Source organism: Sinohyriopsis cumingii, unplaced genomic scaffold, assembly GCF_028554795.1.
Source record: "Sinohyriopsis cumingii isolate HCF-2022 unplaced genomic scaffold, ASM2855479v2 utg003954l, whole genome shotgun sequence".
NCBI classification, from domain to species: domain Eukaryota; kingdom Metazoa; phylum Mollusca; class Bivalvia; order Unionida; family Unionidae; genus Sinohyriopsis; species Sinohyriopsis cumingii.
This window is the reverse complement of record NW_028316633.1, coordinates 14,753-86,841: the sequence shown is the minus strand read 5'-3', so window position 1 is coordinate 86,841 and position 72,089 is coordinate 14,753. Positions and strand designations below refer to the sequence as shown.

Here is a 72,089-nt window from a genome sequence, read left to right as displayed (position 1 = left end):
GCACGAGATTTGACCTTACAACCCATAACTGAATAATAAATCATTTTAAGTGGTGAGCATATATATATATATATATATATATATATATATATATATATATATATATATATATATATATATAGAGAGAGAGAGAGAGAGAGAGAGAGAGAGAGAGAGAGAGAGAGTCCAAGACTACGACTGCTAATGCAGCTGTGTTAACAGTATTCTTCTTGCAGAAGAGGATGACTTTGATTTAGCTTTGACTGATCTTCTGTTGTCTCAGCTTGAATGTTCCCCAGCGAAGTATGTACTTTTTTTTACTTCCTTCTCCATGAGTACCATTGGTGGATGGCTTCATAAAGAGACAGTAGTTATATGTCGTGCTTGGGGGGCGGGGGTCATATAGGGTCTATAGAGACCCATAGACTTGCATGGAGATGAAATTAGGGTCAAAGGCTTAATAGGATCAAAAGCGGTAATGGGGTCAAAGGTTTTATAGGGTCAATAGTGTTTATGGTGTTAAACAGGAACGGTAATGTTAACCTTTTTATCTACAATCTTAACACGCTCCTTTCTAATCCAACACATGACATATACTATCCGAAATAAACTATCCTAGCACGAAACATCTACAATTCAGCAATTCTTCTTTTCGATTACTGTCCATACACACACTCCTATTCTCTAAACACACACCTATACCATCCAACAAAAAAGGGGTGGGGATGGAATGTTAATACACTTTCACACGTACACACAAACATACAATTACACAAAGGGCGGTAAGGTGTAAAAGAAGGGATAGGTGATATAAACACTTTCATGCAAACATGCTGTACCCTTGCATACATTCAACACAAGAGAATGGGCCAAGGGAGATTTTAAATTTTAGTTGTCAACAGCATACACAAACATACATATACAAAACATAAAAACAAACTATTTTTACAAATGGCGTTACGAACTCTCTTTTATAGTGATCTTGGTGCCCCTGGAAAGAACTGTTTGAGTTTGTTGCTGTCACCAGGGTCCCTTCGTGATAATTGTTAATTCCTAGGTCGAGCGTTACACATAACAAATCGTTTCACTCACAATGATTTTGTGCCACATTATAATGTTACTTTTATTTTGAGGGTCAGGAAATGTACGTATTATTGTTTGAACTTTTTACCCGATACCATCTCGGAGAGAAGTGAGATTTTTTTTAATTACATTTTGTTTAAGAGTACATTTTGGTTGACTAAATGACTGAATGATCATTGTTACATTCGTGTATAATCACCAGGTCTTGTGCGACTGGTTAATACCAGCAACGTTTATTTCTTAATTTATCATAGGGAGGAGAGGCACTCGTAAATGCATGCAAAGTATGTCTCTTAATTTAATCGTCTCATTTTGAGGAATAACCGACCACATGATACAGTCCAGTGTGCAAGCAAGGGTGCTGAGGTTTTCTTTGCGTGCACTGGATACCACTGACTAACATGTCTTGGCGAGGCAATGGATGACAGGCCCAGGAGTAGACCTCAAATTTTGGCAGGAACGTTTGCTAAGGGCCGTTAATGTACTAATTGTCAGATTCTGCTAAGTCGTCTACGTCGGGTTATTCCCTACTACCAGCTGTGTGCAAGCAGCTTATAGTAATTAAAATTACACTATTCAGTTGAAAGTTTCCTGCACTGCACTATTTTAGAATTTTACGTACATGTTCCGAACAAACGATGAAAAATACCAAATCAAAGTGACCAATAAACATTTTCGGTCAAGGTAGATTGCAAGTTTGGCACTATATTCGATTGGTGGACAAAAATGGACCATAGCTGAGTATTACATCAGTACTTTAAAAATGGATTTTCGAGCCAAAACAAAATCCTTAGGTCTAAGAGGCAAATTGATCAGTAGCCATGGTAAGGACGAGGTCAAGCCACTTATGACGGGAACAGAAACGGTATCAGTTGTTCCAATGGCATGAACTTTTGCTTCAATCGCCCATTACTGGTGTTTGAGGCGATGAGACCTGCCATCACCCGATCGTCCCATTTTGGGGTGGGCCTGAAAACTGAATTCTCCATTCATTATGCTTTGTAATAGATAAAGCTAAAGGAACTTGACATTGACACGTTCCTGTGTGGAGTCCCTAGCAGACATTGACACGTTCCTGTGTGGAGTCCCTAGCAGACATTGACACGTTCCTGTGTGGAGTCCCTAGCAGACATTGACACGTTCCTGTGTTGAGTCCCTCGCATTTATCACATCTCTGTTTCAATTTACTTTTGTCAGAGATATGTTTCTACCCTTTGCATTTGCTACAGAATCGTGGTTGGGTTTGTAATATTTTAGTCTTTAGAATTTGTCAACTGGACATAGTGTGACTAGTAAGTGAGCTTTTAGGTGAAATGCTACTAAAACAGCGGAGAACTATTCTCCCATCTTATTTTAAGCCGAGCAGCATTTGTTACTTCCGTGCCAAAGTTTCTCAATTCCTGTTGTTTGTTTGCTCATTTTTAATATTGCTTAGCTTAAATACCTTTGATATAGTGGTTTTGGTTGGTCATATTTCTATCTTGAATTGCTGTCTTCATGGAGTTGGGATGGGTGAACGTCACACTATAGGGATCAGCTTGGCTACTTGTTGGCTGGTGTTAGACCAAATGACATGTTTATTTAGGAATTTGTGATATTAAATGTCGCCCAGGTATTTTTAAGAGTTGAGACATTTTGTTCCTATCAGTGATGGCATTGATTTGAGTTTCTTTGCTTGTTATGGGTAACGTTAACTCTTTGGGAAGGTAATTGTATTTCTTCGGGGTGAGGATGTTTTTGCTTCTTAGCATTTTTGTTGGGTAGTTTAATTTTGTTTGGTTTGGCTACATCAGGTTTATTGTATGGTCTTACCTATTTATTATTTCCTGTGGAGGCTTTAATGTGATTACTTTGTTTTGTCCTTATTGTTAGGTTGATTTGTGAATTGGGGATTCTGTCTTGTTTTTCCAATGGGAATGATGTTGCTTGTTTCGTTATTTTCAATAACTGTTTCACTTCCCTCTTTTGATTTCAGTAATTTGGGGCATTGACTCTTAGGAAAAGATGTTCCATTGAAGATCACGCCTTCAGTGTCTTATATCAGTAGTGGTCATGATGCCCTATTTTATGAAGGACCGGGGTTTGACTATTGTGGATCATACCGTGTTCATGTTTGCATTCCAACCCCATTCTGGTTGCGTTCTTTCTGCATAAGTTGTGTTTAGAGAGAATGCCATATTCCACTTTCAATGGGGAATTCTGAGGACAGTTAGTAGTAGAATGGGGGTCATGGTAGTAGGTTCCTACCCCTACCCCTCCTTTATGTTGGGTCTCATTTATTGGTTTTATTTCTATTTTTATTGGTTGCTTTTGTTATTAGGGGATATGGTAAGCTTCGTGTATGGATATTCTTACTCTCGCCCACGGTTTTTCTTGTCGTTTTGGTTCAGGGTTTGCTGTGATATTGTCTCTCCTCTAAGTAATTTCAGACATAGTGTTTATGTTTCCAACAGCTGTAGCTGAATATAATTTCAGAGACTTCACTCTCTGATGATACAAATCTAAAGTTAAAGTACGTGATAACACGTTTCCGTTGTTTTCCAATGGAATCCATCTAACTTGTGAAGGGTTGCAATATTTGTCAGTGCTTTTGTAATATTTCGGTGTCTGACAAATCGTTTCCATCATCTATTGTATTTCTTGTTCTACTATTGGGATCTTTGTGGGATTAGGATTCGGAAGTAAATGAGGAATCCATTATTTGTACCAACGATGGAGCATATTCCATCGTTTGTATGGAAATAAAGTGAACGTTCGTCCTTCCATCAAATTCAAAGGTACAAGTTTGATGTCTTTCCGGGAAGGGGTCCTTTTTCTATTCTTTTTCTTCCTCCTCACCTGAAGCCTGCACCTAAAAGTCGTCCAGTAACAAATCCTGACAAAGGAGCAGTAGCTTTCAGCAAGAGTCGTACCTATTTACTAGGTAGCCGTGGTCATTGAGAGCAAACACCGGTCCTCTAGGTCTATTCAGATCGAATACGGTATCCCATCACTCGGTACATGTCTTTTTCCGGAGGCGCGGATACCAACAGCGCGAGGTACTGTTAACGGTCAAGAGATCACGGTTCTACATGACACTGGTTGCACAGGTGTGGTTATCAAACGTAGTCTCGTGAATGATGGCCAAATTATTGGGTGGGAGTCTCCATGGATGCTACTCGATTAAACAATCGATCGCATACCCGTCGCAAGAATCAACATTGAAACTCCATTCTTAACCGGAGCAGTTGATGCCATCTGCATGAATAACTTATTTACGATCTGACAATTGACAATGTCGAATGATCACGTCTTCCGAATTTGGCAGATTTTAGAATGTCTTTATCTCAAGCAGTTGAAACGCGAGCGCATGCCCGGCGAGAGAAAAACGCGTTGCATAAATTAAACATTACCGAATCTATCCACGGAATTTCGGATGAAACATTCATACGAGAGCAAGATCAAAGCGAATCCGTGAAATCAATTGCAGAGAAAATTGCGTCGGACACCTTTAAACGTTGTAAGAGTGGGGGTAGCTCAAAGTTTGTGCGGAAGAGTCGGTTAATCCACAGGGAGTTTACTATAAAATACGAAAGTATTGGCGATTAGTTGTGCCCCATAACTAGAGATCCCATGTATTGAGAGTGGCATGTGTCTAGCATGGTGGGACCTCTCAGTAAGGGGAAGACTACCAGCAGAGTGCTGGCTGAATTCCACTGGTCTTTTGTTTGCAGTGACGTCATGCGATTTTGTCGGTCGTGTGACGCGTGTCAGAAGACTATAGCTAAGGGGAGGGTTTCCCCAGTCCCCCAGGGGCACATGCATTTAGCAGAAAACCCTTTCAAAATAATAGATCTGAAAGCGATCTTGAATGTGGTCTCCTGAACAAGACTTGTCGACTATAACCTAAACTGTCTCTCATGCTATCATCGAATGTAAATCGTTTAAATAATTTGGAGAGATGTATATGTTGTCGGTCACATGACCTTTTTATTTCATTAACATTTTTATCTTATCAGCAACAGTGCACGCTCCATGACTTATAGTTAATGTCAGTAGCAGGGAAAAATACAAAAGTTTGTTATTTATTGTTGTACTATTGTGAAACCAGTTCCATATTTCGTTAGCAATCAGATAATTTCGTAACAAGTATCATTCAATAACTCTTTAGATGTCTTGAATTTGATGATAAAATGGTTCCTGCAGATGCCAACATGGAATCAAGAGAAGAGTTTGAGACATCTTGCCTGCATCCAATCTTTATCCAAAAGATTGTAATTCGCCAACTTGGAGTCAAGAGAAGAGTTTGAGACATCTTGCCTGCATCCAATCTTTATCCAAAAGATTGTAATCTGCCGTAAGAACGTTTAGTGGTTTAGTATTTACGTGACTCTACCACTGGAATCCACGTCGATGTTTGTGATTGTTGATGTTGGTAGTTGAGATCCATGCAGCTCTGACAGTAAAATATCCATCTGATAGGGGATTGTGGGAAATGATGCTGGTCGTGATTTAAGAGATTCTGTCATTCCAGATGCAAAACCGTTTCATTGAAGCCTTGGATCATAGGTTCAAAACTCAAATGTTATCTCCAGCTTGCTCAGGTGTGCCTTTTCTTTTTCTCTAGAAGGTTTAATATATCTTAAGCTTTTTTGCGTGATTTCGAATGTCAGCATCTAAAATAGTTTCTTTCCAGGATAGACGTTTCATCAGAATTGTCATGCAGTCTTTTTCGCCAGGTTGTGCTAACACGTCTTTTCTAGCATTCTTATCGCTACAATGTAATAATTAGCTGGTGGCAAGTTTCCAGTTCTCACGTTCTAGTATCCTAAAATAGGTCCTTAGCTGGGCCGTCATCTCGTTGAATACACACGTTCTAGTATCCTAACATAGGTCCATAGCTGGGCCGTCATCTCGTTGAATACACACGTTCTAGTATCCTAAAATAGGTCCTTAGTTGGGCCGTCATCTCGTTGAATACATACGTTCTAGTATCCTAAAATAGGTCCTTAGCTGGGCCGTCATCTCGCTGAATACACACGTTCTAGTATCCTAAAATAGGTCCTTAGCTGGGCCGTCATCTCGTTGAATACACCGAGCTTTTCATCAGCCATCACGTGTAATCCAAAGTTGAATCTAAAGTTTGAGCAAGCTGGACTGTCATAGCGTGTTGCTCTCTTCGGCCCTCTGTTAAATAATTATGCTTGCTTTTCGCTCAAAGTTTTGATACTCTCACATTGCTTAACATTGTGCTTTGTCGCAGCCTATTCTAATTTTGTGACTATCTCAGATAGGTTTGGTGCTACATTCCTGATCTCGTAAGTTTTTTGCAAGTACGCGTCTAAGCAATTGCTGTTGCTGATTTACGTATCTGCACAAAATTTCAGCTTTTCTTCTCGCTTTTCGAATGGTACAAATGACAGTGTATACAAGGTATTTGCATCAAAATATAACTGCGGTTGTGAGCAGATTTGGCAGATAAACTATTGCTGCAGACAACAGCAAATTATCTAATTATCTAAAATAGCTGATGACATTCTTTAAAGCCTTGACTATGAATCTCAGTGATGCTTTCTGCGTTTTTATCAAAGTCATAAAATTGTGTTTGCTGCCGCCATTTGAACTTGGCAATATCAATGCCACGACATGATCGCTCGTAATATAATTTATGTCGTAATTGTCCAGGCCAGAAAACAAGAAATGACCATGAATTGCGACGAATATATTTTTGCACATCATGATAAGAATTCACAGGGTAGAAAAATGGCAGCTCTTATTTCGCGAAAGTGATAATATTCTTTGATTTTGTTCATGTTATTATGATCGAGTTTGAGTCTAGTACAATTATCACGAATCTTTGCGGGGATAATTCGTACAGCCTTGATATTTTAAACACGACGCCAATTATGACATCAAATTCTTTAAGTGTTCTGTATTTGCCTTGACCCGGATTTAGCGTAGAAATTATCACGTTATTGTAATTAAGCCTATTAAGATGCATACTCAAAGGCAGATTTGTATTGCCGAGAGCTGTTGGACCAAAGATCATGCTATGACAATCCGACCAAACGAAATGGTGCGTTGACGTTTCTTATGTATTTCGAGTCAAAAAATTGTATTCGAAGTTTTACACAATACATTTTATAAATTGATCTTATACAATAACTCCAGGCCCCGAGTTGTCTAAAGCGCTCACCGTTCCTGATCACTACCATATCTCCTGTCTGCGTGGGTTCAAGTTTTAGGCTCGGCTAACGTGAATACGTGAGAAAGCCTGCCAGTAGCCTCTCATGGGTCGGTGGTTCTTCCCGGGGTTTTCCAGGAATCTTCCTCCACCAGTTATACTGGCCGCCATGTATAGCCTATCCTGTGCTGAAAAATGGCGTTAAACCCAACAACAACAACAACAACAAATATACAATGAGTCATTATATAATATAGCATTTGGTACACCTCACCTATTGGCAGCACCAGAAGCACAAGAGCATATGTTGTTTCCCTTAATCTTGTTAATACACTAGTGCTATAAACTGTTGACACCATATATTGACCACAAAACATGTCTTTTCAAAAGATCATGAATGTGGATGGGCCATATGATGAATACAATAAAACAAGTATACGACAGGTATTCTGCAGCAAACGTTCTTTTATATGACGCTCGCCCCAGTTAAAGAAGACTCTGGTATAGACGAATCTATTTATCAACTCGGACTGATATTGTCTTTACCAGGTGTATTGTCATTGAAGTGTTGCCTCGTAGATGGTGACATCAGTATGGGTGACAATAAGATCACACTAGAATCAACGTCAAATGACATACGATAATCAAGTCATACGCTGACACAGTATCGGCAAAGTACACAAAATAATTGTTGACGTGCCGAAAGGTACATGCAGAAATGTTGGCATGTAGGTAAATCTCTCAGAAGGCAAAAGCATGTGCTTTGTTTTTTGGCACGCAGAACAGACGTGGTTTTGTTCAGAAAATGATTGCAAAAGAATACTCCCCAAAATTCGTCCAAGCTTCTGAAAATTTTAAAGTCGCCAACAATGTTTACTCGCCAAAGTTTAAAGTAACCATTAAAGGAATTAATGAAAGATCAGCAGTAATAAGCACTATTGGTGCTCTAATCGAAAACAATGACACTGCAACAATAATGTAAGTATACGCCAAGCGAGTTAAATTACGAGTTGACACATTCCATGGTTGTCATCAAATACCACAAACCACAGCAAAATATCAGTAGCAAAAAAGACAATTGTGATTATTGTGCCACGTTGCTCATGTTAAAGTCTGAAGTCAGGTTAAGAAAAGAAAACGGCACTGATGTTGCTCCAAGTCTAACAGCGTCACGCCACACTCTGCAGTATTCTTCCTCGAGGAAAATATGAGCTCATTTTAAATATCTGACTATTTTAACGTAGCAGTAAGACGGCTCATATTTTATCTGCCAGTTTGGACGTAATTTTAAGGGCATGTTTCAGAAATCCCTATGCGTAATTCGCTGTCATCGGTTTTCTCCAGCTATGAAAACTGAGTTGATGTGGAAAGGAAGTGTCAGGAGTTTCTTCGTAGGCGGCTATGGTGGTTGCTTATTAAAAATACATTTCTTGTTTGCATAAAAAAAAACTGCTGACATGAAATATGTGGCACTAATCAAGTCATCAGCGTGTCAGACTAAGCCTCCATCAAATTTGGGTTGGCAAAATCGTAGATATTTGCTGTGACCAATTTGTTTTCTTCCCTAATTAAATGGCGATAAGAATCGAAGTGCTCTGGAATTATCTCTTGAGTTATGGAAAAATCATATTAAGAGCACTCTTGGCAAATATGTAGGCAGCATTAAGACTATTGATAGATGCTATAATTTCGAAGACGTCCTTTAAACACTAGTTCTGTGGAAACTTTACTATGGCGGCATTGACAGTTCTAAATGCAGCATGCAACTTTTTTTTCAGTAACAATTGCTTATGATTATACAATATTGTTTTGTGTAAACGCAGATACAAGTTGTCTTACATTTTTTACGGAATCTTGAATTGTTTACCTATAATCCGGTTTGCGGCTAACGTAATTTTAAGCGATGTGAGGTACGTTTGAAGTCAGCCTTCTTTTTTGTCTTGACACTTGCCGCCAATAGCATCGATTGCATCAGAAATATTTTGCCTTATCCACGATGTTCAGGATAATCTAGTTATTTTCTCGCTTCAGATCTTTCTTTAAAACGCAGCCACTTCATCATGTTAACAAAGAATCCAACGATGCCAAACGCTACAGGATCTTTCACGTATCTGCAAATGTGAATTGTGAAATTTGATATCGCAGTCCAGGCGAAATCGTGGGTGATTTAGCGAGAACTTGCAACAAATGTATCAATAAGCAATAGCTCTGAGGCAACCACCGAGACCTATAGCCTCAATATTTGTGGAAGCTAATATTCTGGCAACTTATCCACATCTGTGGCTAAAAGACATCTGAATTTCGAAAGAATTTTATTGCGGCCTACAATTTAATCTATAGGACTATAGTTAAAATCGTCTATAGCTTGAATTCTATTTCACAATACCAACGACATTTGTGCCTCTGGTGATTTCAACGTATATTATTGGTGACAGGTTCAAAAACCTTACCCTTCACGCTTTTTGGGGTTATATGTTTATCTATTGGCAAACGGATGGACACATTCAATTAGTGTTTATGTAAAACTGGCATAAATGATGAAAAATTGTCTTTGGGCAAGATATTTGTGTAATCTGATATATAGAGGAGACAAAAGTTTGACCTCTGAGTGCAGAGATTGTGTCCCGTCTCTTAGCAAAATTCGCAGCCAGTAATTTGATGCTTAATCTGTGATTACATTATTGAACTCTAAATGTAGGCTTCATATGTGGTATGCAGCGGAGTTAAGTTATGCGGGGTGGGCAATAACCATTGCGCTCATAAATGGAGTTTACCTTTCTTCTCCCGGGAAGACAACCGACCCACGGAATGCTGCTGGCAATCTTTTTCACTCACATTGGCCGAGCCCCAGACTTGAACCGACGCGCACAGTGATGAGATGTCAGTGATCTGTAGTCGATGCATTTTAGACGACTCGGCCTCACGGGGCCCCGTCTGAAAGTGTAATAACGAAATGGATCTTTGAAAATCTCTAGTTCAATAAATCCTGCTGGATAGGGTCAAACCTCGTCATCAACAATAAATGAGATGATTTTACCATCCTGTTTGGATTCAAATGCAGAATGCATAAATAGCGACATAACTAGGAAGAACTTGGGTGGGAAATACATTAACAACATTTCAAGGACAATGAATATATTACAAGTTCAAAAAACAAATCTGAGCTGCTGTCTATCACTTTTCAATATTATCAATAATCCTACGGAAGTACATTCGTTGCCTCAGTTATAAGTGTCAATACATGTTTGTGCATCATTAACCTCAACTTAAAGACTAGCTAAGAAGATAAAATAACCACGAACAGGAATTAGACAATAGGACGAAAAAGTATATAAAGAAAATATCTTCTTTGCATATCTAGGGCCTATTATACTAGTTTTTCTGTATATTTTATCCGCGGTCTTAGAGCATACATGTTAATTGGGAAAACGTTATCCCTCAATATTTTCTTCATAAAAGTAGGTATTTCAAGTGTACGTTTCACTCTCTAACTGAAATGGTTGGTGAGAAAAGGACGTAATTGTTCTTTACATTTAACTTGAAGCTATATGAGTCCTTTGTAAATACGTACTCGTACCTATTGAGGCAAACTACGAATGCTCTCTACTAAAGTATCCATGGAAATAATTACCCAAGAACAGAAAGTTGCGGCAACCATTTCTAAATTGCAGAAGAACAGTCTTTATACTCCCATTCGTGGATCTTCACTCCTAGGCTGAAATATTGGACTAGTTTCGTCCAGAGTAGACACATCCAGCTGAATTTAACGTTTTGGTACAGGATACTCCATTCCAATCTTAAGGCCATTGTATGAACGACCAGAGTCAAATTTCACAGAAAAAGTAACCAGGCAAAGCCACAGAAAACGTGTAATCGTCTGGGATCTGTACAGTTTAATGGGATCGTACTATCCAGAGTGGTGTGCCGGTGCATGGATGAGATATGTACATAGGCCATCCAACGGGTATTGGATCTTGCGTACACTGCACAGATCATATTTCCAAACTCGTACTGTAGTAACGCTAACGTTGCAGACCACGGCATCAATCTGGATGCAAGGCAGAGCATCACACTCCTGCTCGTTATCAATCCTGGAGTCCTTATTTGACTAGTCACTTGGTATCTGTGTTGAATTATTAATCATCTTTCTAGGTCCACTATTGTAGTCTCAATGAAATATGGTCTTCGAACAAACCTCCTTTTACACTTGAGCTCACTATGTCTGTACGGTAAAGTGTTGTTGTCTGGACGGTGAACTCGTTTTTGGTACACAGTTCGATAGACCTTTTAAAACGGTCGACTGACGATTGTATGGATTTGTAAAAATACAATGTTTTATGCCAGTCTTTATCTTATTTGCACAGTAAAGCTTCTTTCAAGACATTAAAGTTGAATACTTGACTCGATTTATATTTTAGTCAGTCTCTCTGCTCAGCATTTGTTTGGGGTCGCCGCTAGCAAGACTGACTATAGTATTTTCTGGGTGCACGTTCGTCTATATACAGAAACAATCCCTTTCGATTTTTGGGGGTGATGCTGTAAAAGCGGTGGATGCACATAAAACTATCGGTGTCAAAGTAAAGGATTCGAACTCCTAAAGTTCTAAGACGGAATACATTTTTAAACGGGTATTGGCTCTCACGTACACTGTAAAGATCACGTTTCCAAATAGGTCTTGGGGTGACCAAATTTTAAATTATTACGGACGATCTAAACATGTTTCTTAAGTGTTCCTTTGTCAACCGCCAGTTGAAAAATAAGTCTGCATTTGCTAATTATTTCATCCTTTGGTAGTATCTGACTTTGCGCCAATTTTCCCACAAAAACTTTAACATGACTTTGACAAATGATCGTCTTCCTTCATTTCTTTAGAAGTGTTCCAAGGTGATGCCTCATAAGGATCGTTACCGTTCTTTGAATTTCTCTATTTTCTTCCGCTTAAAGCAAAGATAGACAAACTTCTTATTTAAGCTTGAGAAACTAATTGACGTAGCCGGAGAACATCTCTGGACTTGTAGACCCAATGGTATTTTTCTGTTGTTTGAAGTGACCAATTTGCGATCCAGTACATGAAGAAAAAAGATCGACACTGACACACATCCTTATTCAAGCTTTCTTCACCCTTGTGGGAAAAAGACTCGTCTTTATTATATGTTTCAGCACATGTACGACATCAAGAAAACATCAATTTTCTTTCGCAATGATCTGGTAAGATACAAGTTAGCTGCAGGTAAGACTCTGCATTTGATGAGTCCATTGAGCTGACTAATGAGCTTCTCGTCGACGTATCTTTTCATCATTTTATTTTGTTGTCACCGGTAGGAAATCAAGTACGTTTGCACACCCAAGTATACTAGGAATATACGGATGTATTTAATTTCTTCTCTTGGAGATTCGTCTACGTCGTGTAGAAAGCTTTTGGTATTAATTCATCCCAAAAAAATATCCTCGCTTTTAATAGATTCCTTCCTCCATTTGTCTTCATGTTCAAACAAAACGAGTATGAGGCATGACCTTTAGCTGGAGTATCGACAGCTGACCGAGAGATATAATAAAGAGGGTATGATAGTTAGTTTATTATCGGGCATACACTTCTTTCGGTACACTAAACTACACGCTATAGCGATGGCAGAATCATCTTGCAGAAGATCGATACCTCAATTGTCCAGAGATCGCTATCGAATTTTTCCACAGCAACGGCTTGGAAATATTTCAACATTTCCTCTTGAAAATCATACGGGTTTGAAAAGTGATATTGGTATCAGGCCTACAATGATTCTCGTTGTTCTCTGTGCATACCGTCAGGGTCGTAGTACCGAACGTCAGGTAAATGCGGGAGCAGAAAGTGGTGATTACCTTCGGTGTTGAGAAAGGGTGGAAATATCCTTTGTCCATCTGTCATCCAAAACGATTGAGGTGTTCCAACTAAAGAGGCTTGGTTTAAAAAATAATAGAATTCTTCTACTGTAATTGTCTGAGGTTCATGTAGATGAGCTTGGCTCTATTCTTAGTAACTGGGGAAGATTTGGTGTCTTGTTTTGAATATTTCAGAAGAAATTGTCTGTCGTATCCCGAACCCTTGTAAGTCATGACTGTAGGATATAAATGGTCGTCCCAGTAAGGCTGGATGTTCTCGTGGCTCGAGGTTGGTAGGATATAAGATTCAGTCAGGAAGAACATGAAGAGAACGTGAGCACCGTAAAAGTTTTTGACGTCAGTAACAGTATGGGATCTAACATGAATGGGACAGGGTGGGTCTGACTAGGGTCAAGGGTTGTATAGGGACTAACACAATACAACATACGCATGCATTGAATGACACTTGGGGACAATCGGAAACGTTAAATGTTACCATAGAGGTAACATGAATGGAACCATTGAGACCCAAGATAACCTCTATTTTGGCTACATAGTAACATTGTTATAACTGGTTAACACAGATTGCACACGTGTTCTCAATACCTGTGCTATAACGATTATATTCTTTTTTATATAAAGCATTACCTAGGCCTGAAATTATGTTACCGGTGGTAATAAATTTGCATAATTGTAATGATGCTATAAATAACTATAACCAAGGAAAAGACCAATGCCAAAATGGATCTGACAAAAGTTATGCTAAAATTACGAAATTGTCACAGAATTTAACGGAGACAAAACGCATCCCGGAAAAATTGATTACATTGGTTTAGAAGTAAAGTAGTACTAAAATTACCAAACCACCCCAGACTCTAGTGGAGATTGAGAAAAACTCCGCAAGATTATATTCAGATTGCCGTGACCTAAAATAGTTCCGGTCACCAGAAGTTGTTGTTGTTGTTGTTGGTTTTATAGGTTTTAACGCCATTTTTCAACGCAAAATAGGCTACGCAATAAGAGGAAGACGAAAAAGATGAAGACCGTGAAGACCTACAGCATAAATACATGAAATATATAAATAATTAAAAGTAAGCGAATCTAACACATGAACAATTCACAAAATGATAAGGCGCGGAATTATTATAAAACTATCACAATGTAATTATTAAAACCGCCGTGTAGTATTATGATGTACAATACTAATTTTCTTCTATACAATTTGCAAAGTATTGCATTCAGAAATGTTGAAACTGACTCCTGAAGAATCGTTGGAGGAGTGAACAAAGGAACAGGGAACTTGTTAATGTAATCGGCGATTGCATGTAAGGCACGTGCAATGCGAGTAACTCACATACTGCCCACTCACCATGCGTACTGCAGAACAACATGTATATGGACACTGGACATCACTTTACTGAATCTCTAACACCAAAATACTAACGTGCTCAAACAATAACAGTGATTTACTCCTATCTTTTGATTTACAGTGATTTGGTAGTTACTGTGTGATTGGGTAAAGGGAGACGACTCTACATATTCAACGCATCTAAAAATTCATGATAGTAAGGGTTGTTGACATCTAGGGCATCCGTCGGATTGTCATTATCTCTTATATTTGACTAATCCTCTGACCAATTATTATTTTGAAGATCAAACGTAGAATATTAATACTGTAATAAACCACGCATCAACACATATGGTGGAATATCATTTATCCTTTCGATCGGTTGGAGATAAAGATATTACATATAATAACGGCAATTAATCTTCAGCCTAAGCGATTATCGACCCAGTCTTGCCTAGAGACCCAAGGAGGGACTCAGAATGGCAAATAGCTAACATTTAAATAAAAAAGATGAAAAAGAGAAGATTTAAAATATAAATGTTCCATCGAAAGGAAAATCAAACTGAAGAAAATTGCCTGCAATTAAAGTGGCATTGCAAAGAACGAAACTTGGAACAAGAAAATGTAACAACAATTCGTCAGAATGAACCGTACGATAATTCCTATGTTAAGAAAGGGAAAAATAAAAATCAGAAAAAAGAGATAGCGGAAGGTGATTGGAACATATCATACATTACAGGAAAGTGACTGTCCTCCCCACCCCTCACTCACTCACTGTCCCAGTCAGGAAAATTAATACAGATAAACAAATCGAAGAAGAAAAGGAAAGGCAAATGGCGAGAACCAAGTATCGGAGAGACAAAGAAACAAACAGGATGCAAAACGGATATGCAAGAACCACTAATAAAACCCAAACAACTTAGATACAACCAGAAAATAAGCACGAGAACAAAAGTAAAAACTCGCGTGAAATGACTACAAAAAAATGAGCAATTCAGGACAAAAAGAAAGCAAATTATAACGTCATTAAAACTATTTTGAAAACTTAGAATAATAAAAATAAAAATAAAGATAATCCAAATATCGATTAAATAACAATATGGATATCACATGCGATTCTTTTTATAAAAATATGTCATGAAACAGATAAATTTATAACAATGCTAAAAAAAAATAAAAGATTATATAATAGTTTTCTCCTGCAAGAAATTTAACAAATAACATAAAAGGAGAGAGAAGCGATGAACCATAGGGAACCCAGAGAACAGAAAACCCGTATTGCATGCTAGTACGTAGGTGGAGCTACATGTGTACGTCACTGTTGGAAACTTTTATTGACAATAAAGGTTCATCCCAACGAAGAAAAGATGTTGCCACCTTATGAAAATTCTTAATCAACATATTCACTGCCAGAAACTGCAGTGTAAGGAGTGTTGCACGTTGACTACTTTCCAGCTATGAGCCCAGAAGAAAATCCAAGCTGAAATGGCAAAATGCAATTGAACGAACTACCTTGCTGCTTGCATAACAGCATAATCCAGTCTTTCGGCAGAATCTTTTCGTCTCCTGCAGTATAGTCAATTGGAAGACTTTCTTTGGCTTCTGCAGTCGACTGGACATACCTATAGAAAAAGTCTGGATAAGAATATTTATGATTATCTTTGAAACATCAGTAAGATGCAATAACAGCTTAGCCAATTATATAACACATTGTTCCAATTAATAGTTAGGGCTGTTGTCGATAGAATCTGATCAACTCGTGCAGTTCAACCGGTAAGCAGGATCTATACAGCTTGTGTAGTTTAGTCGGTCATCGATATCTATCCGGTTCATTCAGTCTGGCGAAATGCGTACAGCTCAGTCACTCAAAATTACAGATAACATCATTAAATCATATTGGATGGATAGAAAAGTTCGCAATCCACTCCTCCACGGAGTCAATCCACTCCTCCACGGAGCTGATATACCAGATCTTAATGATATTACTGCAGAGGAGATTGATGCATATTTATCAAAATTATATTCGATGTGAGGAAGGGGAATGGGCTAAAATGCCCACCGAATTCCATTTAGCACAGAAAGTTTTGCGATGAAGATATATACAAAACCGTTTTGGCCGAGAAGGTTTGCAAATTTGCGCACTTCAGAAAATTGGTGGATTCAGAAATGAAAGGAGAGAGTAGTGCTGTCCAAAAAAAGAGGTCATATGAGTGACTAAAATCGATGAAATAGTGATGTGTGAAAGAAGTTATCTGGAAAATAATTGTATCTTTAGAAAGAATAAGGTTTCGTTCACAGCGTTTTGAATAGAGTCGCAGACCAACAAAGGGAATAGATATCATCCTAAAAATACTATTAATTAATATGACGGAGGTCTGTTTATAGAAGTCTGAGGAATAAACATCGAAAACTTATGAGGAGGGTCTGAAGGAGAGAGAGAGAGTAGATTATTAGAAGTACTGCATTCAACAAGCTGTCGCTGCAGGATGCAGAGTTTAAGTAAGGTGAACACGTTTTAGAGTAAACAAACTTCAAAGTTTTATGCAATTGATGTGTGTAGAGGCTGGTCTAAAGCCTCAGACGCCAACCAATAAGCAAGAGATAAATGCACAGAAAACAAACCAGATGGACGTGTAAGGTGTGAGAATGTATCGGTAACCGTATGAAATATTAAAGAATATGTATTTAAATTGGTCTCATATGTTTTTAGTACTACTCTAAGTCAAAACCACACTTTTTACATCTTTCTCTGCATTTCATTTTAGTCTGCGCTCAATTCAGTATTTGTTTAGAAATTTAAGCTTTCAGTCTCGGCCATATTTGAAATTTTTCTGGATTTTGTGTTTTCATATTCCACCCAGTTACAGACTAATATTGGCCAAAATGTTTAGATTCTTTCCTGATCAGTTTAAAAGTCAGAGCTAATGCCCGTGATAATTTTATAATATTGTTCTACTTTTTGTCATGTTCATTTAAGTGTTATCATGAGTTGATTCCTTTGATTACAGATATTTATCTAATCACACAGAGAGAGAGAGAGAGAGAGAGAGAGAGAGAGAGAGAGAGAGAGCATTTGTATGTGCTGGTCAATAGATGTTGCTGCTGGTCAGTAATATTATGCATTGTTTATTAAGGGTGGGTGCTAGGCAGTAAGTATGAGTGCTGGTCGGAAGGACTGGGCGCTGGTGACTCCTGGTCAATCAGGCGATGTGTTAATAAATAGGATAAATTTCAACTTACGAATATTATTAACCTGTTATTTCCCTTGTCCCTGTACATGTTTCAACATGGCAGACTGTAGTTAATTTCTCCAAGTGTGATGCAAATGTTAAATTTGCCCACATGTTCAACACTTTGAAGATGGAGGAGCAATGTTAAATCCCTATTGTCCCCATTATACCATTGTACCAAATAATTCCATACAATACCGCTGACAGGGCCGACCACGTTATCAAACTATTGGATGTCATTTACCTGCATTGCTCAAGCCTATAAAATACAATCAATTTGAGAACCGTGACTACAGAGGTATGAGTACTCTGACTATTGATATATGCGTTTAACGCCTATAGCTGAGGTTGACAGTTGCGATTCTGATTGCAATTGGTGATTATACAAACTTTATTCACAGACACTTTTGCTTGGATGTACTTGAATTGTACTGCATTTCGAATTTATTGAGTGGTGTTTTAGACTGCATTTTCTTCTGCCTGATCGCGACCTCACTTTAATTACCCGCGAACCTGACCCGGAGTAGGCAATAACTACACGGGAACTGTGGACAGATCTAAATAGAAACTTTGCTTAAAAGGAAAAAAGCATTTATGATTTTAAAACACGAAAAGAAAAAAACAGAAAGCAACATCATATAACAAAATACCTTTATCAGATTTGGTAATTTTATAAACCTGTCTATTCACTTTTTGGAAGAAGGTACGTGAATTTTAATATTTTGCTTTTTCATTTACACTGAAGGTATAGTTTTCTGAAGTTTTCTGAGCTATACTGCTTTTGTCATATTAAGTTTTGATTAGTTAGTTTGATAGTTAAGAAGAAAACAGAGATGCTGAGTACCACTTTTAATTACGAAATGTATCAGTTTTTGTTGTATTTTAGCACACAATTTGTATTCAAGGTCTTTGGTTTACAATTCTATATTTGTTTTAAAATTCAATAGATTTTGACATCGATTTCTAATGTTAAGGTTCTCAAGATAGACTAATGAATTTAATGTGGGTTTTTTGTGTGTATGTAAGTTTACCGAGTAATTCGCGACTTTATCACTTTACAGGGAGCCCTGAATGCTATATGCCACAATCAGAGAAACCTTGATTAACTAGACATTTCACATGTACTGCCAGTCTGCAAAGACTTGATGCACTTTCATTCACTGGATCGTGAGATGTGATGTGATTTTGATTTTTAACGTAGCTTTAACAATTTTTCAGTCATATCGCTACGATGTCTGCAATGTGACAGTTTATAGTGATGTCTAGCACTAAGTCATCATGCCGCAGACATGTAGCACGATGTCCCACCCAGTCACATTACTGGATCATGAGATATGGCATTTTAATTACCACCACAATTTGACATCTTCGATAACGGCCGAACGACTTTATGTAAACAGACGAGCTCGATACGTCAGTGGAGGTACTCTGCATATTTTGCATTACAGTCAACGATGGTACCAGTAAAACGTGCATTTTGTTTTCCAGCATTGCTTAAATTATGTGTATATTTTAATAAGTACTATTGACTACCTTTGACATCTATTTCCTACAAATAATTTTGCTCATGTCTATGCTGAGCACTGACTTCATTTAAAAAAACAAATCTTGGAATATGGTACCCAAAATGGCAATTAATATCTTTCTTGCTATGTTTCTTCACAAATGAGACACGGAAACCATGTATACAATAATACCATATATACTCGCGTATAAGCCGAATAAGTTAGGAAAAATTGAAGGCTTGGAGGACGGGGTTGGGGGGGTCGGCTTATCCGCGGGCCAGTGTCCAAACTTGACAGATTTTAAGTCTTTTTGGTGACTACTGTAAAGACTGTAAGTCTTGGGACACGAAAAAAAAATAATTTTTTCCTGTGTCCTAAGACATATGCATGTAAAAAAAAAATTAAAAAAATTTTCGGTGACCCGACACTTATTGAACTGTTATCAAGTACTATGATTGATTTTGTTATTATTTTGCATGTGCATATTTTCTGATTTCTCCAGCACGAAAAAATTAAATAAAGGTAAATACAGACTTAACAATTCGCGGGCTGGTTGAGTTTAACCCGGAGACTAGGCTGAACTCTAATGTACAGTACTTAGTGCAAAGCGTGCATAGCGTCACTTAAATCCGTCCCAAACATATTAGATGCAGGTTTTGTTTTAATCATTGTTTCGACCAAATTGCATTCTTCCAGATAACATTTCAGCAAGTCCTTAATACTGTTTCATTTAAGTTGAATCACGTGCTCACGAGTTACTCATTTTCAATGATATAATTGATTCTGCAAACTGAGGTAATATTTATGAAAAGGTACGCACATTTAATTGTACAAGGCATATAACCAACATAACTTACATGTTCACGAAGAGTGGTAATAATAAAGGCTAAAATTCCCATTATAGATAACTAAGATCATCACCAATCTATGTTAGTTTTGTGTTTTGGCTGAACAACATCAAACTTTCCACACAATTTAAAGCTTGATGTTTCGGCGTCTCTTTTCTTGATAGTTGGTGGATTTGTCTTTCGTTTTCCGACAGCGATACAGGCCAGTTAATCATTAAAACCCTGAAATTTGCTTGTGTTAAGAGATAATTTTGACCAGTACATTGATGTGCAATTGCCTAAAATCGGGAGGTTTCTCGTGGCACTTTTAAAGCCTTGTTTTCACTAAATATTGATCCATCTTCCGAGTTTAATATGGGCGAATTTCGCAAAATATGCGCGATTTCTTCCTGTGACGCGCCTTATTTTCCCCCAGGATGTGTCCTATTTTCATAATCTGGTCAGCTGTGGCCATACTGCACAATAGCTAAAGGTTAGTCTTAAATAAACAAGCAAGAAAGACAGCGCCACTATTTAAAAATTAATCCTTTTCGATGCGACTATTTTGTGAAAACGACTGGCCCTCCGTCATGATTTAAATAAACCATGTTCTACACTACTGTGTGTTAAGCAAGCACCAACAACTGATTGGGAAATAAATAATTACCAATTTTGTTGAACTAAAGGTACCTAAATAGGCATCCTTACGGTACCGTACAGGTGGTAACTATTTTCCCCTCGTTGTATATCCGACCTTATTCCTTTATTGTTATCTCGTAAGGCATTGTATACTATAAAACATACGTATTTTGAATTAAATGTTTGAGGACACGTATGCTGCTTGATATGTATTTTCATTCCTTCTTTTAATTTAACGATGATAATTAATGTTCGTATATACGGTATACAAATGTCAGGTGTTCACTCGTGTAAGTTTCGTTTCTTTGGTGGGAATGGAGCTACAACGTTCACGGTGATCATTCTTTGGACTGATATTAATTGCCAAGAATTTTATTGTTGTGGTTTATTTTCTGACTTTTGTATTGTTGTAGATGAAAAAATCATAAATTTACGTGAATAATGTTTAAACTTAACATCCTATTTAGTGAAGAAGCGAATTCTTTCTGGTAAAGTATTTATTTTGGTCACGATAATATTCACAGTAATCATACATGTAAGACCTTTGGACTGATATTAATTGCCAAGAATTTTATTGTTGTGGTTTATTTTCTGACTTTTGTATTGTTGTAGATGAAAAAATCATAAATTTACGTGAATAATGTTTAAACTTAACATCCTATTTAGTGAAGAAGCGAATTCTTTCTGGTAAAGTATTTATTTTGGTCACGATAATATTCACAGTAATCATACATGTAAGACCTTTGGACTGATATTAATTGCCAAGAATTTTATTGTTGTGGTTTATTTTCTGACTTTTGTATTGTTGTAGATGAAATAAACCTACATGCGGTGGAGCCATTATGTAAATACCTTCAGTAGCCTAACTGCGAGCGTTGAATCAAACCGTATTTGTTATTCGTTGTGTTGTTATACTGGGATCAGATTTTAATGAGTTAGGTATTTACAGTTTAAAGGCAAATTAAAATCGTATTTACTGGTGCACTGATATAAAATGTCCAATGCAATGATGCATAAACAAACAGTACTTGAGTCAAAAGGGAGAGGTAGTGTTACAGCAACTCGTGATTGCTCAGTTCTTGTCATCGTTGGATCAAATTATACACAAATCTAAATTAGGCAGAAACAATTAGAAAACAGAAAATTAAATAAATTACTTTTCAAACAAGTTTATACCATTTCATTTTAATAAGCATGTATGTCATGCTCGAGATAAGTATACGTGGATATTTTGCTAATATAAGTTTGCCAAATAAATGCATTTAGAACTTACCGCGTGCATCTTGTGATATCTCGGAGTTGTGGGTCGGCTTATACGCGGGTCATGCACTTGTTAGTGTTTATACCTGTTCAATTTGGAGAGTCGATTTATACGCGAGTATATACGGTAATAATAATAATAATAACAATATCCGGATTTCAAATGAAAGTAAATCGTCTTTATGTAGACTATATATTTAAACATCATTTCAAAATATATTTGTTTATTCAACATAAGTGTGTTTTAAGTGTCATTTATATTTGAAGAAGCCATCTGACATGAAGCTTAGTATTTGGCTATAGCCCATCAATTAATTCACAGCGAAAGTGATAACTGGATAACTGATGATTGATAATTTCAGATCACGGGTTGGAAAAGGTGCCGTTTATATGACCAGAAACATATTTAACATCCCCAATTGAGGCTCAATATCTAACAGAGGATGTTCGATAATTCAATATAGTTGTCCTAAAATCTCAATTAAAATTATTGCTCTAATTTTTTTTTAATTTGGGAAAACTGTCCTGATCCCAAGACTAATCTCTCTGTCTCTTCCCCAGTCTAAGGTCTAGAGCCCCCACCCACAACTTCTCGTCAGCAACGGCTGTAGAGTTGTCCAAACTCTAATATTTAAGACACTAAGAAAGATTGTTAAAAAAGATTGGAAAAAGAGCAGGTCTTAAAATGATTTGTGGGACGCCACATTTTACAGGTTCTAATATTGATAAGTGATTTCAAACACTAACATTCTGAGTTGTGTTTATTAATTAAGACTTGAACAAACAGTGTGTAATATTTGAAAATGCGTTTATCCAAACTGTGATGTTGCTGTAGCTATGCAACTAAAGTATGAGAGAGGAATAGAAGGTTAAAGAGTAAACATGCACGTTATCTAACCCCCACCATCCCACTACTCATCAAATCAATTACTTTATCAAAGACTCTAACTCTAAAAACAAAGGGTCAAAGCTGCTTTATCCCTGGGATAACACATTACTATGTATTAAAATGATTTCATCTCATCACCGACAGCAATAAATATACTTTTATTACCTCATAATTAACGTGAAATCATGTTTGATATCTACCTGCTACTTGGTCTTAGGCTACATATTGAAGCGTCATGTGACCATATTACATTTTTTTAATTTATTGAACATAATTTGTCAGGAGTTTACATTTTCCCCTACCACCTGACCAGGTGTATGGGGAATTACCTTAACATTTTCCATCCTGAGCTTATACCAATACACAAATATTCACACACAGACACGTACGCTCTCAAATATTGTACAAAAAGAACCGCTCGTTCACAAACCATCAAGGTGTTTACTTTTCCCGTTGGTTTAATACGATTAATGCGATTAATGCGAAATGCGAAAGTGAAGGATACCCCAGAAATGAAGCCAAAAGTTGACAAAACATTTTCTTAAATCGTAAAAGTGAGATCTGTTATTCACTTTAGCAACATATTTTTCCAGCCTTTTGTATGCTAAAGACAATTTTTATAATAGACGAGATTTGGGATTTTCGATTCACAACCTGATCTGTATATAAAATATTTTGCAAGCAACATTAGAATGGTGACAAAATCATCAATAGTTAGCTTAACTCTACACGAGCATCTTTCAAAATCTGAATGTATTTTATTATTATTTAAAAAGTGATTCAGAGTTTGTAAATTATTCTTGTTTTGGCTTTGTATAGTTTTCATAAAAAATCTTTCTGGTGATTTATTATCTCAATTTGACATGTTACCCTTGTTCGTCTTTCATAATTAACCCCTGTATTATTTTGCTGTGTAATTTCTCTTTTCAAGGTTAAGGAAATATTTAGAATTGTTTTCATCACATTCATATCACCTTGCTTTTGCTCTTAACATTACACTTTCTTAGTCCGTTTTTCTCATTTCGTCTAAACCTGTTTGTTTTTAGTTCAGTTATTTCATAATAGTGGGGTTGTTATTTTGATTCACTAAAGTATTAAGGTCCGTATTTCAGCTTCAGTTTTCTTTTTTTTAAAATTCTCAAGTTTGCCTTAGCTTGAGAATAATTGATTCTGATCTTATAATCATTTTAAGGATTTCAAAATGATTAATTGATCATTTCAAGTTAATTTCACCTGAAGTGGATTTTTCTTATAGCCTTCACAATAGTATTCTTCTACTGTGTTAGATAGACATCTTTCAACCAAAAGAATATATTCTTGTTGCTTTATCAGCTTTGAATTGAATTTCCAGTACACATTACCTCTGCGTACTGCGGATATCGATACTTTTAGTGCTACTGCTGAATGGTCTGTTTTATAACCAAGAATAATAGATGCGTGAATATAATTTGAAAACATATCCTCAAAGATTAAAAATTATCCAGGTAAATATTCTATTCTCAAGATTGACAGCTCTCCATCGATTGATTCTTGTTGTCCGGGAATGTCGCTTGGCCATGGAGTGTTTATCATGGATATGATAAGAGTCAAGCTCCATGTCCTGAACAAAATTTCAGTCATTACAAATAATTACAGATGAATTCTCAAATTTATATCATCCTCTTTCAAATTTTTGAAACAAACCTCAGCATTATCATTATTATGAGTGACCATATTATTCAAAGTCATGATCTATGTTAGACGGCAGAATAATGGCCATTCTTTAGAAGCTATTTTCGGCCTACTTACGTTGAACACGGATTTAATCTCAGGAGTTTTCAACATTCTGAATCAAAGAAGAACAAACAAATTTAAGTTAACATTTATAAAAGAGCCCTCTTTGAAATGTCCCCCCATCCGAACTGCTAACTTTAATAGTGCCTACTAATGAAAATTTTCAATTCTATTTTAAGCCAACCATATAAGGTGTCTGATGTATTTGAGTAACCAACAGAAAATCCATATCTCACTGAAGAAGAAAGATGATGATGAAGTAAATACGATGAAACTGTTTGAAAGAAATTATTGTTATATTCCTTTCAGAGAAAGAGCAGTATGTTTTAAAACTGCTGCTTTCGATGTTTCAGCCTATCCATCCCCCCATCGTCTCTGGAATGAGGTTGGACACTACCTCTTATTGTTTCAAGCAAATGCTTAAAACGCTGGTGTCGGCCACCCGGAACCCCACCAAGCGGCCAGCAAAGAAGTTGTTCACAGAAATGAGCCATTGAAGTACTACGTTTGGTTTCACAATTTTTTATTTGGAAAAGTGTAGTGGCAATATATACCAGCGTGACTTTTAGAGGGATCAAATCACAAGTTGTGACGAAAAACGTTTGAATTGAGAGGGGTGTTATAGGTCATTTGGTAACCCTTATATGTCAATAACAGGGTATGTATATGTGTATGTTTGCTCGGGTCCCTCTGATATACGAGTGTGGAAGAAATCACTTACGAGCACCCATTACTTGTAGTGGCAAGAGTATCTTTCCGTTGAAGAAATGGCATTTAATTTACAAAGCTACGAATATAGCAATTAATTATTTAATGGTACCAGTATTTTTTTTTAAAATAATTTACCCTTTTTTTCAGTCATTCTTCTTAGGTCTTTCTCTCTGTCTTTTTTTTCTTCTATTTTATCACATCGCCAACACAGAATTTTTACTCAATATATTTCAAGTCTCACTGTAACAATTCAGCTCCCATACTCAACCTATGCAAACTACTTGATATTAAAAATTCAATAAATTTAAATTTCTGAATGCTCGTGATTAAATCTATATTTATCAGTATAGACACATTATTGATGACAGCTTTTGCGTAAAGAAAGCCAAATGAGCCGCTAATGGATTTATGTGTTTTCAATTCTGCACCCAAAACCAAAATGCTAAATTCAGCAATGAGTTCCAAACTGAAGTCTGCAAAAGAACTTACATCTCATCAATAAGACATTGTCTCTTTTTCACTTACAACAAGGGTAAAGTTTCAATAGCTTCTTTTGATTAAAATCTTACTTCCATTATCAACCAATCCTGGTCAGTCAAATCCATGTATACTCTACTTTTTTTCTCACTCGTTTCCAGACTGGTTCCCATTCTTCCATAAGAATTATTAGTAATGTAAGTCCGATAAGTTAGCCCAAGCTAAATTTTTATATATTTATCTTTCTCGCTCTTGTTATTGTCAGTTTGTAACTCTTTCTCTCTATTTTCAGAAGGCGGACTGTTATTTCCTTCCCGTCATGCCAAAAGTCTTTGGACGAAAAGTTGCTCTAGTGATAATGTTCAGTGTCGCTTGCTTTGTCTGGATGGTCCACCATTATTCAGGTTGTGGTGGTGACTGTAAGAAATTGTCTTCCATTCGAAATGCCTCCTTCGTAATTTCTTTTAATGGAACACAAACTCCGAATGAAACACGCAAGGAGAAAGTTCCAACCAGAAAACTTACAAGATTTGTAACAGCAGTGGATTGCAAACGTATAATAGAGGGGCAGAAAGAGGAAATTGCTAATGCAACAACGTGGATGACGAAACATTCCAAAAGTACTATTCCTGATGCTGAATATTTAAATTTGACATCCGATTGCAAGGCCTACAAGAGGGAACGAGGCTTCCTGGACTTCATCGTGACAAAGGAGGAAGAGAAATTTCCCATTGCCTACAGCATTCTTATGTACAAGGAGGTGGAGCAAATGGAGAGGCTCCTGAGGGCAATTTACAGACCTCATAATATCTATTGTATCCACATTGACCTTTCCTCGTCGGTGGAAGTTCACAGTGCCGTAAATGCCATTACCAGATGCTTTGATAATGTTTTTGTAGTTTCCAAAAAGGAGACTGTTGTTTATGCTGGGTTCACGAGACTACAGGCAGATATTAACTGCATGGCCGACTTATTGCAGAAGAATGGGGAATGGAAATATTTTATAAATCTTCCGAGCCAACAATATCCGATTAAAACAAACCAAGAAATCGTGAAAATTTTACAAATATATAACGGTTCAAATGATATCGAGGGGATGACAGGTAATCGCATGCTTCCAAATCGATTTAAATACGTTCACAAGTACGTTCCACAGAACGGAGGGAAGGCAAATATTTTTAGGACAAATGTAACAAAATCTCATCCACCACACAATATAACAATTGTAAAGGGGAGTGCATATGGCATCTTTAGCAGGAACTTTGTTCAGTTTATTATCTATGATAAAATGGCACGAGATTTGCTGGAGTGGTGTAAAGAAGTCTTGAGCCCTGACGAATATTACTGGGCAACGCTAAATCATAACCCACACCTCAGTGCACCGGGCAGTTATAAAGGTAAGGTCACTATAAAACACATGTGTAAAAAAAGCGAGAATTATAAAGACTTAAGCTGGGGGGTATTTTTTATTGCCGGAGAAGATAGCTTATAGACGGTTAATTTATTATACTCATTTACAGCATTTCGGTAAACAAAACGACCCTTACAACCTAACTATTTTTTACAATCCCTCAACTGATAGTTATTAGAGGTGCCCTGTATTTACGATATACCGGTTTACCGCGATACATTTTTTTCCTTTAGTACCTTTCAGGTTACTTATCGCTACACCTGTACTTCGGTAGTTTCTGTCAATGAGGAATGTACGGAAATTTCCGAGTAAACCTCTTACGAATTTAATGATCCTAACAGTATTTTGTCATTCTTCATGACAAAATAATTTTTAAAAAATATTTTAATATTGTTGTTGTTATTATTAAAACATGTATTTGTCATAAATTAATTTTTAAGTTTTACAAATATATTTAAATTTATACTCCGTTAATCACATGTCTGACACGTGACACTTCGTGACCAGTTGGGATGTTGTGAAATAGATTTGCTCCATATTCATCTTTTGGACATTTTTCGAATTATAAGATTCGTTAATGTGTTGTGTACATTTATTCGTTTGTATGACTGCGAATCACCACAAGTTAAGTATCTTACCCGCGTGTTGCATCCCACTCAAAATCTCCTGCCTAATATATATAAGCTACTATAAAAATCCAAATCACACACACACACACACATACACACACACACTTCAACTATTGACATATGAAAATTCCTCAAACACACTATTCAAGCCACCGTGTGTCGTGACCAATACCCTGCTCTTAACAGCCTTTTCCTTTTCTCTTTCTCTTGGAACACTCTGAAGACAAGTGTCCCTTTTCTTGACATTGATAACAATAGATGATTTTCATCCCCATCTTCTGCTGTCTTAGTGATTTATTTTGTTTAATTAAGTGGACATTCTGGAGTACAATTTAATGTACTTTCTCCTGACAAACATGTCAGGTATCATGACTTTAATCAGTCGTCCTCTTGGAAGCGTAATTTCAAATGACACTCTGTAAATATGTGACCAGATGCACGATCTGTTGTGGTTCTCGCATCTTCACAGATTGAAAACTGAATAAGTGTATTGTTTTAGGGCGAAAGGTGATCTTTGTATTGGGTGAGAAATGTCACCTAGTCAAACTAAAATTGAATTGATTTGTCTAACGCATGAAAGAATCACACATTTCCAAAGAGAAACCAGAAGGCAAGCGTGACGACGTTCTGTGTTGCTGGCGATTTTGAAGGTCGACTGGATCTGGACAAAGTTAAGATCAGCCAAGGCAGCTCATTAAGATCATTTTCACATTCCAGCTACCCAGAAAGTGACGAACAAAAATTTAGTCCAATAGCTTACACTTACACTGTTTCACTTAATGAGTTCAAGTCAGAATGGTTGTCATGTCTTTGCATGTTCTTTCCATACAGTTGCTACAATAACTTGTTTGTGAGCAAAAGATAACAAACACACATACAACATGCCGTCCAGAATCCAAAGGAATCTTCTCGTCTTCTTGAATCAGTTTTTTGTGCTTAATCTATTTATTCTTGTCATTGACTTTCTTCCATGGAATTTGGTGTGACAATAATGATGACAGACGTTGTGTACTGCAAGTATTGCAATGTATTCGCATCTGATCAATGTTTCACCATTTGAACAGTTTCAAAACACTCAGTCATCTTATAACATTCAGATATCATAATTTAAAAAAAGATGCGTTTCGGATGCAATCGCTATTTGCGTTTCACTTGAATCTGTAGAAATCAGCTTTAAATGGGTGTCGTTGCTCATGGGTTAGATTCAGAATGTGCTCTTCTAAACTGCACATTCACAGGATTGTCTTCATTAGATTAGAACATTATGAAATTAATAAATGTTTTACCAATACTAATGGGTACAAATTTACGTCATTGAGAATGCAGTTGTTCTTTTTGTAAATAGTAAATTTGAAGACATCACAACCGCAATAATGTAAGGCTAAAACAAAAACTGCTTTAATTCCTTATGGTTTCCATAACTTTGAAACAAACATGGATAAAGTCAAAGACTGAATGACTGTTAATAACGACAATGAAATATGTATGTGTGTTGAGTGCTTGAAACAAAATTCAAAAGTTTTAGCAACTCGAGTAATACTTACACAGTTACATAACTAACTATTAAGCTAAATTGTCAACATTCAATCATTAGAGATGCATGATGTATATAGACTGAACTGGATACCATTTATGGGATTTTTAAACCAAAAATGTTAACATTTTTCTTGATCGTGTAAGTAACACTAATATGACCTGAACGGAAATTATTCACATCTGATCGACTCTCTACCTGGTAAACGTTGTCGGGGTGACTTTTTTCATTCAGTGTTAACAGAAGTTTCCAGGGCTTTCAAGGAGCAACCATAAAGTATTTAAACATCAGCATTAAAGATAAAGATGGAAAGGTTATATATTTCCACTGTAACTTATTGTTTTTGATTAGCTCTAGTCGCTCGCAAATTACGAACAAAACAGAATATATATATATATATATATATATATATATATATATATATATATATATATATATTAGGTCATATATATTTTGTTTCAAATACTTGGAGAAAAAATAACGAGAAAGACGATTAAGTAGCTTAAGCAATACACGCTTGCTTAAATGTTAAAAAGTACTGATTAATAGTTAGGTGATAGGTTAAAACAACTGATGAAGGCATCATATAGTTTGTACTAAGACGTGTTGATGCACAAATATTTATGAATGGCTTTAATAATTTGAATGATAATGAAAGCAAAGCAAAGTTGGTGTCAGCAAAAGCATGAAAACCACCCATTATTTGTTTATGACTGACTTAAACAATAAAAAATTGATACATTATCAGATGTTAGCATGTCCAAAAATGAACTTCTTGATGGAATAGTAAAGGTCAAAATCCGAATCAAACACGTTCTAACAGATGGCGAAGTATACACGGATCAACAACCTATAGGACATATGTGGTGCAAGGAAACATCGTTGAAACAGGGAAAAGTGTGAAACGACAAAGAAAATATTTAAATGACCTAAAATAAATATTAAAACCTCATATATTATTTTTCAACAGATATTTAAGAGAAACATCTTGCAATCACTACTAGTATTGATACAAGAATGTTAGCACTAAGTGATCGAATCGGTGACGTTAAGAATAGCCCATGTTTTGAAGAGGAGTCGCCCTACTCGTTAGCATAAAATTTATAGGAAATTAATAAGTTTATTTTTTTTCGACTGGGGACAGAACGACCAATAATGCAATTGCGACCTATAACAATAGAGAAGGCACGGCAAGTGTGGCCTGTTAATATGAGGACTGTGGTTCGCATCTCCAGGGCGGTGGAATTAGTATGTATCTGTGTGAGGTTTATGTGAACACGCGAATAATCAGAGTGGGTCAGACGGGACAGGACTACAGGCGACGATTGGGGTAGTGGTGGATAAGAACCAAAGCACTTTCACTCTCAAAGCTGATCACTTCCAACTGAATGTATACTGACTGGGCTCATGGAGCATACACCTTTTCCTAACTTTGCATATCATTTCTCTATCTTCATGTATATTTTCTTGACGATAACATTTCACGCTATCGCCTAAGGTTACAAAGGTCATTACTATATATTTCCTTCCCTAATGAATGTGACTCAGCCGGCTTTTGATTGTATCATGCCATTTTCACCTGTTTCTGGGGTCATTTGACTAACAATGACTTCATGTGACCCCTATCACTTAACAGGCTACATTTGGAACTATTTACAATATTAACAAAAATGACTTACTAAACATAGCTTTCTTTGTGTGGCAACCAACTGATTGCATTGATTATCATTTATAATGATTGATTGTAAGAGCTAATCTAATACATGTCCGGATTGTTCAGAATTTACACAAGTCATTTGTAACTTTTTCTCTTTATTCTTCCGCGCATCATCGTGCTGTTTCAGAGAAACCTGTGCCGCCAAACTTTTTAACATTGTCAGCCGTCTATCACGCAAATAGCTTAAACTTGTGTATGTATTGCCGTTGTAATGGGTGCTAGAGTTCATATGGGGTGTGGGTATTTCTAAACTTTAGTTTATTAAACAGCTAATAATGGCAATATAGGGACGATATGCAACTCCACACAAGCAGAACCAAGCACTGCATGTTGTTAAAGATTTTAATCCAACCAAACATTATACTATCGAATTCTATAAAACCAGAGCAATATTTGCAAGTGATAACAGATAGTAGCTTTTGTATTCAATACGATGTAAATGTGAAAGTAGATGATAATAAAGCAGTTGCGAACAATTTGGGAAGAATGCTTCTTAGAGACAACCATTTTAATGGTATGTGATGATATTTTTTAATTACGTGATTTTAGATTTGATGGCATTTAAAGGCAGGCCCAGCCCTAGGATGCGCGGGTCCCAAGGCAGAATGCGGGTCCCAAGGCAGCAAGCGATGAGCACAAGGTCACAAGCAAAACAATTGCATTGCTGAGTTGATGTCCTGGAACCGCATAGTCCAAGACGGTTGCCTCGTTCACCTTGCCCTAGGGCAGGGCCTGTTCAAAGGTTCATGGCTATCAGTATCTATGAGAACAAAGAAAATAGAGCAAGGAACAAGGAATATAAAACTGAAAGTTAAGATCGGGAGCGGCTGACCCACAAAACATTAGCTACAAACTCTCCTCATCCTATTGTGTACGAGAACAAAAGATGATATAACTTGATTTCCAAATACTGACGCATCAAGATTCGTTGTGGCTCATGGTTCTTCCTCAAGAGTTTGTACTTACCATTAAACAAGAAAAGCATCTGCTGTGATAGAAGGTCCAAGCCAAGTTTATAAATCGAAGAATATTTATCTTCTGTACAATCAAAGTACTTCTTGAACAATTGATAATAATGTCCAAGAAAAGAACAAAAGGAGATGCTTTCCTTTAAGTCAATATTACCAGAGGGAGAATTACTGATTTAACAGCTGATATCCTTTCAACAAATGTCATAGTTGATTCACTGAGAATAAGTTTGGAAATAGCATTGGTACTGTGTAAATAAGTTAGAAAAATTGACCCTGAAAGTGAGCAAGAAGGTTGTGTTAAATGTGGTTTTGAAATAGAAACAAAAATAATTAAAAAGGCATCACATCACAGGTCATGAACAATTTAATTCAATTGAAAATAGTAATAAGACGGTAACAAGCCAAGCTTTGTCCTTATGAAATGATTAGGTATATTACAGATGCAACTGATAAGGATAATATTGCAGAATTACAAACTCGGCAACATTTCTATAAATGTTACAAGTTAATTAAGAAATTAATAGACTATAAACTTGTGTGTGGGATCCTGAGGAGCTTAAATGGAAATTAAACAAATATAAAGAATGGTTGAGTGAGTAAATAGGACACAGTAAACTTAAACTATCCCTTATTTTTAAACAAAGTATGTTCTGTGTATAACTTAGATGCACATATAAAGCAATCCAGCACACGAAAGCATCCATCACAAAAAATACAGCAATTAATATGGGATGAATTTCTTCATTGCAATGAGACAAAAATCAAAGCAAATATATGCAGCACGACGGCAAAGGCTGTCCACGAGCGAAACCAGCAGCTCATTTTAACTCAACATCAAGTAGTGCTCAATGTGCATTTAAAATAATTTCATACAACTGTTTTAGATGTAGAAGAAAAAATGTTCCATGAATACTAATTTATTTTTATTAATATGTGTCAACGGTAGAGTAAAATAAAAGACCTACAACAGAAAAGGGCGTAATATAATTATAACATATCGTGGTGATAAATTGAATAAAGAGCAAGACTAACTTTTTAAATACATTGTACACCTTTTCAAGGAGGAATAATGCGTGTCATTCGATTCTAGAATACTTCAGAAATTCAGGTCTTGGTGATGTATAATTTGGTTACATAGGCAATCTATATATATATATATATATATATATATATATATATATATATATATATATATATATATATATATATATATATTCTTTTTAATTACTGGTATTGTATATCATTTTATCGTTGTTAGTGCTAAAACGTTTATAGTTTGGTTCTACTATCCCAGGATGTTTTATTGGTACACCAATTGATTTCACTTTAGAAAGTCCTGCTACCATCTTGTTCATGTGAGGAACGCCAAAAATTAGTATTTTCTCGCTATTATAGCAAAACACAATATTTTCTTCCACTATATTGTAAATGTGATCACGTTCTTAACCAACACCTAACGAATTGTATATATCATTTGACGGTTTAGTTTATGGCCATATTGTTTTTATTTGTTGTGGAAGAAGTTTATATAAGCAACCCGTAGAGAGACCATACAGTGGTTTGGTTAATGGCATTTTTTTATTACGTAAAGGTTGTTCTCCTTGTAAACTAAATAATCCTTCAAAGTTTGAAATATTTCTCTTCGTTAGTACATATCTTAACATTCGTTCTGTTTCTTGAATATCGTCTTCAGAAAGAATGGCTCCTTTTCATCTCCAACTTGTATTCAGTTCAATATGTTGTGAATATTTCTTGAGTATTTATCACTTTTCGCAATAGTCAGTAGTTTCTGTTTTAAGTATATTGCATATGAGCTATCAATATGTGTTTAAAAGCTTTAATGACAATATCATGAATATTACGAGTTTCGGGCAATTTCTCATTGGATAATTAAGTAAGGTGGTTGACTACTGATATGTATGTCACATGAGAAGGCATGGTGATATATATATATATATATATATATATATATATATATATATATATATATATATATATATATATATATATATATATCACCAAAACAGGCCTCTTCAAATCCTATCAAGCTGGGTCTCAGAGAGAAATCAGCAAGATGCATGACCCTTGGTGGGAAAGGAAAGCTGATAAAGTGCAACGTTATGCCGCCACTAACAACTCCATAGAGTTCTACGACGCCATCAAGTCAACCTTCAGCCCTTCAGTGTCTTGCTCTGCCCCCTTGCTTGCTGTATATATAGCAGTTCACTAATAAAGGACCAGGCTGGCATTAATGATAGATGGAAAGAACACTTTAGTCAGCTCCTAAACCTGCCATCATCGGTCAGCCAACCTGTTCTTGACCAAATACCCCAACAGCGACGCACGACCAACTGGATATTCCGCCAATGATAAAGGAATTGAGGACTGCCATTAAACAAATAAACTGTGGCATGGCACCTGGAAATGAAGGTATCCCAGCGGAGGTGTACAAGACTCTCAGTGAACAGACTCTAGAGGCATTCCACGATGTGCTAATTAGCATGTGGACGGAAGAGGAGATGCCAGACGACCTCCGCGACGCATCAATTGTGACCCTTTATAAGAATAGAGGCACACGTGCTGACTGAAGTAACTCCAGAGGCATATCCTTGCTTTCCATAGCTGGCAAAATACTTGATCGCATCATTCTCAACAAGCTTATTGCGGCAGTGTCAGAAGATAACCTCCTCGAGTCTCAGTGTGGTTTTGGCTCAGACCTCAGCACCAGTGACATGATCTTCGAAGTGAGACAATTCCAAGAGAAGTGCCTTGAGCAGAACATGAATCTATATGCCGTCTTTGTGGACCTGACAATAGCTTTAGATACAGTCAACAGAGACGCACTGTGGGTAGTACTCAAGAAGCTTGGTTTCCTCAGAAGTTTGTCAGCCTCATCGGGCACTTCCACGATGACATGACTGGAGAGATTCTCTCAGACGGTGAACCCTCTTGGAAACTCCCCATAATTAATGGTGTCAAACAGTGCTTTGTACTCGCTCAGGTACTCTTCAAGCTCTTCTTCACACAGGTACTGCTCCATGCCATCCGTGACCTTGACCTTGGTATCTACATTAGATATCGCCTGAATGGGAGAGCGTTTGATCTTCGTCGCCTAGCTGAAAAACCCATGATGCTAGAAAGACTCATCATTGAAACACTCTTTGCAGATGAATGTGCCCTCATGACCCATGAAGAGACTCGCCTACAGGCAATCGTGGACATGTTCTCTGAAGTCTCCAACTTATTTGGACTCACAATTAGCCTTGGAAAGACAGAAGTCCTCCTCTAGTATGCCTCAAGCACCGTCCCTTCACATCACTGCATCAACATTGGCGACACGCAGCTGAAGAATGTGGACAGTTTAAACTACCTTTGCAGCACAATATACAGTGACGGTTCCCCAGACAAAGAAATCACTGCGAGGATCCAAAAGGCCAGTCAAGAACTCGGACGACTCTGAACCATTGTTTTGCAGCACAAGGACATACGCCTCTCAACAAAGACGAAGATGTACAATGCAGTTGTCCTCATGTCTCTCTTGTATGGCTGTGAAACGTGGACTGTCTACCGAAGGCATTTGAGTCAGTTGGAAAAATTCCACCAGCGCTCCCTGAGATCCATCATGCGGATCAAGTGGCAAGATCGAATCACCAACCAGGAAGCCCTTGATAGGGCCAATGCAACAAGTATCAAAGCCAAACTAATCCATGCCCAGCTTCGTTGGACTGGCCATGTCATCAGCATGGATCAAAACAGAATCCCAGAGCAGCTGTTCTTTGGCGAGTTAGCCCATGGCAACCGAAACCAAGGCCGCCCTCGCAAGAGGTTCAGAGGCAATCATATGTGATCATAGCTGGCGAATTTGGATCAGTGAATCAAATCAGTCGTTCATTTCGTCCGTCTGTCTCTTCCTTGGTCACTTTGTCATATTTCTGTCTCCCTGTCTTGCCGGTCTGTATATATAATATGTACGTTGCACACAGTATTCATTTGACTAGATTTATCCTCTTCCTATTCCAGGTCCGCCAGACGAAAAAAGATGGCTTGCAGTGTTTGCAAAGTGGGATGGACCATGTCATGGGATGTATGTACGAGGAGTTTGCGTTTTCGGGGTAGGGGATCTTCATGAACTAGTGGGGAGGGAGGAGCTTTTCGTCAACAAGTTCTTCCTCGGCCACCAACCGCTGGCTCTTGACTGCTTGGAGGAATGGCTATACAACAGAACTTTCAACTCGGAAATTGCAGATCTCGACTTTTATAGAAAAATGAAATTTGTTCGGAAGTGAAGTGCTTGTAAAAAAAAAGTGTTGTTTGTTCTGCGCCTGTGAGTATGTACTTTGCATGTGTGTCGTATGTGCGTTATCGGTATCTCCCACCAACCGCTGGTTCTTGACTGCTTGAATAATTGGCTCTACAATAGAACTTTCAACTCGGAAACTGCAGATCTCGACTTTTATAGAAAACTGAAATTTGTTCGGAAGTGAAGAGCCTGTTAAAAAAACATGTGTTGTTTGCTCTGCACTTGTGAGTATGTACTTTGTATGTGTGTCATATGTGCATTATAGGTATCGCCCACCAACAGCTGGTTCTTGACTGCTTGGAGGAATGGCTTTACAATATAACTTTCAATTCTGAAATTGCAGCTCTCGACTTTTATAGAAAAAATTAAATTTGTTCGGAAGTGAAAAGCTTGTAAAAAAAAACAATTGATGTTTGCTCTGCGCTTGTGAGTATGTCCTTTTTATGTGTGTCATGTGCGCGTTATCGGTATGCTTAAATCTGATGATCCACAGTTTAAAAAATGCGGTGTCAATGATTTAGTGAACAGGAGACAGCCTGAAAGCTTAATATTGGCAAACATTCAGAACTGATTTTCTCTTAACTCCGCGGTGAACAGGTAATAAAGTACACATGAGAATAATAACGTGTCTTTTACCTGCAACATTTGTGCTAATCTATCTGAATGTCTGCACGTGCAACAGCAATAAAAATTCAATTTTTTTCACACATCAAATAAGATATTTGGTGTATGTTGTTCCAAGGTAAAATGTCTGGAGGAAAAGTAATAGGCAAATCTGATTTTAATTTCGAATAAACCACCCTTTTTCCTAATTAAGTAAGTGAAAAGAACACATTATTTGCATATAATTGGTATTCTTTCGTCCAATAAATGATACTATTTAGTAGTTCATATTTAGTTTATTGTCATTCAGTATTTCATGATGACTCCTTTATTTCTCCTTTACATGGAAGCCTTAGTTGTGATCATTCAGAAAATCTGCTATCGCTTTCTCCAGACGATTCCATGGTTTCTTGTCAAAACTATTTATATTTTGACAGAGCCAATGTGGGTCATCGGATCTGTCTACACACAGTCTCGTAGGGATCTGACAGTCGTAAATGCTTCTTGATTGAATATAGAAACAAGGATATAACACGAATGAATGCTTTCCTGCACGTTTGAGACTTATCTTCTACAGTATGAAGACCTTAAACAAAGGACTAAACTTGCCGAGTCTTGGAAATGTTAGCATTGCAAATACTTTCCAGACGTGTCAGTACGTATGTATTAATAATACGGCAAGATTGAAAAACTGTCAAACAAGTTTTCTTTACATAGTATGGACAGATGAGAACGTACGTAAACCATTGACCAAATATGATACAGGGTAATTTGCCATACATACATACATACATGCATACATACACACATACATACACACACACACATACATACATACATACATATCTACCTACCTACCCACATACATACATACATACATACACACACACATACATACAAACACATACATACATACACACACACACATGCACACACATACATACATATCTACCTACCTACCCACATACATACATACATACATACATACATACACACATACATACATACATACATACATACATACATACATACATACATACATGTATCACGCATTTTCATGTAGGATCTAGGGATATGTTTATACGTATCAATATAAATATTTGCATGCCTTGATTTCTGTCAAAGTAATCCGGAGCAGCTATGTATTAGGTGAGGGTCAACTGCTAGTTTGTCATACAAGTGTGTCGGCTACGCTTGAATGAAAATACCAGGGACTATGTTCTATCATGTTTGGGGGATGCCTTGAGCATATGAGCATGGTCGAAGGTGTATGGGCGTTGATGCATGTAGACAATGTGATTGTTGCCGTAACCAGCAAACCAGGTTCAAATGCTAGTAGGAAATGAGTTACGAATTCTTTAATGTGTATGATAATATTCCTTCTTGCTTAATTTCGTGAAAGATGATTGTTTCTGAACGTGCTTTTAAAATATAAAGTAGAACCGACAAATAGAACGAAAATTAACAAAGAATATGAATACAATAAATCCGAAATAGAACAAACCGGCAGTTCTAAAGCAACCTATAATTTCTCTCTCTCTCTCTCTCTCTCTCTCTCTCTCTCTCTCTCTCTCTCTCTCTATATATATATATATATATATATATATATATATATATATATATATATATATATATATATATATATATATATATATATATATATACTTGCCACGTCATGAAAGGTACATGTTAAAAACAAGGACAATTACCAGTAAAACAAGTTCAACAGTTCAAGGTGTATCGCACAGCCTGGAAAGGAATTTATTGAAAAGTCAAGATAATACAGCATCCATTGTGCAGAGTCGACATAATGAAATAATAATGAAAATGTATAAAACAGAAATGATAACTGTATGTCAGACTCTAAACTTAGCTTATCGACTGAAAATGTCGAGTCAACGGTGGTGGGAAGCGAAACATATTCACTTTTCTGGCGACGGTGTTGCCATCATATTAAAGCCAATAATTTTTTTCTTTGGAACCAAAGTGGCTCGGATGTTAGTGTGCTGGACTTGAGACAGAAATGGTGAGGAATCGAATCCTATCATTGAATCAGCCTTGGTCTGTTATTCTGGTGTTTTCTTGGCAAGGCAGATTATTTCAATTGCCTTCGCACTAAATAACTTACTTGTGTTTCTGTCCCGTAAAACACCAAAAAAAGCATCAACATTTTTATCTGCGACTTCCACGATCTACCATATGACCTTGTGGTCAAGGTTACTTGTTCAATAGCACTGCTTTGATTGTAAGCTCAACATACACATCCCATGCCTTCTTGTTTTCTTCCACAATAATGTTTGGTTTACCTTGACAAGTAACAGTGCTATATGATATGTTTATGTATGATAATAATGTTATCCTTTTACTAATGTAACGATGTACTGCGTTATTAATGAATAAAATGTAATGGAAATTATAAAGATGCCCGTTTGCGCTGCTTCCAAAGCAGGTTTGGACTCTATTTAACAAATGTACATCCAGTACAAGACATCCTTGAAAATATATGTTATATATGTTGTATTCTATATATGTGTTACTCCGATCAAGAGAACGTATGACCCATATCACAATCAACCATGAAGGACGAATTTTGTTTTTATCAACTTTCCTGTTTCTTTATTAAAAATCATTAATGTGAATATGTCCTTGTTTCTTTTTTCTTTTAGTTTTATCATCAGTCAATGTTTCCTCACACTGGTTTTCATATATGATTTTTAATATATTTTCTAAACTAATGTCGAAAGCAAGAGACTCTTGGATGAACGTATATCAGCAACCCATTTGCCGAAGATATTATCTATAAGCATATAGGTTTATTCAAACGATATTATCTACAAGCATACAGTTTATTCAGAAGGCATTATCTACAAGCATACAGTTTATTCAGAAGGCATTATCTACAAGTATACAGGTTTATTCAGAAGGCATTATCTACAAACATACAGGTTTATTCCGAAGGCACTATCTACAAGCATACGGGTTTATTCGAAAGATATTACCTACAAGCATACAGGTTTGTTCAGAGGACATTATCTGCAAGCATACAGGTTGGTTCAGAAAACATTATCTACAAACATACAGATTTATTCAGAAGGCATTATCTACAAGCATACGGGTTTATTCGAAAGATATCTACAAGCATACAGGTTTATTCAGAAGGCATTATCTACAAGCATACAGATTTATTCAGAAGGCATTATCTACAAACATACAGGTTTATTCAGAAGGCATTATCACAAGCATACGGGTTTATTCGAAAGATATTATATACAAGCATACAGGTTTGTTCAGAAAACATTATCTACAAGCATACAGGTTTGTCCAGAAGGCATTATATACAAGCATACGGGTTTATTTGAAAGACATTATCTACAAGCATACAGGTTTATTCAGAACATTTGTTGTTGTTGTTATAGGGTTTAACGCCATTTTTCAGCACAAGATAGGCTATACATGGTGGCCAGTATTAATGGTGGAGGAAGAACCCGGGAAAACCCTGAAAGAACCACCGACCCATGAGAAGCTACCGGCAAGCTTTCTCGCATATCCACATTGGCCGAGCCCGAGACTCGAACCCACGCAGACAGAGGTGAGATAGCAGTGATCCGTGACGGAGAGCGCTTTAGACCAATCGGCCACTCGGGTATTCGAAAGATATTATCTAAAAGCATACATGTTTGTTCCAAAAACATTATCTACGAGCATGCAGGTTTTCAGAAAACATTATCTACAAGCATACAGTTTATTCAGAAGGCATTATCTACAAGCATACAGGTTTATTCAGAAGGCATTATCTACAAGCATACAGGTTTATTCAGAAGGCATTATCTACAAGCATACAGGTTTATTCAGAACGCATTATCTATAAGGATACAGGTTTATTCAGAACGCATTATCCATAAGCATACAGGTTTAGTCAGAAGGCATTATCTACAAGCATACAGGTTTATTCAGAAGGCATTATCTACAAGCATACAGGTTTATTCAGAAGGCATTATCTACAATCATGCGGGTTTATTCGAAAGATATCTACAAGCATCCAGGTTTGTTCGAAAACCATTATCTAGAAGCATACAGATTTATTCAGAAGGCATTATCTACGAGCATACAGGTTTATTCAGAAGGCATTAACTACAAGCATAAAGGTTTATTCAGAAGGCATTATCTACAAACATACAGGTATATTCAGAAGGCATTATCTACAATCATACGGGTTTATTCGAAAGATAATATATACAAGCATACAGGTTTGCTCAGAAAACATTATCTACAAGCAAACAGGTTTATTCAAAAAATATTGTCTGCAAGAATACAGGTTTATTCAGAAGGCATTATCTACAAGCATACGGGTTTATTCGAAAGATATTATCTACAAGCATACAGATTTATTCAGAAGGCATTATCTACAAGTATACAGTTTTATTCAAAAAACATTATCTACGAGCATACAGGTTGGTTCAGAAATCGTTATTTACAAGCATACAGGTTTATTCAGAAGGCATTATCTACAAGCATATGGGTTTATTCGCAAGATATTATCTACAAGCAAACAGGCATATTCAGATGATATTCTTTGCAAGCATATATACTTATCCATGAGTAATTATTTTGCATATAAATGTTATAACATAAGTGTCACATACCTCTCTGCGATTATTATATTCTTCTTGATATTTTCCTTAGTTAAGGTACCAAAAGATTCACGATAAACAGTATCGGTATTTCTATGGTATTCACAATCATCTATGTCGGTATTTCTATCGCATTCACGATAAACAATGTTGGTATTTCTATCAACTCTTTAGGGGAAGAGTTTAAAGCAATGGGTTGCTTGAATATTCTAAAATCCAAACGAAGAGTCCCTCGATTGGACTGATGTTCTACTAATTGAAAAGATTTTTCAGGAGTTCAAGATAAGACCATTTGTTCTTTATAATTTCCGAGTATTGAAGGAATCTCTGATACTCGTGAGCGATACGATTTTCAAATTAGCCACTATGGCAGCCATGTTGGATATAAGATCAGCACCATTTTCATTAAGGACAAGCTGGACACCATTGAACATTTTTTGGTGAAAACGCCATGTTTATATGACCATCCATTCAGGAGAATTAGTGACATTTTCAATATGTTCATTGCGTCAACTATATATGAGGTCCGACGGGTATCAGTTTATTCAAGAACAAAAATATATCATAGTCAGTCTTTTGGTGAAAACCACATGTCGATATGACTTTCCATTTCGGAGGAGATTAGTAATAGTAAGATTTTAAAAATGTTTGTCATGGTTGCCATACTGCATATCAGTGCGTCACCATTTTTATTTGTTACCAACATGACATAAAAAGAGGTCTTATGGTAGAACCTAATATGACTTTCCAGCGAGGAGGATATGCGATAAGATGGTCAAAAGGGCGGCTGTGGCAGCCACATCTGACAGAAAATCGGAACAATTTATTTAAATCACACACCATACGAAATCTTCCGGTAAAACCCAATGCTGATATAAAATTTCGTTCACTAGGAGTAGCAGTAACAAGATTTTCAAGATGGTTGCTGTGTCGGTCATCTTTTATGTCAAAATCAGCACTATTTTCAGTTGGGACCAACTAGGCATCGTAAGAGGTCCTTCGGTGAAAACCCGATGTGGATATGACCAGCAATTCAGGAGTAGTAGCGATAACACATTTTTCAAGATGACCTATGTAACTTGCATATTGGAAGTCGCAACGTATCTGATTTCAATCAGACATCTTAAGAAGTCTTCTGGGGTGAACCCCATGTCGACATGGATATTCGATGAGAAGGAGTCGCGATAATAATATTTTCAAGATAGTTGCTGTGGTGTACATATTGGACACCAGCTTAGCACCATTTTCATTTCGATAAATTTAGACATCATATGAAGTCTTTTAGTGAAAACCACATGTTGACATGACCATCCACTCAGGGGGAGTAATGACATAGCTGATGTTTGATAAGTACCTTTCCCAGTTATGACCAACAAGATCCTGAAATAATTTTAAGGTTCCGTCGCCATCATTCAAGTAGTTTCAGAGGAGTAGCGATAACAAACTTGTGCTAACGGATGCACGGACAACAGACCATCGAGACACCATTGCATCAGCTCTTCTGGTCAATGGCCAGTTGAACTAAGACCAACTTTCTACATTTCTGACAACATACTTACTTTGAAACAAAAAAAAAAACTAGACTTTTTGAGGGGTGGTTTATTTTGCCTTAGATCCTTTTCGTTCAGGCCAGATGTGTAGTTTCTTTCAATGGCAATATTAATTAAAAATGTAGTAATGTGAAACAAATATGAATGATAATGAATTTGTTTTGATGTAGTAACATCAAATAAACAGGTCTTGTTAATAAATACATAAATGTGTAGAGACTAAATAATGATGTAACAAAATTTTACTTTGATATTGAACGAAACATAATTAGATTAATAGATTTACTTCCACATAACTTTATAGTTTCTGTAAATAACTTTAAGGTTTATGTGCCTTTCTCGGTAATTATATCATGAATTTGGACCATGAGACTTAAAATGAGCTCAGTAGACTCTGCCGTAAAGGATCGCTTTTACTTAAAATGAGTATAGTAGACTCTGCCGTAAAGGATCGCTTTTGCTTAAAATGAGCACAGTAGACTCTGCCGTAAAGGCTCGCTTTTACTTAAAATGAGTACAGTAGACTCTGCCGTAAAGGCTCGCTTTTACTTAAAATGAGTACAGTAGACTCTACCGTAAAGGACCGCTTTTACTTAAAATGAGTACAGTAGACTCTGCCGTAAAGGATCGCTTTTACTTAAAATGAGCACAGTAGACTCTGCCGTAAAGGCTCGCTTTTACTTAAAATGAGCACAGTAGATTCTGCCGTGAAGGATCGCTTTTACTTAAAATGAGTACAGTAGACTCTGCCGTAAAGGCTCACTTTTACGTTCGATCCAATTGCAAACTGCATAGACCAACATCTGCAGTCGCACGAAGCACCAGCAGAAATGAGGCCTTGCAGTTTATAAAGAGTAATTAGTGGAACAGACAACATAGACCGTGATCTGTCTACGAATTATGCGACGGCAGATTAAGGTCTATGATGGTTGCTCTTAACGTTAACTTATAAGGTATTATATGGTATGCATTGCAATTAGTTCCTACTGACAGCTGTACTTAGATCAAATTCTTGTTATTCAAATAGGTGTATATACTTAATCAACAGTCACTAGAACAAACATTGTATTCTTTCAATTATTTCAGTTTTCAAAACAATACCATGAATTGAAAAAATTGCTAATGATTCACATTTAGTTTTAAATTAACCCATAAATAAGTAGGTGCAATGTTAAAGTTACAACTCCATTACATCAGGGACCACTACCGTTTATATAGGTGATCACTTATGTGTGAAGAAACTATATATCTATAAGGAGTTGTGTCCAAAAATGTTTTGAAATAATGTCTTTCTCTGGAGATATTTTAGGGACTATAAAACCTTGCTTGATTAAGTTGCAGTTGATTCAAGTTTGTGTCCTAATTATAATTACAGCATTATAATGTAGGTACACCTATCAGTTAAAAATTAATTACATCTACAGTTTTTGCCATGCTCATTTGCAGTCATATAGCCAAAATATTTTGTGTAATGACCATGACGGGTATATAAAACATATAAAGAAACTTGTTACGCGTTCTGATAGCCAGTGCTTGACAAGTAACAACTGCTGGAATCAACTGTTGAGCGGTATTATCGAGTGATAAACTTTGTGACGGTATCGGTTCGAGTAAGTATTTGTTTTCCAAAACTACGCCGCTTTCAGTTTCTTGCTTTTGAAGGAAACTTAACAACAAAAGAAAAAGGTGGCGGCAAGTGTCATAAGGAGGAAGTGGTTGACTAACGAATATTCGTACCATGTGTGGCAGCTGTGGGATAACTAACATGTGTATCAGCAATTGGATAACTTCATGTGTGGCAGCTGTAGGGTAACTTTTAAGTTGTCTGATATTTCGTGTCCAATGTTGAACGTAATTGATTTCTGTGATAAGAGAAAAATCCCGTTTCGTGGAAAATAAGTGAATGGATTGATTTCTCTTAAACAGTAAATTTCGCCATGAACATTTAGCTTAACTCTATTTAAGTAAATGAGCTGTTGGTATGACGCAACTAATTCAATGTAGTTTCCTGGTGGCCAACAAAAGACTGCTGAACGAGAATTGTACCTTCTTTATAGAGAGCCTCTATGCCTAGAATAATGTTAAATGTTTTCAGATTTGTTCATACACTGGGATCTAGATCTACGCCATTTTCTTGTGGCACCATGCATGCGACGCGATAAAACTGGTGGATGTGGCCTGTTTCAAAGTGAATTGTTCCAAAGCGCATTAATTTTGGCGCTATGCCATATCACGAAAGTATTATTTTATTTAAGCATAGCGAACATAAAATGTTCTCTGAACCGTTTGACTTGTCTAAAAATATTCTGTAAACTGTTATTACAGCTGTTGCGACTTTAAAGACTTCATCTGAGTAAAAGAAAGAAGCAAAACCATCAAGTTTTGTCAAATTTAACAAATAATGTAATTCTCTAGAGTTAAAAATGGACATTTAAGAGGAAATTATGGTATTATAAATTAAGTCCAAAATAATCCTAAGTATTCTATCACAAGTTCTAAAGAATAGTGTTCTAAATGAATTCATTGTTGTGCTGATGTACCAATATCACTGAACGTGCTGAAGTGCCACCAATCTTGATGTATCACAATGACATTATTCAGAATTTCTTTCAATGAATTTCACAATAATACCAGAATAATATTTAGTCCTAGAATCGATGAACACTTTGTAATTCCAATAAATGATTTAAATAAATTATTCCTCTCAAATTAAATATAAACACAAAAATAAATACATCTGTAGACTAACATCAAAACAAGAACAATAACAGATAATTGTAAATAATAATAAGTGTTTAATTTTCTCTTAATATACATCTCCGCGACTCCATTGCGGCTCTATGTCGCAATTCAGCCACTAGCCACATATTTCATATTTTCTGTCTCAGTCGAATTGCAACCAACCTGAGTCATGTTGTAATGTGCAATCATCCAATCAGAAAATTGCTTCATACTGTACACGTGTTCATTTTCTTGAACTCAAACCCAAATAAGCTATCGATTTATAGCAGTATCTAAGAAAATAATTTACATTTATGACTAACGTTAAACACACACTTAAGATATACATGACACAGTAAACTCATGTAAACATTATTTTCCACTTATGATACATAGTGTGAGTAGAAACAGCTGTGTGGGGCTTGCAATTAAACATGTTATGTCATCGAAAGATCCACAACCACCACCGCACTCTTACATCTCGATTGGGCACTACACACCTATCACCTATTGTAATTTCACTGATCCAGGTTAAAGACTTCTACCCGATATGACTTTGTTCTCACCTCATGCGCACACACCCACGCGTGAGAGTTAACATTAGGAGCCCCTGCAACAGGAACGTTATCTGAGACAGAATTCTTCATCCTGGATCAGTAACCAAGAAAACTTGATTGCAACACAGTACACAATCCACAAGGTCCACAACCACTACGACAGTGGTCAACAATGACCACGACCACTATCTACGCCCACGAGTATCATACACGTCCCAACATTGTCCATCAATCAGGGGTCTCAAACTCAAACCAACCCGAGTGCCGCATGATGTCATTTTCGATGGCACAAAGGCCACACCACCTTTGTTATATCTCATGACACCTTGTAACGCCAATCATTTTTCGGGCCGCATGTTTTAGATCTTTGATTTACATCAAAGCTCATGTGTTAAATATAGCGGCCACTATTATTGGAAATGTAGTACAGACACAACCTTTGCACAATACAATCGGTGGTTTGAGCGGTTTGTGAGCTGGCTATTCAAACTCCGCTTCTACACGGATTTCAGGTACACTATCTGCTGCCATCTGTTTCCCGTCTGTTCCATAACGGTGTCCTATAAACTGCTCTCTGAATAGTAATGTAAAGCGTCCAAAGATTTCTAAAATAGTATCACCAGCTTATTGAATGGCTCGACAGGATCCTCCATGCCTGGTCTTCTTTTATCCAGATTTGATATTTTAGTTCCATATCAATGAATCCAAGTACCACTGATTGCATGCTCGCACTTATGGCCTATAGAGCTTTTTCGTCGATGTCAGATACATTTTTGGACTTAATATCATTATTGATAGACTTCAGATCTTTCTGGCTCGGACCAGATAATGACACAGCTGTTCAGTAATTGAGAGCATTCCATATTTGATATAATCTACTTGAAATGATTCCAAACATCTCTTGGATCATCGTCGTTGTATATACTGGCAACAACTACAGGGTTATGGCCTACTTGTATGAACGGTCGTATGCAAAGGTAAATTTGATTCCTCCACAATGAGCAGATTTACAATTACGTGTTTGAATCCGCGTTGAATTTGCATTACTAGTTTTCATGCAGCATCTCACTCAGTATGAATACATGACTGTGTTATACAACAATTGATCTTTAAAATGGCATTACAAAATAGATAAATCTTCTATGCATTTTCCGTCATTGACTTTTCTGCGCATGCACAGCACAAATGCCCAAGCACGAGGGCCTATTTCCAAACTCAGTTCGTGCGATGATTATTAGCCCGGGTGGATCAAGGAAAACCCAAATGTTATTGAATAAATGTTTGGAGATGGTTAACGTGGGAGCGTTTGTACATAATTACTCTGTCAACTGACGATCAGCCGTGTTATGATGTACTCAGAGAGTTTACAGGCGCGCTTCAGTCGTGATCAAAAGCAAATCTTCAACTGTTGACTTCGTTGCCACAGTCACTGAGGCTCCTGCCATTCATGGCCGTGATTCAAGTGAGGATAATCATGACGTGTACGACGATGTGATTTTCGCTCTCCAGGACAATCCCGCGAGAATATTTTCCCGAGGTCGACAACAACAAAAAACAACACAGACGAAATCTAGCAAAACAACGATACGCACACGTTCCTAAAGTAATTCGGGACAACTGTAACATGTTAATGATCTTTCGAGCCATTGATGCGCATGAGAAAGAAAACACTCATTGGATTTGGTGTTAAATGTATTTCACTTATATTGTGTGCTTAACTTTGTCCATCGTTTTAAGTTGTAAAATCATGTTACATAACCAACTTTTGTGAACGATTGTATGCTGTAAACAAACTGTTTACATCGCAAGAGTTCAAGGTCAGTCTTCTTTTCAGTTAGACTAGGATTTTCCGTTGGAAATCTTTGCGTTCTATTGCATTTTAGGTCAAGTGAAAAAATGAATAAAAAAGGGATTTGATAAACGAAGAATTACTGTTTTATATAGGCCTGTGGGAATCCACGATCAGCGTTTGAAGTTGTGTTGTTGACAACAGATATGATTCGAGAGGAATTGTAATTCTAGAGTAATTATTTACTAAAAATGTTATTTTTAAACTGCTACAGTGCTCATTGACTTTTGAGCGGTAAAGCTGGTTACATGACTTTACTCCATTGCCACATTTAAGACATGGTTGAGCACCGAGACCAACATGCAGCGCTAGCAGTTGAGATTTACAGTATTAATAATGACATGTTCTGCTACATAGCTCATTATTTCTAAAGCGTACAACTATGTGCTTTGCAAGCAGGTATTTCTTCAACATTATAAGTATGCTGAGTATCTGGCATTGTTACACATGAAGTCGTTATGGGCAACTGTTATGTTTAGTCAGTGTCAAACTATTATCGAGTATTCTTGTGCGCATCGTCGCTGAACCATTGAGTGTGGAAAAACGAAAAATGTAGAAACATACGGCATTTGTGATTGTAGAAACACTCATAAGCGTCGATTAAAAAGATACAGAAATCAACTAAATAATAGTAAGGATTGAATCTATTGAAGTTTCTGATTTTGGTTTAAGAAAATCCTCAACAATGTTATTAACAGTATTTACAGTGAAGCAAAATGTGTGAACGACATTTACAATTTAAAAAAAAAAATGATCTCCCTTTATATGGCAGTATACCTAACTTTAATCAGTTGAGACGAATCGCGCGACAGCGTGGAACACAAACACCAAGCCGTATAAGAAAAGCTAATATAACTGAGTTTTAGGACCGTAAATGAACCACAACCAGTTGTGAAACAACTTCATCCATATCAAATGCAGCCGGTTGCAACGACAATATTGACAGTAAAACCAATGAAACAAAGAAAGAGGAACATGAAAAGCTGAAACACCTGCACTTATAGTTCTTACAGTTGCACCGCGTTTGAATGTGAGAGAGCTTCATGCAACGGTAACGGTTTGTACATGATTACTCTGTCAACTGACGATCAGCCGTGTTATGATGTACTCAGAGAGTTTACAGGCGCGCTTCAGTCGTGACCAAAAGCAAATCTTCAACTGTTGACTTCTTTGCCACAGTCATTGAGGCTCCTGGCATTCATGGCCTTGATTCAAATGAGGATAATCATGACGTGTACGACGATGTGATTTTCGCACACCAGGACAATCCCGCGAGAATATTTTCCCGAGGTCGACAAAAAATGAACAACACAGACGATATCTAGCAAAACAACGATACGCACACGTTCCTAAAGTAATTCGGGACAACTGCAACATGTTAATGATCTTTCGAGCCATTGATGCGCATGAGAAAGAAAGCATTCATTGGAAGTAGTGAATAGGGGCGATTCAGGGACTAGGCAAGTACTATGGAAAAAAGTGAAAATTGCATATAGGGATTATGTAAATTAACATTAGGCAAATAACATTAGTTTTCCATAGTCCCTGAGAATTTTTCTTATACAGCATAGGCCTTATAGGGACAATGGGAATTTAACATGGGAAAAGAACATTAGTTTTTCCCATTGTCCCTATAACTGGACAAACAGGACAAACATCATAGGCATTATAGGGACAAGGGGAAAATGGAATGGGGGTATGGAAATTGAACATGGGAAATTTAAACAGGGAGGGGTCTCTATTTTTTTTTTATAAAAAGGGGGTAGGCATGAAAGTCATGGTCTTTTCGAGGCATATGAAGGGGCCCTGAAAAGGGCCTTTGGGTTTCTTCTTCTTCTGCTTCTATTTCCTCCATTTTTTCCACCATCCCTTTATCTTTTCCAAAATTCCTTTCTTCTTCCTCTTTTCAGTCTCTGTCATCCAGTCAGGATGACCCATCGCTCTAAATTTCTGTTGGATCTTCATCCAGTTGTTATTCAATCTTTCAAATTCTAATTTCTTCTTCTTATTCTCTTCTTCCTTTCTCTCTTTACTCCATTTTTCTTTTATCTTCATCATTTCTACTTTCATTACCTCTCTAATTAGTTCTTCTGCTTTTATCAACTGGTTAAAACCCCACTTTACGTACCACCAGTCAGTCCAATAAAAGCTATTTTCTAGGAAGCTCCTGACTTCTATGACATGATCCAAGGCTTCCTTTAAACTACCTACTCTCACGTAAGGTGGGTCAATGAATCCTCTGATTCTTTCTACTTCTTCCTCAATCATTTCCCCTATTAGGTCTTTTGTTACTCCAAGACTCTTCGCATTGTTCAGGCTACCTTCAAATCTTTCTTCCTTATTCAATCTTTCTACTACACAAGTCCCATCCATGATCCAAAAATAACTATGTCTCAAATCGTTAAATAAACTTGTCACTGTTGCCATGTTTTTCTTTCCGTTATTCCGTGGAATGGTGCGAACGACGAACACTATGAGTTCTTATAGGAAAAGCGCGGACGTGAAGGAAAACATCCCCTACTTTTCTCATCTCATATTATCTACTATCCACACAAAGTTGATTAGCCATATAATCTAACCTCATTATATACTATCCACACACACACACACACACACACACACACACGCAAAGCAGCCAAATCAAACCCTAACTATACTATCCACACACGCCAAGCAACAAAAACATATCCATAATCTACTATCCACACAAACGTACTTGAGCACTTACAAAAATCCAATAATCTACTATCCACACAAACGTACGTGAGCGCTTACAAACACAAACACATACACTCACACTAGGAAAAACGAGTCAGTGTTTATATTCACACTACTCCACATACACACATTGGCAAATCGATTACTATTTCTTTTCTAGAGTATGGGTAGCCCTGAAAAGGGCTGGGTTTTTTAAACTCCAGGGCACCTGGTTAATGGTTACACCTCCCCGTCTGGCACCGCAGACACATCTAAACCTCCAATCTTTCTCCCAGTTTACTCTTTTGACTGGGAGAGCAGAGGGAGGATGATTGGCTTCAGCACCCCAATCCTCTGTCTCTGGAATATTGTACGACATCCTCTCTCCTATTTTCTTTTCCTCCTCTTCTTTTTTATCTTTTTTGCTCCTCTTCCTCTTTTATTCTCCCTTCTTTAACAATGGCCTCCGCAGCCAGCTCATTCTCTATACGCCTGGCATATTCCAGGTGCATATGGAGTTCTAGAAGTTTTACAATCCTTGTATTCATTGTCTTGTTGCTAACGAGTTAACGATGGGTAGCCCAACTTACGATTAGTTTCTTATTTATTATACGAAAAGCGCGGACGTGAAGGAAAACATCCCCCTAAGACACAAAACTTATATTACCTGCATTATGGTCTAAAACGCGCGGACCTAAAAGAAACACTCACTCACTTTTTTACTACCCATTACTAATTTAAAATTTTCATTAATCACTTAAATAAATAATATACTATCCACACACTCAAATCAGTCAAATCAAACCCAAAATCTACTATCCACACAAGTCAAACACCAAAAAAAAAACATTATTATAATCTACTATCCACACAAACGTACCTGAGCGCTTACAATCACACACATAAACATATACAATCACACCAGAAAAGAGTGAGTGTTTATATTTACACTACTCTACATTTACACATTGGCAAATTCATGAATATTTCTTTTTTAGAGGTTGGGGTAGCCCTGAAAAGGGTTGTTATTTGTGTGTGAACTTGAAGCTATGGCAATCCTTTATGTTCTAAGATTGCGGCCTCCTCTGACGACAGGCTTTCTCGCAGGATAAGGTCTGCTTCTTCGGAAAGAGAAGAAGAACTCTTTGGCATCGATACGACAGTCGACAAAGCCTCTGTCAGGTTCAGGTTGCTGTGGCTGCTGCTGTTGTTGTTCCTGTTGCTGCTCTCTCTGTTGTTTCTGAAGTCTGTACTTCTCTGTCCATTCTTCTTTCTCCCTGTTAATTTCTTCTTTGAAGAGCTCTTCTATCAGGTCTTCAGTGACTTTTAACATTCTCACATTCTCTGTCTCTTCTGGCTTCGGTATCAGACTGTGTCTAACCCTATGCAAATTCACGTAGGCTTCGTTTAGCTTAGCTAGTCTGGAGCACATCTTCGTAGGAGGATGAGTCGATAATGGATGGTTAAACTGGAGACTATCCCAGTTTTAAAGTCAAAGCGCGGACGTGAAGGAAAACATCCCTACACGGTTTTCGAGTCGGAATGTTCAATGAGTGTCATGAGAGAGATAGTAAGAAGTCAAAGAGCATGAATCAAGATTCCTATAGCAAAACAAACCACAAAGACAATTTTTTCAAAACACAACATTTTTTATTCAGAATCACTTAACACTAACAAGTAACTATAAGATTTTAACAATAACCATTCAATATAACATCAAACATTTTTCAAATCACAAACATTTTTTAACTAACACATTATTTTGGACAGGGCTGACAATGTTGTGAATGAAATTGTGATTTCCACTGTTGGAAGTCATTAGGCCATTGATGGACACTACGTTTTCTAGCTTGAGACAAACGATAAGCATAATGGTCACAAAACCATCGATTTACTTTCACATCGTTTCTAGAAGAAGAACGAGGATCAAAATGAGTCACTAAATGTTCTAAGGAATAGCCCAGGCTGCGATGATGCAGAAAATACACACAATATTGTCCACACACCAAGGAATCTGTGCCTTATAATTTCACATTATTGAATCGGGTGGTCTGAGCAGTTCTTCTCATAAAGTCAAAGATATCGTCTTCCAAAGGAGGCAATCCATACGAATCGAAATATTCCACACATCCTTCTTGAGGAAAGTAGACGGCTATCCAGTGGGTTCCTGGGAGATGACTGTCGTCCGTGTTGATCACATAAGCTTGATGGTCTTGAGGTTTGCGATGAGGGAGTTCATCTTTAGCACATACGATAGGATTCCAAGAAGCAGTATACGAACTGTGGTTCAAAAGGTAATAAAGTTCCCAAGTATCCATTTATTTGTGTGGTTTTTTTTCTTCTTCTTCACAGGTAATGATAAGTGATCAATTCGATCCTGACTTTTTGCTTGAAAATGTCTGACAAGTAAAAGGCGTTTAGCTCCGACTTCTTACTCTGGTTAAAGAGAGATTCGATGCGACGGCACTCCAGAGATGTTAATGGAGGAGAAGAATGTTTATCCAAGCCTTTATACCACTCATTCAACACGAATTCTTTCTCGATGAGACCAAACTTTGTCCAGATATTCGTCCAACTTTTCTTCTTGACTCAACATCAGACATTTGTCGTGTTGAATTTGACTGGGATGATCGTTGTGACATCCATAGCACTCTTCCTTGATCAATTCTTTCATTTTATCTGCCAGGACTGTAGCAAAACAGGAGACTAAATGGGCTTCTTGTTCTGGCCATCTTGACTTCATCATGATAACTTCTCCGTCTTTGTCTTGGGATTCTGCTTCTTCCACAGTCTCCTCACATTCCATCTCCAAAGTTTCTCCACTTTGTAAAGAGGGATAACAGTCTTCCATGGCTTCTAATAATCTAGAATGACTTCTCTTAAACTGTTGATTTCTATGGTATTATCGAATTCGGCATACAGGATGACGTTCACCGTGTTATTTACGGGTATAGGTTCTGCAAACTGAAGTTCCACACGAATCTGACCGGATTTTATAGGGTGAAAATGTCCCTCGTCGCTGCCTTGGTCAGGAGTGAAATCAAAAGCCCACAAAGCATAGCCTCCTGCATATTCCTCGTACGAAATACCGTGACTGGTGTTGGTCCCTAACTGTCCGGTAGCTTCGTACAGGGACAAGTACGACCTCAAGTAATTCCTGTCACCAAACTTAGGTTCGAAAGGCCTGGTACACAAGGCCTTGCCATCGCGACTGACTTCAATCTTGGACACATTGTAATGTTGAAACTGGAAAGGATTTTCATTGTAGGTTCCGTTAAAGGCTGAATTCTTGACGATACCAATAATCAAACGTTTGGGTAGCTGTCCTTGGAACAGATGATCTTCGATCATGGATCGCTGTCCAGCAGGAATGGTGAACGTTTTCACTTCCACACGACGTATCAGATACTTTGCGGTCGTTCTGCTCAACGTGTGACTGATGTCATTTCCCACTTTAGGTAACACTTCCACACGTCGCACGTAGAGTCTGGCTTCTTCGATTTTGGTTTTGTAAGTGGCATCAGCAGCAGCCATCAAATGGAAAGCGGCACTGCTACGATTCAGTCTCAGACGGATATCCACACCGTTGAGCAAATACTTCTCTTGTAACCACATATCTAGATGCAAGCGATCCATCAGCTCTAAAGTGCGACTTCTAGCAATTTTCGTTCGTCGTTCTACAAATCCCGTTGTATTTTGATCATCCCCAACAACTGTAATGTTGTTGGACTTAGTCGCTTTGTCCATACCACGCAAGCATCCAGATGAGTGTTCTTGACTTCTTTTCCGTACGTCAAGAGATTTTCCAGGTACACTCGATAGGGGTAAGTATCCATGCTGCTGCTGACTAGTTTGTTATTCAAGTACAAATCCACTTCGCTGAACAAGGGATGCATGAAATTATTGACGGGAGCTACTACATCATCATTGTCTAGGTCAGTGTTGGGTGGTTCGATCACTTTCACTTTCAAGTACAGGTAACTGCTATTCAGGTCGATGTAATCTTCGGGCTGACCTTTGATTTCAAACTCGTTAGGAGCGGAATCCGTCAAAGAGGAGACGGGATGAAATTCCACCCACTGGGATTCTTGCATCGTCATCATAGTGAGTGGCATGGCAAACAGATCCAGTTCCGACTTGGAACAGGCGCAAGACTCTCGGTGCATCATTTTTCTGTTTCTCAATACTTTGATAATCAAAAACGTCTAAGTCTCGGACGGTTCTTCTTTTCTTTGCCTTTCTAGCTTTAGAAGTGTGAAGTCTGGTGAAAGGGTGTTTTCTTCGTGGTCTCTTTCTACCGTGTCCTTGCTGTGGCTTCAAAGCGGGAATGCCTGACTCGGTAGCGTTCAGGGCATTTATAGGTGTTTCTCGTCGGTCCAAAATCTCTTTGTCAGTTTGAAAGAAGACATTTTTGCCTGCCCTCATGAAGGCTTCTTTTGGGTTTTGTTTGTCGATGATGACATTTTGGAGAAATTCTTTGCCTTGCGTCAGTGCGGCATCTTTCAAGGCGTGCAATCCGCGTGTCACCATCGGTTTCAACACCGGAGCCACCGAACGAAAGCCCGATTTTAACATATCTCCTAAACCGTGTCCTTGCTGTCGAGCAACCCCTTGGTACACTGGATACATGACTTACAACTCATGAGAGAACCGTTTTCGAAAATGGAGTTTCACCGTGACTTTTCCTTTGGTGAATGAAATATTTTGTCCCAGATCTCCTTTTATAGCAATATTGACCGTGTCCAAATACGACTTACTGACAGGCAAATAATGAGGATGTACAAATTCGCGGTGTAAGTGACAAGTGTTTCCACCTTCCTCGTTAGCGGCCGTGGCAGAATCCACTTTGAAAGGAATGACACGCAGTAACGGTACGGAGGTGTGTCCCACCACGTTGTACTCCACCACATCGGAGTACACAAACATCAAATTCAGTCCTTGGATTAGTTCTACCGGGGCACGAAAAAACTTGGCAAAAGAATCGTCGTCGGAAATGACTGGTAATTCCCATTTTTGTTGTTCTACTTTCTTCCTCATCACCATGTCCCCGCCCAACATGGCAAACAATTCAGGCCAAAATAAAATGGACATGATTTTACCCCCCCCCCCCGAAATTTCATTAGGAAGCGACGAGCTACTTTGTGGTATTCCAGGATGACACTTTTTTTGACACTCTCCAAAGCTTTAAGAAACACGACATTAAACCTGGAAGTTATGGTGCTCACTAAATGTTGACCACTAAAATAATAGCCTGGAGGAATGAACAAGTGATAGGTGGTCCACTTTTGATTTTTTGTGCCATGGGTTTTCTTATCATATTTGCCATAGGTATCCAAGTACTGTTGCAATGGCTCGTCATGAACTTCCACCGTAAAAAATGTTGATTGGGAACGACATTGAGGACTTGGGTATTGTGAATGATTTCCACTAAAGCCACTTCCCATTGGGCTTCTTGATCTAATTGGATGGCCTGAGGTAATTTGGCCGTGTAACAGCACAACGTGTTGTTGGGAAACACCTCCATGGAACTGTCACTGGGTAAGGTTAAGTAAAATTGGTTAGGGTGGCTCATAATTCCAGAGTTCTGTGGCTGTCCGAGGGGTTAGTGGAAGTCAGAGGAGTGTCTCCACCCAAAATGGGGTTGTTATTGTTGTTGGAGTGGTGACTGGCACTGGCACTGGACACAAGGTTCCCGTTGTTTCCGTTCGAGGTGAATTTCAGGGAGGGATTGGGAAGCAGGTAACCGATGCAACTGCTCAATAAAATGGTCCACAATTGTTTGTCTCCTTGTTGCAAACACAAATTGGCAAAGGCTGCCCCGATGACACAATACACCACGAAGATTTGGCAGATAAAGACGATTTGCGTTTTAGGCACACGTTCTCCAAACAAAACCCACAAGGGTTGTTTTTGTAAATCTTGCAGAGAAGAACTGGGTGAAGGAGTGGTAGCAGTAGTAGCTGCGTCTATGTGAAAGGGCATGATGGTCACTTCTTTTTATAGTCGATGACTTTGCGATGCGTCGATCCAAGAATCAAAACTGGGTGGATATCCTTTCCAACGTACTTTGACTTCTTTGACACGTCGTTTACCTACATTACGGGTTCTGCGTTCGAGAATGCTTTCGATGTCGTACACGTCGTCTTCTTTCAATTTCTGAACTCCTCCGTAACCTACAGGATGGGATGGATCGTAGTAAATGCTGGCTAACACCTTCTCCATTAGTTTGTTTCTTAATAAGGCACCCACTCTTCGAGGATGCTACTTTGGGTGGGACGAAATGGAATGGCTTTGGTCTTCTTTTCTTTTTTCACTTCTGGTTTCCCTTCTTTCTTTTTCACTTCTCTCGAAGGAGGAGTGGACATCATCTTTTTAACCCAAGCTTTCATTTCTTCTCGTTGGGGTGTGGGGGACGGGGTCAACAAGGATGCTACAATCTTACTAGACATGGGAGCTGCTGACGGTGTTTGAAACACTTCTCGTATCTCTTCTTGCTCAGGTCTTCGTGGGGTATCATCTCTGGTGACCCCTGGGGCTGATAGTAGTGGTGGTGATGGTGGTGTGGGGGATGGACTTTTCATCAAGGTCTTAAAATCTTTCAGAGTGGGTAAAGCTGTTTCGTCTAAAGCTTTCTGGTGAAAGAGTTGCAGTCGTTGCAAGAGTTGACCGTACTTTTGCGATTTTTCTGTTTCGGACAAATCTTGGCGATCCATCAAGGACTGCAGTTCGTGTTGTAACTGGGACATCTCGCTCAAATTGGGATTGGGAGGTAAATGCGGGGTGCGTTGTTCTTGCCAACGATGGTATTCCATCCATCGTTTGTAAGGCACTAAAGCTAGTTTTCGTCCTTCCATGGGATGTCAGGGGTCAATTCTGAGATCTTGGGACTCCAGAGGGCCTTTTTATCTTGCCCCTAACAGTCCTCCCAACATGGTTCCCAAGGCTCCTTTCAGCAATGGGCCTAACAAGAGGGGTAAAATTCCTCCACGTTGGACCAACATCTTCTTTTGTCCGATCGGAATTTTCTTTTGAACCATTTGGCGAAGAACGTGACGATGTTTGCCTAAGCATTGTTTTTGGTGTTTGTACAAAGGGATCGTACCTTTCAAGACATTCAAGCAACATTCGCACACGGTATCGATGACCTCTTTGGAGGCTGATTGAATGAGTTTTGTTCGTAGGGGTGGAGAAGCTTTGGACAGGACAGATAACACGTCCCATGTCTGACTGAACGAGGAGCAAGTCCTTTCCTTTTCTTTCCTTGGGTTTGTTTAGAAGAGGGATGTTTTCTGGAGGGTGACATCTTTGAGTCTTCATGAGCACCAAAAACACTGATACCCGTACTTGGTCACAGACCTTTTTTATACTGGAACGCGTCGCCACTGATTGTCTTTACGTCGTATTAACTTGAGGACAGGCATGACACGTCGTGCAGGGGTACGCAACGGACTAAATCGAGCCAGTTCTTGCTTGGACAAATCCAGTAAACTTTGTAACATGCCCGATCTTTCTTGAACTTTGATTTTGGGAGCAGGTACTTTGTAAGCAGCGGCCACTGCCGCTAAATTGGAGGGTCCTGCCACTGGGGAAGTTCTTGGTGTCATCAACGGAGAAGTTCTTGGTGTAATCAACGTCTCCAGGTACTTTTCAGTTCTTGGTGTCATCAACGGAGAAGTGAATGAACCTGAGGCTACCGGAGACGCGGTCACCGCCGTTGCAGGTCGTGGTTTGCGAGTGTAAGGTTGCGTCCTGGCCGAAGTGCCTCTCTTGCGACTAGTTTTCTGTGGGCTTTTCTTTTTCTGGGGACTTTTTCTCTGTTTCTTTTTCTGGAGGCTTTTCTTTTTCCGGGGTGGTGACTGGTAAGAGGAGGGTCCCGCCACTGGAGAAGTTCTTGGAGATACGGGTCTCCTTGGGGACCTGGTCTTGACACCGTGTCTCTTTTTCTTCTTTTTTGAGCTTCGTTTGACTTTTTTCTTGGGGAGAAGTTTGGGAGCATTAGGATCCCATCTTAAAAGAGAGAGCGAATGATGACCCCTCCTAGAGTACCGCTCCATCCAGGTTTCAAAATGATGTGTTTTTTGGTTTGAGTGTCGATGCGGGGATCGGCCAGTTGGGTCAAAACAACTTTGTTTCGATCAAAAAAGCGTTTGGTTTGATGAGGAATTTGAATGATCCCTTGCAGTAATTGACGTGCTGTCACCGTGAACCATCGTAAGACTTCTTTGAGACTAGCTTCTAAGACACGAGCCCATATTTGTGGATTTTTTCTCGACTGATGCCATACAAGGCACGAATCAATTTGACGGGAAGATGCGACTGAATTGTCGTCATGTTCAAACTGTATGAGACAGACGAAAAGTGTCTGAGGTTTTTATAGATTTTTTGTAGGGGTTAAGTCGAGGACGGAGACGTGTACAGGACAGGCCCTCCGTCTTGGCACCAGTGGTGAAACAAATGGGTACGAAATCACAAATCATCGGGGGTCGTAGGTTTCAAATCGACGAGTAAATAAGCGTGTGGAGTTTGAGTGGCATCGTCGTACGCCTGAGTCAGCCAAGGCGTACCTAACTGTTTGGCTAAGACTTGCACTTGCGATTTATCTCGAGGGCTTTTAAACAAGACCACGTAATGCGCATTGAGACTGATGGTGCGATGGGCTTTACTTTGTTGAAACAAAGTTTAGGTGATGTAAACGACACTGGCATTACGATGATGCCCTTTGCGCGTGAACCACAGTTTAATTTCTTCTTCGTCTTCTCCTAACATGTCGTCGAAAATGACCAAATGGGTTTGACGGGAGTCAGAGACGATGCCGTCGTCTTCTTTAGGAATGCCTTCCACAAACACGATGGAATCGCCTTGACTTTCTCCCAAGAGACTGTGCGCCGATTGCCACTCTTTGTAACACCACACGATGCGTTGAGGTGGTCGATCGATCAAATGATGTTTATGTTCGATCAAACGTTTGACAAATTCGGTTTTGCCTGAACCGCTAGGTCCAGCAATGAGCATGTTAAAGGGATGGCGAAGATACAAAGCCTCCCAACTGGCACGATCTAAGTGTTCGTCGATGACTTTGACAGTAGAGGAAGAGGGAGCAGAGACAGCAGAGGTAGCCATAGTGTTAGGATTGTCACTTGTGACACGAAAACAGACAAGACAAGAGTTTTTATACTTCTTTTCAGGATACGTTTATTGAATGTTTTAAACATGAACACGAAAGACAAAAATACATTAAAGCCAAAGGCTTAAATACAACGATAAAAGGCACATGAAAACCATCAACGTGGAATAAAACAAGTTTCTGTACAACATGTTTTGGGTAATGTTCTGACCACTTCTATAGGGGGTAAGGTCACACAAATGTCCTCCCGAAAGGGTCTTTCAGGCATGTTCACGATAGTCCTATCCTGAGTGACGAGTTCTTCATCTGGTACTGTCACTAACACAGGTCGAAAAGTGACTTTTTTCTTGAATAACTCTCGTGCATACTGGGCCACTTCTTGGGTCCAAGCCTCAAAACCCCCTTTTTTCCAGGCACGTACATCTGTCCATTGGGGGTGTAAGTCACAAGCTACACACACATCGTCATACACGTCTTCGGTAGCTAAAAGTTAACGAATCCTTTTTCCTTTAGAGGTCGAGAAGTATCCAGATGAAAACGCAAGGCTTTGAGCAAAAGGAGTCTTTCGTAACCATTTAAGGCCATTTGGGTGGTAAGTACTGTTCGTAAAGAGTCCACAAGGAATCGGCTGGTAAACGAAATCCCAGAAAACAAGTCACTAAGACATACACCACTTGTCGACCCAAATTGAACGGAAACAGTTCTTGTAATAATTGATGGTAATGATCCACGGTTTGAATATGGTCATTGAGTTCCTTCCACGGAATCTGTTCAATCATATGTGATAAAAGTCTTGGCATGGCAACCTGTTTTTATACTCTCTTTGTTTCGGAAGCAATACAATTACTTTCTACCCAGAGATCTTCGTTTTCCAGTTGGAAATTTAAATGCTCCAAACTGTAACCTAAACTTCAGAGTTCGATTAGAAGTTTCCTCTTCCTCTAAGTAGATTCCACGTAAAATATGTTGGTAATCCTTTAACTTGTCTTCCTCAATGCGTTGATCTAGGTGAATCTCGAAGTAACCAAAATCACAAACATGTCGATCATTGGCGACCTGGAAGTGTTGAACAAGGTCTGACCACTGAAACAATTTCTGACGAATCAGTTCTCTTATACCATTCACGTACCAGTGGTTAAACATCTGATGACGTAACGGATGCAATTGTTCTTTACGTTTGACTTGTATTTTGACAAGCTCTCGGTAAATCCGTTCTCTCAATTCCACAGGCAAAGCACGAATGTTCTCTCGTAAAGTATCCATAAACAGGTCATACTAAAAAATTTTTTTGTTGTCGTAGACAATAAGTGTACTGCCTGGTCAGAGATGGTTTTATTCCAGTAGCAAATCTAAATGGTTTAGTCACTAACTTGCACTTTACAGTTCGTTTCGAAGTTTCCTCTTCCACTAAGGTGACATTCTGTAAAAGATGTTGGTATTCCTTTAACTCTTCTTCCTCTGAAATTTGTTGCAGTAGGTCTATCTGGTAGCAAATAGAATCATCAGTAACAAAACATTTCTTTGAACGACGGGATAGTTGATAAAGGTCTGACCAATGAAACACTTTCAGACGAATCAGTCCTTTTATAGCATTCAGGTACCAGTGGTTCAAACACCGGTGACGTAACGGATGCAATTGTTCTTTACGTTTCACTTGCATTTTGACCAGTTCTCGGTAAATGCGTTCTCTCAGTTCCACAGGCAAACCACGAATGTTCTCTTGTAAAGTATCCATGAATAGGTCAGTCAGTACAATTCACAATCTTCTCCTAGAGCAAAAGTAATCCACATAGTAAGTAATTTCTGACCACTGTCATTCAGGGTAACGTCCAAGAATCTCATTGAAATTTTTTGATGTAAACGGTCTAAAGCGGTACAATAGGATGAATGCACACTTGACCCAGAGAAATCTAACACAATGGTTGACTTTTTTCTCTTTCCTCTTGTGAATTTCTCGGCACAAAAGTTCTACAGTTACCCATTGAGATTTCACTCTGGCAAGCCCCTGCCAAACTTCCTTGTAAATCTTCTCTTGCAGTTCTTTAGGTAATGATTCAATATCGTTTTTGAAATGAAGTTTAAATACTGGTCTCGGTGATGTCCAACATTTGACTCCTAGCCAATCTGGTTTCTTCTTCTTCAACGACATGGTAAGTTACTTCAATGTCTCGGTCCCACTAAGGGTAAGTAATGACAATTCGGTGACCATCGAGCATGTTCTACGTAGGCCGAATCTTGTGGTTCCCAGTGGTGAAGTGACACACCGCAACTGAAGCACTTGACTTTATCCCCTTCGCCCAAGTAGAAAAATCCGGCTCTGGCTAATTCTTCGGGGGTGGGTCCTCCCAGATACTTAGGTCATTTTCCTTTGAACGATTGAAGACGATTTTCAAAGTCGCAGTATTCCGACAAACGCACAGGGAACGAATATTCGTCTTTCACAGGATCTCGATGAGGGTAGGGTGACATCGATAGGAGTTTGCTCAGGGCTGGATGACATCCGTAGGGGGGTAGACGTGAAGGTTGACATCCAGATTTAAAATGAAATCCAGTAAAGTGTCCAAGATGACAAGTGGCATCGCTTTCGCATCCATCAGGTTTGACACGCACAGCATCACTTTCCATGATAGGGGTAGTGAGAACAAAGTTCCCATGATGCTTTACGGCATCGCTAAGGTCACAGCGTACAGCAACGCTCCCATCGCAAGGCTCACAATCGCACTCGTCTGCAAACTCTGTTACGCAATTACGATCGTAACCGCATGGACACTTGCAGTTTCCTTCCGGACATTTTCCGTCGCAATGCATGGGTCTTGTCCATCCAATATTAGTCACACTAGGGGAAGATAAAACTTTTTTACAATCTCCAAACTGAAATGTTGTCTTTTTCAAAATATTCATCTTGTTTGCTTGTTCTTGGTAGTCACAATGAACTATCGATCTTGCCTAGGGTTCCTTTTTATACTAGTCGCAATGAAGTCTCAAGCTTGTATATCGTTCCTTTTTTATGTCTTGTTTTGGAAGTTACCGTCTCTAAGGTATCGTCATAATTGTACCATAGTGTAATGGGTGGAAAGGCCACAGAAAGGTAAGGGCAGTGCGGAGACCATCGAGTATGTTCCAGAATAGCTGATTCTTTATAGATACATAGATCCATTCGTAACTTCAGGCCACAACTAAAACACTGTACTTCGTATCCCAATCCAGTCTCAGGTCCCAAGTAGACAAATCCTGTTCTAGCTAAAACATGCGAAGTAGGTAATCCTTTCCTATCCGTAGGCCATTTTTGAAACGTGTCCAATCGACGGGCACAATCACAATAGTCAGGCAAGAAGACCGGAAAATGGTGGGGTTTGAACTTGGAGATCTCACTGGATTTCTCACTCGATTCTTGCTGTGACGAAGTCATCCTTCTGTGGGTGGCTATCCTCTTACAACCAATGTTTTATACCGACATGTCCATACGGCAAAGTAAAGTGGTTGGGAAGCCGCACTCGCTTCTGGTACGCGATTTGATAGACTTTTTCTAAGGGTCGACTGACGATGTGGTGAGTGGGCAAACGTACAATCTTGTTTGGCTGATAGGTGGTCACTTTATAGTGTTCATCTTTTCCAGATTGCAAGGCTTGTTTCAATACGCCAAAGTTCACCTCTCGACTGGTACAATAATTCAGAGTCAATCATTTCACTTTACACTTCGTGTGCACTTCTCCTTGTTTGTCCCGGTATTCGTAGCCGTAATTTTTAGGACCGCCACTTGCGATACTTAAAATTTTCTCGTCGGGGTGCTCGTCTGTCCAGGCTCCTAAACGGTCTCCTTCGATGTCAGGGTGCTGTTGACCCGGGCGATGGATGTAGATGCAACTGTCCGTGTCAAAGTACAGGACGCGATCCCCTAACAATTCTAAAGCTTCGTACAATTTTAAGCGAGCATGGGCTGTCACGTAAGCCGCAGTGATGACATTTCCAATGGGATCGGCTTGTACAAAGTCCAAATCTTCTTCGTAATTGACTAAGATCAAATCCTCTCGAACGACGTCCACGTGTTTCATGAATTTAGTTTTGTCCTGAATCATCTGGAAGTAGCGGGAAGGTTCTGTCAAATATTCCATCTTGGGTAAACAGGTCGTTGTGCCATTTTTCCCCACAAGCAATTTAACATCACTTTGATAAACGAGCGCCTGCCTTCGTTTTTCTCGATGTGGTCCAAAGTGATGCCTTCTTGTACCCAGTATTTCTCTTTGAATTGTATTTGGTCTTCGGGAGTGTGACACCAGGACGGATAGCCACTGGGTTCTTGCTTCAGTTTCAAAAAGGCATCCACGTAGTCTGCGAAAATGCCTTTCTGAATGGGGTCACCCTTGTGGTATTGTTGTGTCTTGGGAAAGTGGCAAATTTCTTATACTTCTAACAGTTGGTATCCCATGTCCATAGCTTTAAACAATTCTACGCTGACCCAGGTTCCCGTCAAGGCGCGTTCTTCCTGGGTGTGATGACAAGGTTGGTCTTGGTTGCACGTTTCGGCACATGTACGACACAAGGGAAACATCAGTTTGCCTTGACAATGGTAAGGTAACACAGGATGGTACAGGTTCGTGGGAGGCAAGACTTTGCACTTGATCAAACCTTCGTATTGTCGAATGCGGTTCAGGTCAATGTGTTCCGTTAACAATTGCGGGTGTCCTGCAGAAAAATGACAATATTTGCACACGTAAGGATATAGCGAACACACATCCAAGTATTTGATTTCTTCTCCTTTCTCTTCGTCGGCGTGGTAAAGCAAACAGGTGGCATTGGTCTGTTCTCCGTACAAACTGTCCCTCGGGTTCAGAGGGTCCATGAACTGGTAATTTTCCACGATGCTTTTAAACTCGGGATCAGTTTTCAAACGGTGATCGTATTCGTGTTCCCACATTTCCACCACTTGGTATCCTTGCTGTTCTAACTTTAAACGTCGCTGACGAGTGCCCTGGTACAGGTCTTCCATGGTTCGATGTAAAAACTGATTTTTAGTGCCACGGCCTGGGTAACAGACGGGACATCCGTGAAATAAGCAACCGTTAAACTCGTACACAATCTTGGGGTTTTCTAAGTCCCAACCATCGACTGAATGCGTTCCGATGGTCTTTTCGCCCCCTCCGTTGCGGGCATGCTGAATCCACTTGTCTTCCTTGTCGCACAAGTAATGTAACCAGCGTAGGGCTTTGACCGAGTATTGACGTTTGACATAGTTGGTCGTTTGAGGACTGATGACAGTCACGGTGTTTTCAGGCATGAAACGTTGCCGGTACACTAAGGAACATGCTTTGGCAATGGTGCAAGCTTCTTTCAAAGGATCCACCCCTCCGTGTTCCATGAACAGTTCTCGAAATTTTCCACAGCAACGGCGTAAAATGTCCACGTCGGAACGACAATACTTTAGCATTTCTTCCTGAAAGTCAAAAGGGTCTGAGGCGTGAGCCTGGTACCAAGCGTAGAAAGCTTCTCGTTGTTTGGTACGCATGTTGTCGGGGTCGTAATAGTGGGCCTCAGGCAAATGGGGTAGGACAGCATGTTGATTGACTTCCGTATTGAAAAAGTGTGGAAAGTACCCTTTAGCCATTTCTGTCATTCCAAACGTTTTAGGCATTCGACTCAAAGGCATGGCCAAATATCTCATCGAATCTTTAAACTGCACTTGTCCCATTTGCAGGAAAACAATTTTGGCTCCGTTCAAAGTGACTTTAGGACGTTCGGTGCCATGTTCCGCATAGTACCTCAAAAGAAACTGTCCATCGTATCCCGAGAAATTGTGGGCTATGACTGTGGCACGACGATGACAATCTCCGTAACGTTCGATGTCCTCTTTACTCCATGTCTCGTCGATGGGGTCTAAGACCCATTTGGCAAAATCGTCTAGCGTCTTGGGTCCTCGAAGGATTTTTTCACGTCCTCCAGGAATCTTGCTGCAGTGAGGGCAATGACTGAAGATAGGTTCTTGAATGCAGTTTTCACGCGCTCGATGAGCCACGCAGAAATTAGGAATGTGAGTGCCAGTCTTTTGCATGCATTCGAAATCGAAAAAGATGAAATTGCCTTTCTTCTTCTTGTGACCGTCATCTTTCTCTTTTTGGGGTTTGTATTTTTGCATGTAGCATTGATGTTCCAAGTCCACGATGTGGTGACAAATGTGACATTTTTTCTTTCCTCGACATATATGTGCCTTGCCAGTATTGGTACATAGGCCTTGTCCACACGTGGGGCACAATCTCAGCAGTTGACAAGCGCATTTCTTCTGTGAATCTTGTGTTTTCAAATGTTGTTGGTAACAGGTAGGACTGACAAACGTGCGCAGACAAGCAGGACAATGCACTCGTTCTTGTCCTTCGCTCAGACAGGGTGGAGAGGCCAAACATCCTGAGCATTTCGATCCACAATGTTTGTGTTGCTCTCGATTTTTATAGCCATAGTCACATTTCTCACAGTAATAACTGTATTCCAGGAATGCAGTGATACTGGTAATGGTATCGAAATGTTCATCGTGATAATAAAGGTGAATGTATTTTCCATCCTTAAAATCTCGGCCTCGAAACAACAGAGGCCCACGCACTTCTTGAGGGTACACTTTCAAGGTGTAGCGTGGAGCTAGGACATTTTGCAATGTTTGCATCTCAGGAATGCCACAGGGTGTGACTTTGGACAGGCCTGCTTGTTGTAACAGAAGTTCTGCTTCATTTCGTTGTTTGGCTCGGTTCGATTTTCGAATGTTCAGCCAGTCTCTTTTCCATTCTACCGTATCGTTCTTGTTGGCATAGGTTCGTCCCACCACGATAGCCCTGGCTAAACACATGTGGTCTTGAAAATTGTTAATTTGAACGAGGCTCTTTTTGGTAATGCGAAGGTTGTTGACCAATAAGGTCTTTCTGCGTTGTCCGGTCCCTTGAGGAGGAGAGACGTGGGTCATGTCCAGTGTGGTTTTTCCATCAATGATGTCAAACTGGTCATTGGATTGTTGCACGTGTTGAATCTTGTCCATGACTTTGGAAGCGGTCAATTCTGCAGGGCTGCTAAACTCGATCCAAACAGGGGATTTCAAGCCGTCGTGTTGTATGAAAAGTCTCAAGCGATCGTATTCTTTGGGTTGACATTGTCGCTTGAGTGTGGTGAGCAAAGAATCCCACATCTCGGTGATGAACCCTTCTGCTTTCTCTAACGGTACTTCGGACTTGAAATCTTTAAACTTCACCGTGTATTTGTAAGCCGTGGTTCTAAATTTTCTAGAGGGACGCTTTTCCGTCTCTCGAATGGAATAGTATTTTTCAGGATTGGCTGGTGAACTTGGACTAGGTGCAGACTCTGAGGGTTTGGATTCTGGTTCACTCATGTCCTCTTCAAAATCACTAGCATGAATTTGTGCCAAGACTTCAGCTCTTGTACGAGGCGATAGATCACGTTTCTGCCTCTTACTTTCTTCTTCTTTCTTCTCAAATGAATTGGATCGTTTCATCTTGATAGCAAAAAGTCAAATGACTAAAGTTTAAACACCATGGACTAATTTATAGTCCTGGCAGACCAGCGTATATAAAGGGTATGTGTCTTGTCCTTTCACTATTCATTTCACTCTCAAACCGAGCAGAACGATGGAAGAGACAACCCAGATCGAACGTTTCATCAGAGCTTTGCGAGGGGTCATTAGAAAATTTTCTTCAGACCAGCCTCGGACTACTCTCCTTCCTTTCGAGATAAAAGTCAAGATACTTGCTATATCTGTCAGAAGAAAGGGCATTGGTCTTCAGAGTGTCCAGACCGTCAAAAAAGCAAAACAGGGGCTAGAAGAGACAAAAGTCAAGATACCTGTTATTATTGTCAAGAAAAAGGACATTGGTCTCCAGATTGCACTAAGAAACAAGAGGAGCAAGAAGAAGAGAGGGATTCTGGAGAGGAAGAAGAAGAGGAAGAAAGTAGACAGGTGAAGAAAAAGAAACAGGAGAAGAAAAGAAGAAGGGAAGAAAGTGAGGATGAAGAGGAGGAAAAGACTGTGACTGTGAAAAAATTCAAAAAACAGAGAGAGTAAACAAAGAGACAGAAGAAGTCTATGAACCTTTTAAAGTGCTCTGTTGTGAATTGTGAATTGGATTGTAAATATTTATAAAAGAATAAATTAGGTATAAAAGGTAAATGTCTTTGGGTTTTGATTTTAAAATAAGAACCTACACTCACGCACTCATACAAAGACACGTACTATAGGGGTAAAATGTGGGATTTTTTTTAGTTTGAATGGATGTTGGCAATTGAAAGACTGTTTCTTTTCGAGAGACATGGGTGGCCCTGAAAAGGGCCTTTTTGGTGTATGGGTGAGTTTAAACAATCAACTTTAACTGCCCTAAGCCTTTGACACGGCCAAGGCCTACTTCTGGACTGCGTAATGTTGTTGATGATGATGATGATGATGATTTGGTTGAAATCACTAAGGGAGGTACGGTAGGCTTAGTCACAGGGTTGGAGTGTTTAGCTCGGGAAGGTCGTATTCTCTTCGGTCGTAATAAAGAAGTCTGATACATTGTTTCAGACTTCTTAACTCTGCTAAAAGTACCGTGACCGTTTGACTTTCACACCCTTGTTTCTTTGCTGCTGCTTCTTCTTCTTCTTGTTTTTTTCTTACCGCTTCTTCTTGCTGCTGTTGCTGTAGGAGAAAAGCTTGTTCCGCTTCCTTTTGCTGTTGTATAAATTTCTCCAATTCTTCTTTCTGTCTCTGTCTAAAATTCTCCACGTGCGGTAATGAAGGAGAAGGTGGCGAAGGTTCCGGAACAAATTCTTGCGAGGTAAGAAAATCCACAAAATCCCAATTCACCTCTTCTGAAAGTAAGTCCGGGTTCCCTTGTGTAGTCTCCACTGCTGGTGCACCCAAATTGATCGTTTTCTGAGTTTCCGTCATGTTGAATCACTGTCTCGCATCGATTGACTGCACACAGGCGGTAGCGAATCCATATAGACCACTTGACGTCACAGACTGTTCTCTTCGGATTGGATGCGAGCTGACTTAATTTTGTAACGCGTGTTTGGATTGGTCAATGAACTCAATTCGTTTCAATCCTTCCTCTCAACATTATAAGTATGCTGAGTATGTGACATTGTTACACATGAAGTCGTTATGGGCAACTGTTATGTTTAGTCAGTGTCAAACTATTATCGAGTATTCTTGTACGCATCGTCGCTGAACCATTGATTGTAGAAAAACGAACAATATATTAGCATACGGCATTTGTGATTGTAGAAACACTCGTAAGCGTCGATTAAAAAGATAAAGAAATCAACTAAATAATAGTAAGGATTGAATCTATTGAAGTTTCTGATTTTGGTTTAAGAAAATCCTTAACAATAACAATGTTATTGACAGTATTTACAGTGAAGCAAAATGTGTGAACGACATTTACAATTTTAAAAAAATGATCTCCCTTTATATGGCAGTATACCTAACTTTAATCAGTTGAGACGAATCGCGCGACAGCGTGGAACACAAACACCAAGCCGTATAAGAAAAGCTAATATAACTGAGTTTTAGGACCCGTAAATGAACCACAACCAGTTGTGAAACAACTTCATCCATATCAAATGCAGCCGGTTGCAACGACAACATTGACAGTAAAACTAATGAAACAAACCAAGAGGAACATGAAAAGCTGAAACACCTGCACTTATAGTTCTTACAGTTGCACCGCGTTTGATTGTGAGAGAGCTTCATGCAACGGTAACAAGACCAATCATCAAAATCTTAACATTAACCAAGCGAGCAAAAATTGTACATATAGATTAGGATGAAAAAAGTCGCCGATGTATCGCAGCCACTATCGCCGCTGAGGCACTTGATTATATTCATCGACGATCCCGAGTGCTTGAGTGGTAGCTACATAAATGTCATGGTGATTTTTTTAAAATTATCGTGCGATTATTGCAAACTTATAAGCGCCAAGCGAAGACTAAAATTTTATCAAAGACGTGTCCAGGAATCCTATCAACATTACAACGCTTTGGTATCTCAGGTAAAAACAGATATTGTTCTTCGTGCACATTTGATCATGCCACTTAATCGTAAGTCATCATAAGTCATCAGACAAGACTGGGTTTAAATTAATACTCCATGAATTCATAGTGCTCCACCACTTATCATCTTAAATCATAACGAAACCAATGCCGTCGATGATGTAATCGAGACGGTGTAAAAATATATCACAGGTTCAGGATCAATTCTTATTAAATATGTGACAGTTCAACTGTATACTTCACCAAATATTCCATTCTGAAGATTACGTTATATAGCAACGCCTAAGTATGCTCCGCCAGGGTCGGTAATAAATGTGAAACACTATGACAACTTGTTTTGCATGGTCGCTTGCGTTCCTCGCGCGAGCGACAGCACAGACCAGTCGTATAAATGCAAATAATATCTGAATTAACTCAATTTTGGAGGCATGGAATAGTCTGTACAAATTACAAAGGCGATACACAAACGCTTTGAAGAACTTGACCCTAGTACCGTTGTTAATGTGTTTGCATTATCGTGACATTTACAAACAAACTTAGCATGGACTGACCGAGATTGATCTGCTGTTGCTAAGCGGCATATTAAGTACTATGGTAAAATATTTCCATGCAGACGATGCCTGTTATTATTTTTTTCATCACACAACAGCTGGCTTGTTGCAGACCCGAATTTTAGTCACGCAAACTATTTGGTAGTATCCTTGTAGCTGTTAACAGCAAACAAAGATCAGCTCCGGACGCAGAGACAATCTATTTTGGCGCATTTGTGCTGAATTTGTCGTGTACGAGTTTTATTATGACATGATCAAACCAGTGTACCAGGATCGTGTAAAAATGCTCTACACAGACACGGATTTATTATACACATCACCACTGACAATGTATATGTGGATATGGCATCGGACAAACTTTCAAACGAATTTGACACACATAATTATCCAAACGATCATTTGATGTTTAGTAACACCAACAAAACATGTCGGCAAGTTTAAAAACGAATATGCGGGCATGTAAATTGAAGAATACGTGGGATTCGGTCCTAAAATGTACATAGCTGTGATTGTACTGCAGAAAAGCATTAACATTAAAAAGGCTCAATGACTGGCACGGATTATTGTAGAGTACAAGATACCATAGGCGACATGTATGTGGACTGTTTTCATAAGCCACGCGAATTAGCGCACACTGTCAACGATCATCGTATAGGTGTATATCTTTGCACCTAAGTGAGTTTGTCACTGCTTGACACCAAGCGATGTATATTCCCCGATGGAATCACCACTTACGCATACGGGCACTATATGATCGTTAATCTACTTAGGACTCTTAAGCACTGATGCACTATTACATTCAAATAGATATTGGTGGTATTTCTGTATCCGTTGGAATGACTTGCAATTCTTCTCGCACAACTGCTCCACTAGGTTGTAGACTGGTCTCCTGCTCGTGGTTGGATCTGGAGTGCAAGCACTCTAGAGGTGTCTGCAGGGGCACAATCAATAACGTCTGAATTGTATATACATCGATGGACCATACAAGGTGAATAGCATAAGGTTACCCTCCTTCCGGCTCATTTGGTGCATACAGACGCAGAACTAAATTGTTTCCGATTGGGTCCGAAGGCGATGGTTATGAAATCATTTTGTATGTCTTGCTAACTGCTTTATGTCAAATACCCACAACACATTTTAACCCAACTGTGTTTGTGGTTTCATTATTTAGTACATGTGTGAACGGTGGCTCTTGGATGCTAGCACTCTGAAGCCGAGATCTCGCTAACAACTCTTGTCCTAATAACAGTGCCGCAAATGTACCATTAAAATCGTTCAACAAAAGCTTGGTCACAATGTATATTGACATGTCCAACAAGGAAGATCACCTTATGTAATGTTAACAACGCAGAGACGGCTCCAAGAACTTCTTTGCCCAGATCGACTTGTAACAGACTTAGTGTTAATCGTGAACGTACATAAATACGTTTCAGCGCGTCTGCGACACTTGCTGCATCTTTTTACGTTAGTAGTTTAGCCTCTTT

General features: G+C 38.6%; 1 protein-coding gene across 1 annotated transcript; it reads left to right on the top strand.

Moving 5' to 3' along the window:
* Positions 1-18,001: 18,001 nt before the first annotated feature.
* On the top strand, positions 18,002-37,655 carry LOC149769388 (beta-1,3-galactosyl-O-glycosyl-glycoprotein beta-1,6-N-acetylglucosaminyltransferase-like). The gene is made up of 3 exons (XM_089949918.1): positions 18,002-18,362; positions 26,033-27,137; positions 36,023-37,655. The coding sequence occupies exons 2-3, from the start codon at positions 26,060-26,062 to the stop codon at positions 36,286-36,288; spliced, it is 1,344 nt and encodes a 447-aa protein (XP_089806044.1). The 5' UTR covers positions 18,002-18,362; positions 26,033-26,059; the 3' UTR covers positions 36,289-37,655.
* Positions 37,656-72,089: the final 34,434 nt, after the last annotated feature.

Bases quoted from the DNA above. Each gene is read 5' to 3' on its own strand.
- LOC149769388 (XM_089949918.1), top strand. From the start codon at position 26,060: ATGCCAAAAGTCTTTGGACGAAAAGTTGCTCTAGTGATAATGTTCAGT. The intron at 27,138-36,022 runs GTAAGGTCACTA...TTCCTATTCCAG, and splicing joins TGCACCGGGCAGTTATAAAG to GTCCGCCAGACGAAAAAAGA.